Genomic DNA, 72,089 nt, shown 5'->3' with positions numbered 1-72,089 from the left:
GAGGTGCAAGAAAACCTACATCGAATCGAGACCCTTGCGGAAGCCGCTGGTCTGAAGATTAATGTGGCAAAACAAAGAATATGGGCGTAAAATGCGACAGCCCAGATGTTGTTGCAGTGCCTAGTATCCAACAGAACGTGGAGGTACTCACTGGAACACATAAAGGCAAACTAGGACTCCTGGCAGAGACATCCAGCCAGTCACGACTAACCATCAGCACGGAGGTGCTGCTGGGAACGAAAAAGAAAGCGGGCTGGTTCGCAACACAAGATGGCCGGAAGCTAAGATTGAAAAGCTTAGCGTTGGCTAAGCCAGCGTTGGTAGCTTCACAACAACAATCTGCGGTAGCAGATTCAGAGTCGCTAGAAAATGAGAGTCGGTCAGTGGTGGCTGACCAAGAGTCTTTAAGATGTCAGAATTGTCAGCGGCAATTCAGTACAGTTACCGGACGCAAAGTGCACCAAACAAGATTCTGCAAAGCCGGTTTGTCAAAGAATGTCGTCGACAAGTCAAAGTTCGAGCAACTAGAGGCGAGCCTTACCTGTGACAAGTGTGAAAGAAAGTTCAAAACAGTCAATGGCCGAAAAGTTCACCAGTCGAGATACTGTGGCAAACCTAAAGCAGTTGCCACACGCGTGTTTTCCTGCAAAGTACAAGATGTTCTCGGAAACGAGTTTGAAAACATAGAAGCGTTCAAGTATCTCGGATCATATGTCAGCCTCAAGCATGGAGACCTGCAGGAAGTCAATTGCAAACTTGCAGAAGGTAGACAACGGTTTGCTAACTTCCAAAATCTCTGGAAGAGCAAGCAGCTCAGCGTGCACCTCAAGTGCAATTTGTACAAAGCACTCGTTTTATCAGCCGTGCTGTACAGCTCAGAGACTTGGACTCTTTCGAAATTAATGTAGAGAAAATTTGAGAGTTTCCACTGTGGTTGTCTTTGGAGATTTCTACGTGTGTCATATCTGGAGAAAGCAACGAACGAAGAAATTATGTCAAGATCACGAATGCCCCAACTATCCACGATGATCATGCTCAAACGGATAAAATGGTACGGACACATCCAGAGAATGGAACCAGGAAGATTAGCCCGCAGTGCCTTCGATTGGGACCCGCCCGATCAATACGTCCATGCTAGACGCGCTCCTGGGGGGCAACGGAAAACGTGGATGAGTCAAATCGAAGGAGACTGTGTACGAAACAAAGTATCGTTCACCAGATTGCAGGAGAAAGCAGCAACCGGGTCAAAGAATGCCTTCAACAATTTCGTCGTACAGCACTTCACAGAATAACCAAACAAAAAACTCCTCTTCTTTTGTTTGTATTTGTTGCCAACCGTGCCTTTATTTCATATTTGGAATTAAAGTGTTGAAACAGTAGTAGTAGTAGTAGTAGTAGTAGTAGTAGTCGTAGTAGTAGTAGTAGTAGTAGTAGTAGTAGTAGTAGTAGTAGTAGTAGTAGTAGTAGTAGTAGTAGTAGTAGTAGTAGTAGTAGTAGTAGTAGTAGTAGTAGTAGTAGTAGTAGTAGTAGTAGTAGTAGTAGTAGTAGTAGTAGTAGTAGTAGTAGTAGTAGTAGTAGTAGTAGCTGTAGCAGGAGTGTAATATGGACCATTTTTCACCCATATTACACTTTGGCCACAGAATGTACCCTTACCCATATTAAGATGACCAAATTAAGCTTTGTAATAGGTACCCATTTTAAGATCCGAGGGTGCCCATATTACGCTTTTATTTCTTTGACCATTTTAAGTTGTCGCCCGATACCCATTTTCACTCACAGTCATATGACTTATTTGACTAGAGTAAAATTTGGGTAGTGTTTTGTAATTTTGTGGCCAATCACAAAAAAAGACCGATGATAGGTCTAGATAAAGCAATTTTTTGAGGAAAAAGCTGAAAATGTGTCGTTACTCCTGAATTGTGTTTTTTTGCTTCGAAAAAAAAGTTTATTTGGTGAGTTGTCTTTTCGTTTCATTCGCGTAAGAACAGTGCTCAATTTCTTATTTTTTGCTGAAAATTAGAGAAAATTTACAAAAGCTAACTTCAGAAGACAAAATTTAAGTGATTCTGAACTCACAGATAATTGAGTGCTTTTTACAGAAGAAGCGTAGACAATTTCAGTCAAATTCCATCTGTCTGTTTGAAATGTGATGTCACATTTTTACAACAAAACGCAGGTTTTACATTTTATAATCAGGCTCTTTTACAGCGTAATTAACCTTGTGGGTTGCTCTTTCATCGCAAAACTTGCTGGCATTTCGGAATACGAATCAATTTTAGGGAATTCAAAAAAGAAAATTGGAGAAAAACGTTAAAAATCATCTTGATTAATGCAGTTTGTTGTGTTTCTTACCACACGTTTTTCCGTTCTCTCAGTAACACTGTAACCTATGCTGCAGAAATTGTTGCCCGCTTTACCAAAGTTTTATCAGTATGTCAGTAAGGTGTTTCAAGTAAATTCAACTTCTCTTTTCGATATATAGAATTGTTCATCAACAGCTAAACGGCCAACTCTTCTGAATTTCCTGCATTTTATCTTCTCTACGTTAATTTTCATTTAGTTCCTGCTACAATACGTGTTCAGATTAATCAAACTTTGTTGTAGTTGGCCTTGGCTATAGCTCCCAAGTAATAAGTCATCAGCGTAAAATATAACATCTAGACACTTGCATTTCAGCTCAAAATACAAATGAGCTATGAATAAACTAAACAAGATTGGTGAGAATTTGTCTCCTTGTGCTACTCCTGTTTTCTGTTCAATCTCGTTTGACCAGAAATCTTCATCAAGGATCTGCTGGAAGTTGCATTTTAGCACTGATTGTGTTCTGTGTATAATGGTCCCATGCATCCCCACTTTTATCAGTTTTGTAAGCAGCATGTTCCTGTACGCTTTTTCATAGTCAAAGAGGCAGGCATAGTATTTGCCACTGCAGCTGATGTTATGCTTGATTGCTCTTGTCAAGTGCGAAACTGCGTCGATTGTTGACAGTTTGTGTCTAAAATCATATTGGCTTGGTGGTAAAACTTGATTTTTCTCGACCTATGTTCGCAAAGGCTGGTAAATGATACCCGTGAACAATTTGTTCATGCAACATAACAGGCTAATGCCTCTGTAGGAATTTGGTAAACTTTCGAAAACTCCTATTTGTGTTTGTCATTTTGAGCCTATTTCAGAAACCAGAAACTCGTCCAGCATAAATTGTGACTTGTTTTATGTCCTGATAAAACTTTGCTCAACTGTAAACGTTAAGGTTGGTTAAGGCAAAGCTTATGTTGCAGGCTTTAATCTTTTGTAAGCGTCAATGGCTCCGTATTTAGAGTGAAGTTATCAATGTGTGTGTTTTTGATCCATTTTAGAATTGTTGGACTAGTTCTCTTGCGATAAGCTCCATCTTTTGTATCCAAAAATTATTTTTCTTGTTCTCTTTTGCCCATTTTTATTTAAGTTTTGCAGCAAAGTGTAAAAATCATTTCTTGGGTTAGTAATAATAATTTCAAATTTGTGTTTAGGCAACAGTGTGCTTGTTATTGGCAAAAAAAGTTGGGTTTTACTTGAGAAAAAAGAAAAAAATTTCTAAAAAATGCGGGACCGCCCGAATTGGAGGCTTGGCCTCCAATTTGGATGGTCCCCCATTTTTTCTGGCCGCCATAAAATCTGCTATTTGTGTTAGTCTTTTTAAGCCTATTTCCAGAATCCAGAGACTCCTCCAGTATAAATTGTGACTTGTTTTAGCTTTTGTCCTGATAAAACTTTGCTCAACTATAAACGTTAAGGTTGATTTAGGCAAAGCTTATGTTGCATGCTTTAATCTTTTGTAAGCGTCAATGCTCCATATTTATAGTGAAGTTATCGATTTATTTTATTGAGACAACAAGAAAGGCTGCTTTTTGCGGTCAAATTTTACAAATAGTTTCTTCTCATTTTCTTCCAATTGACCTCTAATTTTGGTAATAGCTGTATTTTTCGCTTCAGAAACGTTGTTTTGATCCTTTCCACAACTTCACTACCTCTCAAAAAACAATTGGAGAACCTCAGCGTTTGAAACTTGGCATTTTGTGGGTCATTAACTTGTCTTTTTTGTAGAAATATCTGCAACCCTGGCGCATTTGAGTTCAAAAACCTCACCATAACCCATATTCCACTTTCCGACCAAAATTGAAAAATGTACTTTTTTTGTCTCAAAAAAGTAGAGGAAGGAATTGATCCATAATTGTTTTTTAAAAATCCTGAGAAACAGAATAGTGCGTTGAGTTTTAACAAAAACAAAGTTAAACAGCCTCAAGTGTGGTTCGATTTTGTGTATGTTGTTTTAACAACTGTGCAGATTTTGGCAATTTTCTTGCCGATTTTAGTTTTTTTTTCGAAAAATGGTTTCTCGATGCTCCGAAAGAGTTTAAGTAAAACTTAAAAGATTTCGTTGATCAGAAAAATGAAAACACTATAACTTTTTTCGTTTTTTACTTTTGCTGTCGTAGAATTGTTTTCTGACGCATTAGGTTTTTTCTGTTTTTTAAATTTTTTATCGAGTTTAGTTTTGGCCAACTTGGAGAGGTCTTTTCAAAAATAAACTAGTTCCAAAGAATAGTACGTGATTGTAGTTCATTCTTCTTTAGGGAAAAACTTTTTTGAAATGGCCAAATGAACATCTCGAACAAGGTACCCATTTTAAAAAAAAATTGTTCATCAGAGAAACGTGCTTTTTTTAAATGTTTTTTCAATAGGTTTTGCAACCCGCACACAGAGACACTAAAATATTATTTTGTTTATTTCATTTAGACAATTGGAAAAACTTGTTTCTGCTGTCAAATTTTTCAAATAGTTTTTTCTCATTTTCATCCAACTGACCTCAAATTTTGGTAATAGCTCTTTTTTTGCTTCAGAAGCGTTGTTTTGATGCATTCCATAACTTAACTTCCTCTCAGATAACAATTGAAAGACCTCAGCGTTTTAGAATTGACCTTTTTGGATGATTAATTGGTCTTTTTTTAGACATTTTTGTAACCCTGGCGCATTTGAGTTCAAAAACCTCACCATTACCCATATTCCACTTTTGAACAAAATTGAAAAAAGTACTTTTTTTATCTCAAAAATAAATAGAGGAAGGAATTGATCTATAATTGTTTTTTAAAATCCTGAGAAACAGAATAGTGCGTTGAGTTTTAACAAAGTTAAACAGCCTCAAGTGTGGTTCAATTTTGTATATGTTGTTTTAACAACTGTGCAGATTTTGGCAATTTTCTTGCCGATTTTGGTTTGTTTTTTTTTCGAAAAATGGTTTCTCGATGCCCCGAAAGAGTTTGAGTAAAACTTAAAAGACTTCGTTGATCAGAAAAATGAAAACACTATAACTTTTTTCGTTTTTTATTTTTGCTGTCGTAGAATTGTTTTCTGACGCATTAGGTTTTTTTCTGTTTTTTTAAATTTTTTATCGAGTTTAGTTTTGGCCAATATGGAGAGGTCTTTTCAAAAATAAACTAGTTCCAAAGAATACTACGATTGTAGTTCATTCTTCTTTAGGGAAAAACTTTTTTGAAATGACCAAATGAACATCTCGAATAGGGTACCCATTTTAAAAAAAATGATTATCAGAGAAACGTGCTTTAAAAGGTTTTTTCAATAGGTTTTGCAACCTGCACACAGAGACACTAAAATATTATTTTGTTTATTTCATTTAGATAATTGGAAAAACTTCTTTCTGCTATCAAATTTTTCAAACATTTTTTTTCTCATTTTCGTCCAACTGACCTCAAAAATTGGTGATAGCTGTTTTTTATGCTTCAGAAGCGTTGTTTTGATGCATGCCATAACTTAAATTTCTCTCAGATAACAATTGAAAGATCTCAGCGTTTTAGAATTGACGTTTTTGGATCATCATATTGTCTTTTTTGTAGACATTTCTTTAACCCTTGCTCATTTGACTTCAAAATTCTCACCGTTACCCGATTTGCACTTTCGTGCAAAAAAAAAATTTGAGTAGAAAAATTATTGATATATTGATTTCTGAACCAGATCACTAGATTTGCTTTTCAAAAAATCATTCTTTGGATAAGGAAGCGGTCCAAATCAAGGATTTCCCGACAACACATAAAAAAATATATCTTGTGTTATTTTAGAATTTGGGGTTGTTTTTGAACAATTTTTTTGCCTGAGTTTGTCTTTTTTAATATGAGATTTGAAACGCATCATTTTTTATTTATGGAAAAGTTAGTTTTCCAACACTAGCACAATCCAGATCAAAATGGCTACAGCTTTTTATGAAAAACCTTTTCTTTTTTATTTTCATTTAAAATTTTTACACCAGTAAAACATATTTTTTAACTTTTTTTACAAATGGCCAGCATGGCACCTCCTACTTTTCATCTTTGCGCTTCCAAAAAATTAAATTTGAGGCAAAAATCTGCAATCAATTAAAAAATATCAGAATTGGGCCAAAAATTATCCAAAAACTGTTACCCATATTTGAAGGCCGTTTTTTTCAAAGTGTTTTTTCTACTTTTTCACTACATAAAAAACTCCAATTTTTTAGGAGGTGGGTTGTCGTATTATTCCGAACTTGCATGCCAAATTTCAGAACTCTGTGGTCATTTATCAAAAGTCACCTCATTTCGGATCTGAGGATGTCCAAACGCACTCGACTTAGTCAAACCGATTTCATAGGCCGAAACTTTCACCGTATCTGAAAAACCTACGTCAAACATTTATAAGAACAAAAATGACAGAAAGTAGTCATACAAGACAGCAACAAAAAAAATTCTTGAAAAAAAGTAGTTTTTCGTAGAGAAACTGCCTGTTCAATTTTCCTTACTGATCGGCCAAAAAGGCACCCTACTCCTATAGCTCAATATCTCAAAGAATACTTTACAGAAATTTAAAAAAATACAAGTTTCAGAAAAAAGAGATAAAAATCTATCAAATAACGTTAAATTTTGATGGTCTTTTACTGTTAAAAAAGGAGAAAAACGCTAGAAAAGAAAAAACAATTAAATTTTTTGGAAGGCTATAGCACGAGCACTACTGGTTTGTTTTTAAGGCCGTTTCGGTAATCGTCAACTATAGCTCATAATAATCAATCTCAGTCATATGACTTATTTGACTAGAGTAAAATTTGGGTAGTGTTTTGTAATTTTGTGGCCAATCACAAAAAAAGACCGATGATAGGTCTAGATAAAGCAATTTTTTGAGGAAAAAGCTGAAAATGTGTCGTTACTCCTGAATTGTGTTTTTTTGCTTCGAAAAAAAAGTTTATTTGGTGAGTTGTCTTTTCGTTTCATTCGCGTAAGAACAGTGCTCAATTTCTTATTTTTTGCTGAAAATTAGAGAAAATTTACAAAAGCTAACTTCAGAAGACAAAATTTAAGTGATTCTGAACTCACAGATAATTGAGTGCTTTTTACAGAAGAAGCGTAGACAATTTCAGTCAAATTCCATCTGTCTGTTTGAAATGTGATGTCACATTTTTACAACAAAACGCAGGTTTTACATTTTATAATCAGGCTCTTTTACAGCGTAATTAACCTTGTGGGTTGCTCTTTCATCGCAAAACTTGCTGGCATTTCGGAATACGAATCAATTTTAGGGAATTCAAAAAAGAAAATTGGAGAAAAACGTTAAAAATCATCTTGATTAATGCAGTTTGTTGTGTTTCTTACCACACGTTTTTCCGTTCTCTCAGTAACACTGTAACCTATGCTGCAGAAATTGTTGCCCGCTTTACCAAAGTTTTATCAGTATGTCAGTAAGGTGTTTCAAGTAAATTCAACTTCTCTTTTCGATATATAGAATTGTTCATCAACAGCTAAACGGCCAACTCTTCTGAATTTCCTGCATTTTATCTTCTCTACGTTAATTTTCGTTTAGTTCCTGCTACAATACGTGTTCAGATTAATCAAACTTTGTTGTAGTTGGCCTTGGCTATAGCTCCCAAGTAATAAGTCATCAGCGTAAAATATAACATCTAGACACTTGCATTTCAGCTCAAAATACAAATGAGCTATGAATAAACTAAACAAGATTGGTGAGAATTTGTCTCCTTGTGCTACTCCTGTTTTCTGTTCAATCTCGTTTGACCAGAAATCTTCATCAAGGATCTGCTGGAAGTTGCATTTTAGCACTGATTGTGTTCTGTGTATAATGGTCCCATGCATCCCCACTTTTATCAGTTTTGTAAGCAGCATGTTCCTGTACGCTTTTTCATAGTCAAAGAGGCAGGCATAGTATTTGCCACTGCAGCTGATGTTATGCTTGATTGCTCTTGTCAAGTGCGAAACTGCGTCGATTGTTGACAGTTTGTGTCTAAAATCATATTGGCTTGGTGGTAAAACTTGATTTTTCTCGACCTATGTTCGCAAAGGCTGGTAAATGATACCCGTGAACAATTTGTTCATGCAACATAACAGGCTAATGCCTCTGTAGGAATTTGGTAAACTTTCGAAAACTCCTATTTGTGTTTGTCATTTTGAACCTATTTCAGAAACCAGAAACTCGTCCAGCATAAATTGTGACTTGTTTTATGTCCTGATAAAACTTTGCTCAACTGTAAACGTTAAGGTTGGTTAAGGCAAAGCTTATGTTGCAGGCTTTAATCTTTTGTAAGCGTCAATGGCTCCGTATTTAGAGTGAAGTTATCAATGTGTGTGTTTTTGATCCATTTTAGAATTGTTGGACTAGTTCTCTTGCGATAAGCTCCATCTTTTGTATCCAAAAATTATTTTTCTTGTTCTCTTTTGCCCATTTTTATTTAAGTTTTGCAGCAAAGTGTAAAAATCATTTCTTGGGTTAGTAATAATAATTTCAAATTTGTGTTTAGGCAACAGTGTGCTTGTTATTGGCAAAAAAAGTTGGGTTTTACTTGAGAAAAAAGAAAAAAATTTCTAAAAAATGCGGGACCGCCCGAATTGGAGGCTTGGCCTCCAATTTGGATGGTCCCCCATTTTTTCTGGCCGCCATAAAATCTGCTATTTGTGTTAGTCTTTTTAAGCCTATTTCCAGAATCCAGAGACTCCTCCAGTATAAATTGTGACTTGTTTTAGCTTTTGTCCTGATAAAACTTTGCTCAACTATAAACGTTAAGGTTGATTTAGGCAAAGCTTATGTTGCATGCTTTAATCTTTTGTAAGCGTCAATGCTCCATATTTATAGTGAAGTTATCGATTTATTTTATTGAGACAACAAGAAAGGCTGCTTTTTGCGGTCAAATTTTACAAATAGTTTCTTCTCATTTTCTTCCAATTGACCTCTAATTTTGGTAATAGCTGTATTTTTCGCTTCAGAAACGTTGTTTTGATCCTTTCCACAACTTCACTACCTCTCAAAAAACAATTGGAGAACCTCAGCGTTTGAAACTTGGCATTTTGTGGGTCATTAACTTGTCTTTTTTGTAGAAATATCTGCAACCCTGGCGCATTTGAGTTCAAAAACCTCACCATAACCCATATTCCACTTTCCGACCAAAATTGAAAAATGTACTTTTTTTGTCTCCAAAAAGTAGAGGAAGGAATTGATCCATAATTGTTTTTTAAAAATCCTGAGAAACAGAATAGTGCGTTGAGTTTTAACAAAAACAAAGTTAAACAGCCTCAAGTGTGGTTCGATTTTGTGTATGTTGTTTTAACAACTGTGCAGATTTTGGCAATTTTCTTGCCGATTTTAGTTTTTTTTTCGAAAAATGGTTTCTCGATGCTCCGAAAGAGTTTAAGTAAAACTTAAAAGATTTCGTTGATCAGAAAAATGAAAACACTATAACTTTTTTCGTTTTTTACTTTTGCTGTCGTAGAATTGTTTTCTGACGCATTAGGTTTTTTCTGTTTTTTAAATTTTTTATCGAGTTTAGTTTTGGCCAACTTGGAGAGGTCTTTTCAAAAATAAACTAGTTCCAAAGAATAGTACGTGATTGTAGTTCATTCTTCTTTAGGGAAAAACTTTTTTGAAATGGCCAAATGAACATCTCGAACAAGGTACCCATTTTAAAAAAAAATTGTTCATCAGAGAAACGTGCTTTTTTTAAATGTTTTTTCAATAGGTTTTGCAACCTGCACACAGAGACACTAAAATATTATTTTGTTTATTTCATTTAGACAATTGGAAAAACTTCTTTCTGCTGTCAAATTTTTCAAATAGTTTTTTCTCATTTTCATCCAACTGACCTCAAATTTTGGTAATAGCTCTTTTTTTGCTTCAGAAGCGTTGTTTTGATGCATTCCATAACTTAACCTTAACTTCCTCTCAGATAACAATTGAAAGACCTCAGCGTTTTAGAATTGACCTTTTTGGATGATTAATTGGTCTTTTTTTAGACATTTTTGTAACCCTGGCGCATTTGAGTTCAAAAACCTCACCATTACCCATATTCCACTTTTGAACAAAATTGAAAAAAGTACTTTTTTTATCTCAAAAATAAATAGAGGAAGGAATTGATCTATAATTGTTTTTTAAAATCCTGAGAAACAGAATAGTGCGTTGAGTTTTAACAAAGTTAAACAGCCTCAAGTGTGGTTCAATTTTGTATATGTTGTTTTAACAACTGTGCAGATTTTGGCAATTTTCTTGCCGATTTTGGTTTGTTTTTTTTTCGAAAAATGGTTTCTCGATGCCCCGAAAGAGTTTGAGTAAAACTTAAAAGACTTCGTTGATCAGAAAAATGAAAACACTATAACTTTTTTCGTTTTTTATTTTTGCTGTCGTAGAATTGTTTTCTGACGCATTAGGTTTTTTTCTGTTTTTTTAAATTTTTTATCGAGTTTAGTTTTGGCCAATATGGAGAGGTCTTTTCAAAAATAAACTAGTTCCAAAGAATACTACGATTGTAGTTCATTCTTCTTTAGGGAAAAACTTTTTTGAAATGACCAAATGAACATCTCGAATAGGGTACCCATTTTAAAAAAAATGATTATCAGAGAAACGTGCTTTAAAAGGTTTTTTCAATAGGTTTTGCAACCTGCACACAGAGACACTAAAATATTATTTTGTTTATTTCATTTAGATAATTGGAAAAACTTCTTTCTGCTATCAAATTTTTCAAACATTTTTTTTCTCATTTTCGTCCAACTGACCTCAAAAATTGGTGATAGCTGTTTTTTATGCTTCAGAAGCGTTGTTTTGATGCATGCCATAACTTAAATTTCTCTCAGATAACAATTGAAAGATCTCAGCGTTTTAGAATTGACGTTTTTGGATCATCATATTGTCTTTTTTGTAGACATTTCTTTAACCCTTGCTCATTTGACTTCAAAATTCTCACCGTTACCCGATTTGCACTTTCGTGCAAAAAAAAATTTGAGTAGAAAAATTATTGATATATTGATTTCTGAACCAGATCACTAGATTTGCTTTTCAAAAAATCATTCTTTGGATAAGGAAGCGGTCCAAATCAAGGATTTCCCGACAACACATAAAAAAATATATCTTGTGTTATTTTAGAATTTGGGGTTGTTTTTGAACAATTTTTTTGCCTGAGTTTGTCTTTTTTAATATGAGATTTGAAACGCATCATTTTTTATTTATGGAAAAGTTAGTTTTCCAACACTAGCACAATCCAGATCAAAATGGCCACAGCTTTTTATGAAAAACCTTTTCTTTTTTATTTTCATTTAAAATTTTTACACCAGTAAAACATATTTTTTAACTTTTTTTACAAATGGCCAGCATGGCACCTCCTACTTTTCATCTTTGCGCTTCCAAAAAATTAAATTTGAGGCAAAAATCTGCAATCAATTAAAAAATATCAGAATTGGGCCAAAAATTATCCAAAAACTGTTACCCATATTTGAAGGCCGTTTTTTTCAAAGTGTTTTTTCTACTTTTTCACTACATAAAAAACTCCAATTTTTTAGGAGGTGGGTTGTCGTATTATTCCGAACTTGCATGCCAAATTTCAGAACTCTGTGGTCATTTATCAAAAGTCACCTCATTTCGGATCTGAGGATGTCCAAACGCACTCGACTTAGTCAAACCGATTTCATAGGCCGAAACTTTCACCGTATCTGAAAAACCTACGTCAAACATTTATAAGAACAAAAATGACAGAAAGTAGTCATACAAGACAGCAACAAAAAAAATTCTTGAAAAAAAGTAGTTTTTCGTAGAGAAACTGCCTGTTCAATTTTCCTTACTGATCGGCCAAAAAGGCACCCTACTCCTATAGCTCAATATCTCAAAGAATACTTTACAGAAATTTAAAAAAATACAAGTTTCAGAAAAAAGAGATAAAAATCTATCAAATAACGTTAAATTTTGATGGTCTTTTACTGTTAAAAAAGGAGAAAAACGCTAGAAAAGAAAAAACAATTAAATTTTTTGGAAGGCTATAGCACGAGCACTACTGGTTTGTTTTTAAGGCCGTTTCGGTAATCGTCAACTATAGCTCATAATAATCAATCTCAGGGGTTGATTTGAGTTTGAACATCAAAATTGAGGCGGCTCGGACGTTTTCCAGAAACCGCGGCCGCCCTTACCCAAATTGCTCTCTGCTACAGTAGTAGTAGTAGTAGTAGTAGTAGTAGTAGTAGTAGTAGTAGTAGTAGTAGTAGTAGTAGTAGTAGTAGTAGTAGTAGTAGTAGTAGTAGTAGTAGTAGTAGTAGTAGTAGTAGTAGTAGTAGTAGTAGTAGTAGTAGCAGTGGCATGGGTTATTAATGGAAAAGGAATCTAAATTAGCATTCACATATTAGGATATAGCGGTTCAAAATGAAATTAATGGCAAGTCGAAAGAAATCATAGTGTGCTCTAAAAACACATTAGCAACTCTCGGTGCATGAACGAAGAAATTTTTGTCGCTCTATATTTTCCTTGTAGATGGAATGTTAAAAAGATAATGATTTGATGAACAAGTGGGTAAACAGTTAAAATTGAGGTACTTCTATATATGAAGTTTTTCAAAAACGCAAAAGGCGGTGTAGCCTTCTGCGTTTTTGATCCGTTTCACCATTCGACAATGAAATTTTTCCAGCCGTCGTAGTTGAGTGATTGTGGGTGCAGCAGAAGTTCCGTGTAATAGGACTGCCTGAATGAGTGTACTATAGTGAAGTTTCTCTGAAACCTTAAAAGTAATATTTCTTCTAAGAGAATGAGAACCTTGATTTGATTTGGTCAATTTTCCATCAATGTGAGTTTTCAAAGATAGATTTGCCGTAATAATAAAACTCAAGTCAGTAATTTGCCTAGTCGAATTGATTGAGTTGTTACCCAACCTAAGAGGGGATCAAATGTCTAATTAACAAACAGTACCGAACACTTGGACGAATGGAGAGTTAGACAATTGGAAGACGCCCAGTTAAAAAAGCATATCCAGGCCATCCTGTACTATTTCTGGCTCGGCAGATGAAACAATTTTCAGGTCGTCACAATAAAATAATTGCAGTTTTCAGGGTTGTCGCCAACATCATTAATGAGCAGAATGAATAGTAAGAGCCCAAATACACTGCATTGGGGAACATCAGAGGTTACTGGAAACTCCGAAGAAAGAGAGGAACTGAGTTTAACACACTGTCTCTTGTTGAACATATAGGAATCCATAAGTGTCAGAAAGTTGATGTCAGAAAGTCGATAGTCATACTATTCTAGTTTTGTCAAAAATAAGTTATGTTTAACGTAATCAAACGCTTCTTTTACGTCAAAATATTTTGCAACCACCGGCACAATATTTTCACGTAACGATTCTATATGCTCTAAGTAAGATAACATCTGGATCAGAGTGCTGCGGGATTACTTGAAGCCATGCTGTTGATTTCAATTTGAAGAGCAGAACACAGGATGGGCTTAATAAAAAAAAACGTTCCGGTACTAGTGACAATTTAGATAAAATACTAATCGGACGATAATTGGTGATATCACTAGTTGAACCAGACTTGTGAATGGGAGTTACATATGATATTTTTCAGACATCTGGCCAAAGTTTGTGTTCGCATGTCCAAGTGAGAAACAGAGGTGCTATTACATCACATGACTGGTTATGTACAAAATTTGGGATTGCATCTGGACCGATACAAGAGAGTATACATTTTGACGCAGTAGGGATTCAATTTCAGCAGTAGTGAAAATGATGTCGCTTAGAAAAATATAATTTTTAGTGTGAAAAGGTTGATAACACTGTTTCGCGCTTTAGACGGAGCCAAACATATTGAAAAGTGTTGCTTTACCGACGGCGGAAGAAGATGATTTGTCGCCTAGCTACATTGTGGTCGGGTAGTTCTGTGTTCTGAGGCTTCTAGGAAATTTGTAACATTTTTTTGGATCCTGTAAGTCCGATTTCTCAACCAATAAGCATTTATCAGGCTCTATGGAATATGCAATTTGTTTTTGTAGGTCAGGGCACCGCAGCGATCTGAGAATGTTCCATTTTTTCTCAAATTTTCTGATAGTTGTTTTCAGCATATTTAGAAGATGAATAGCATTTGAAGAGAAAAAAGAGTGCGACCTCAAAAGGCGGGAACGTTTGCGAGATAAAGCTTGACCAAGGGCGTACGTGAAGAGATGGTACCATGAATCAGCACAATTAGGAGTAGAGTATAGATTAAAAAACAATGAAAGTTAGAAGTTACTTAATAAAAATTTAAATTTCGCACAATTGTAGCTTGAGTTGGAAATGTTTAAATTGGATTGGTAACTGAGGGGAGGATTGAGCTTTGTGGAGATATTAAAGATTAAAGGGTAATGGTCATAAAATGCTTTTGCCAGAAATTTGATGGATAATTTCCTTTTGTGTGAAGTGTGCAAAGAATTTCCTTTTGTGCAAAGAACATTTCCATTTGTGTGAGTTGGTTTATTGATTAATTGATTAGGATCGAGGTTGAATAATTTTTCCAATATGTCAGTTCCATAGGCAGAAGCTCAACACGCAAATCTAGTTTGCACCAGGAACGTTAAAGTCCCGGAGAAAAGATTGTTTTAGTCTCCGTCGATATTTCTGATCTTTGAGGAAACTTTGAAAATCTGATAATGGCGATTAACAGCGGAGAAAAAATTGAATATTCAACTCTACATGGTGAATTAGGAGGTGGTAAATACATTAAACCAAAAAAACTCACGCTAGAACCGCCGATCAATGCACAATTAAGGTTAATGTCAAATTCTTTTTTTGATATGTCCATTTTGCAAGGGCGGTTGTTCCAGTCGTGGCAATTAGCACAACTCAATGTGCACAACTTCATTCCTTTCGCAACGCGCCACAACAAAAAACATTTTGTCCTTTCGCTGCGCGACATATGAGCACAAAAATCCCCGAGTCATGAATGGCAGCGTGGATCCTTGTTTCTGTCAAAAAGATCATAGAGCATTGCTCCGAATCAATGATTTGCTTAAGGTTTAGTCTTTTTTGCATGTTATTGATTGATTGACAATTTCTCAACATGCATTTTATCTCGTCATAAAACATCATTGTCATAAAACGCGCTTTTATACTCAAAGAAGAGTTTAATCTTAAGCGGTAAGTGATCGTTCATTATATTTTTGGCTGCAGCAAGATAGCCATTCCAGGCTTTATGAACGCCCGAAGTTTGAGCTATGCTGAAACTACTGATCAACGAATTAAGATACAAGTCACGTCACGCCTACACAATTTCCAGTTTCGGTAAAGTATTCGCTTTGGTTTGTTTAGTTTCCAATTACTTTTCGAAAAACAAACTAAGGAATAATCAGGCTGGGTCAGAAGGGTTTTCGATTTTACGTTTTGCAAGAATTTCGCCGGACGATATAACATGATCCAGAAGGCTACCAGATTTGTGAGTTCGGCTTTTGACGTGCTGAATTATACCAAACTTTTTCATAAAAAGAATTCAGAGCGGCGAAGCCTCATCGTTAACATTAAAGGAATGTTGAAATCGACTAAGAGACGAATTCAAGCAAAGCGTAACTGTGAATAAGTGATCAAAATTGTTTTCGGAATAACTAAAAATCGAGAAGTCTTGCTCCAAAAATTGAAATTTTACTCGTAAAACTACATGGGGCTAACTTAATTGTGCCGTTCAGTATTTTTTGAGTGCAATTATGTTCAGAATCTGTCTTACGGTCCAGTTTTCCGGTTGAACCGACAATTAAACTATTATAAAAGTTTGATGATACAAGCAATAACTCGTTATAAATTAAAAACGTAGAAAAATGAAAAACGCTTCCAATTGAAATAAGATAAAACTATGGCAAACTTAAAACATTTGTTCAAACGGAGTCTATTCCAGCAATTCAAATTGGGTGTAAAATGGATTTTGACATTTGAGAGCTCAAGGAATGTTTAAGTTCCGCTAGGTAAAGTGGTAGTTCAACCAAAATATTATAAGAGCTAAATATTTTTGAACAGATTTTTTCAACTATGTTTTCAGATGCCATGAAGAAACTGATTGATGGTTACAATTACCATTCGCTCTGTGTTTCAAGTTATTGGTTTTCGACCAGGCAGTAGTGTTCTGAAGAACTGTTTTTCGAACACAAGAAATAAAGGTTTATCTGCAAAACGAGAAATGGCGAATCATGCAGGTTAGTGGCAACTTCTATCTACTGCTCTACAACTATCTATTAAAACAGTGTGAAGCAAATGATGATACCCAGGACAAATTGGGAAATTATGTTTATGAAAATTTTTAGGGCCCATCAATACAGGGTTTAAGAGTGCTGGCCTATATGGCCTGGTGAAACTAAATAAAGTGGATGGGTCTTTTCCATTTTGCCTACCATGTCTGCTTTGTGGGTGCAATATTTTTACATTAAGATTTGCTATGTAATTGCAAGTGCATAACGTAGTGGGGGGAGGCACAAATGGAAAAGATTTAAATGAATACATCTTTTCGACACGAACTTTCAATTTCGGAATTAGTTATTTAAATACGAATATTTTTTATAGCCATTTTTGTGACAAGCTACCAGAATGAGATGTTGAAACAAGCAAAAGACGTCCGAAAAATCGAAGTGTTTTTTTTTGGGGGGGGGGGGGGTTGGCAATGGGCAAGTTGTATCTCCTGAAATCAAAATACCAATTTACCAGTAGGCGACGCCATTGGAATTTTGTGCAAATTTTACTCATCCTAAAAGGCTCCTGATATTTCGGGTTCAGTTAAGACGGTATTGCAACCATCCGTAACAACCGTTCATATTGAGTGCTATGGGAAGGTTTGGAAGTCAGTGTGTCGTTAGTAGTGACATTGAAGAAGAAGAAGAAGAAGAGAATCTTAAATTACTTAAAATAAAATAAAGGCTTATTGATGCTTACAAATTATTGAATTCGGGAAAATGGATTTAAAAAGCGACTTATTGGTTTCACTGCTGCTGGGCAATCTCGATCTCAGGCTTTCTTGAGAGTTTTCTGTCCTCTTTGGTAAAATGTCCTGTTGCTGATGCTGACCACAAATTTTCTGTAGCAGAATATGATCTGCCTCACGGATATGGTCTTTTATTGGACGCCACGAGGAAATAATTCCAAAACGTTTTGCCCGCCTCTCAATTGTGTCAATTTTTTCTATCAGACAGTTGTTAGACAGAAAGCCGTAATGTTTTACTCTAGTTAACAGGTACAAGTTTCTGCTAGCTCTGGGTGTGTATTCTGCGATGTGCGTGTCGAATTTGAGGTTGGATTGGGCATGTATCCCTAATATTTTCGTCGAACTGGTGCGGGGAATAACACAAACTTCATCCCGTGTAGCTAAGCCGGCCTCTGCTGTGTGAGGGATAATCATCTCTGATGACTGATGGGTTTATTATAAATCAAAGTAGATCGCATCAATTAATCATTTCACGTATTACTAGTTCCTCGCCGTCGGATCCTGAGATAACTTCCGGAATGCATTGATAGGAGTCGTCGGCAAACTTAACAACCTGGGCGTCTGTAATCATGTGTGCAAGTTTACCAAACTGATTTGTTGAGGAGTCGAAAGCGGGTGGAGCCCAGACTGTGCCCTGAGGAACACCGAGATCTGTCTCCCTTAGAGATGACTTGCTTCCATTCAATTCCACGTACTGAGTACGGTTTCGGAGAAAATTAGCTGAGATTCACGATATAAGGATTCAATCCTACTATTTCTTTTAGGCTGTTGACAATCAGATGTGGAACTTTGTCGAACGCCTCGATAGATCAAGGCTAAATGTCCTCACATACTCGTTGGCGTTTTGGAATTCGCTACAGAGATTTTGGATACGGATAACAGCATCTGAAGTGGAGCCAATTTTGCGGAAAACGAATTGATTGCGCAGGTTGTGATTATTGTAGGTGCACTCCATGAAATTCCTATAGATAAGCCTTTCAATTAGCCGTGATATTACTGGTGTTATTGCTACGAGGCGTAGGTCTTTACATTACTTGGGTGATTTAACTTTTGGAATAGGCCGGATTATAGATATTTTTTTGAGTTTTGAAGGGCCCCTTCTTTGATGATTTTGTTGAATGCATCACAAAGGACTTCAGCTAGGTTGTGTGAATTATTTTTCAGGACCCATAACGGTATTCCGTTAGCTCCACACGTCGTGGGCTTTATGTTTTTCAATCCATAATATACCTTATGGATATCAACCTGTGGTGTGTCATTGAAGATGTTGGCCAGCACAGGATCTTCGTAGGGGTCAGTGTGAAATATTTTCGCGAAGAAGTTACTCAGTTCATTAACGTTGTCTATCGTCAAAGATGTGGTCTTTGCTTTCCAACATAATTCGTTGACTCTTTCCCACCAATGCCGCGAACCCTTTTTGGAATCATTCTGTCAAAGTTGAGTGGAGATCCTCGCTAGAATTCGCATGTTAATACCTTCTGAATCTCGATAGCGATGTTTTTTAATGAGCCGATCTCGTTTCGCTGAAAAAATGTTTAATAGTGTCATATGATTTGGATCTCTGCTAGAAATTACCACGGACAATCTATGTCGAGTAAGTTTCGAAGAACGGAAGTGGGTGCGTGGATTGCTTCGTCGGTATTCTGTATTTGAGTAATGAACGAGGAATTTGTTCTTTCTAATGCCAGTTGGAATTGCTCAACATGGTATTTTCGCCTGCCTCTGAATTTTCGCATCATAGATTGATTTTCAGGGGGAGTTTGGGGCTCACAGATAACGCGTTTATGATCAGAGAGCACAGTAGTTGGAATTACTGTTGCTCGCAAATACAGTTCTGGTGACAAGCAGTAAACCCGATCCAGAGCTCGATTTTTTCTGGTAGGCGATGAAGGTTTAGAAGTAAGATTCGAATAGTTTGCTAGTTCTTCCATAGAAAATTGGTTAAATTCACCACACAAGAGAATCGTTGCATTCGGAGATTGCCAAAGAGCCTCTCTGACGCCATCCAGAATATATTCGGAGATGAGCCCAAATCTCTTGCCTTGTATCAGGTGGATTGTACATTTCGTATAAAGGATACTCACAGTCTCGAATTCTGCGTCCTATCCACACAGCTTCATAGGGATGATTCTTCACCGCTAACTTCCAGTTTAGGATGTTTGACCTCACATAAATGCAGACACCTCCTCCGTGATTCTTCTTGAATTGACTTTCGATCTGTCGTGTTTGTGTAAGTCGTACCCAACAATGCTCTTTACTTGGTCGTTTATAAGACTTGTAAACCAGGTTTCGGTAATACATCCGATGTCGATGTCGTTCGTAAAAAGATCATGTGAGAGGTAATTTATATCGTGAGGTTTTGCAAGTTACTGTGCGTTGATTAGCAAGAGCTTTGGTGCCGTAAGTGTTCGCTTGCTCTCATCCTGCGATGAGTTTAGTCATAGCAATACATTTTTCGATTCATTGCCAAATAGTGGTTGCAGTTTAAGATTTCTGATTCTGATGTTTCTTCGTTCCGTGCCATTGTCAATTAATTCTTTGCGCTTCTTGAGAATATTTCGCTATCTGTAATTCATCTGGCGTATAATCTGGTGAAATAAATACAGCACCACCATCGAGTGTAAAATCTTTTAATTTTCCAGCAGATGCGAGAATTTTGTGTTGGTTACGAGGTATATCTACTGTTACCAGTGCGGTTCGCTGCTTTGAGGAATCAAATTTCCCGAGTCGGATTATATCAACGATCTCACAACGTACATCCAGTCATTCAAGGATTTTTTCCACGGATCAAATATCTGCTTCAAGACATTCCCGACCGCTGTTTCCGGTTGCTTCTTTGAGTCCTCTGATGCGAAACGTGCATGTTCGATCCTTTTCTGGAAGCTGTGGTTTTGCAACATGTGCTGCTGGTTTCTGCGATGCTAGCTGTGGGATCGATGCCGCTTGTGTTGTAGGTGTTAGCTGCGATGTCGGTAGTTCTGAAACAGTGTCGGCGACTGATGATATTAATTCCGATTTAAAAGATTCAATATTTTGGAATTCGTTTGCCAGCGATTCAACTTTTGGTCCAATATCATTAGTTATTTTCTCCATGTTTACTTGCACTTCTTTCACTATAGGAAGTACTGACTTAGCTTCGAAGAAAGCAGTTGAAGACTCTTTTGCCTCGCGAAGTTGACTCAGCAGCTCCCTCGTTATGCACAGCAGCAAATCTGTTCATTTTTGCCAGATGCTGCATTGTTCCATCGTTGTCACATCGCAATAGATCGTCAATTGTGGGGTAGAAGTCCTTGGATTGCGAGTCCAGTCTGCTCGAGCGCGTCCCTGCTCCCCATTCCCCTCCGAGGCCATTGATATGAAACACACTATTTAATAATTTTATCACAACGATTAGGCTAATTTGTGGGCAAATTTGTGGCTGAAATCAATTTAGTTTAAAAAGTTTAGAAAGTTTAACCAAAACCAGGAGGTTAAATGGTCATATTTAACTTGAGATGACTGATAGGACCCCAGATGTTTCTTTTCCATGAATTTTGTTAGTTCAAATGATGTAGCAGCAGGTTACATGCAAAGTCTCAAAAGGACCGCAGATGTTGACGTTTGTTGAAGATGAAAACTACTTTGAAGAGGGTCTTGCAAGTTTTGAAAAATGGGCTGAAGTGAATAAAATGAGCTTGCAGCCAGCAAGTGCTCAAAGATCAATATTAGAAGCATCTAGAGTGACTTCAGTTTCTTCGGAGAAAATCTCGCAGTAACTCAGTAAATCAACTATTTTAGAGTCTTCGTGAGCAAAGAGCAAGAACTTTATCTGAATTGCAGACTGAAAAAAGCTATGCAAATTCTCTGCTTTATTAGAAGTGTCGCGTTAAGTACTCGGAAACAAGTCAAACTGGGCCTGTACAAGTCGCTCGTTCTACCCGTTCTTTTGCGTGGCTTTCATTGTGCACATCTGTCAAGATAACCTCCAAGATCTTGAACGTTATCAAAAGAAGGTGCTTCGATGAATCTATGGCTCTTGAGCGTATGTCACACACCTGAGAGTATTAAGCATCCTATCTTTGCATCTATTCATTCAGTCCAACGGCCTCCTTCTTCGCTTTTTACGTGGAGTCGAGACAATGACGTGATCATCTCGCCTGAGATAAAATCTGGAGTCGCCAGGATCAATTAGCTGTTTAATCTTCCGAAAGTTTGAACAAAAAAGCAAGAAGCAAATTCAGCTACAGACAACTGTGTGGTAAATCGACTACACCAAATAGTTAGTTTTCTCCAGCCAATAGATCTGAAGAACTGGATCATGAAAATCGCGTGGAAATTTGTTAAAGAAAATTCTCTGAATTCGAGGTCTGCGCTTAGCAGCTACCATGTCGCTGTTCCAACTGCTGAAAAACGTTAGGTTTTCTAAGAATCTGTTATGGAGACATCCCCTCAACAAACCGCTGTAAATCCCCAACAACAACAGCCTCTAATTAAGTGTAGGCCAACATGTAAGCAGTGACGCAGTTCTGAAAATGTGAAACAAATGAGTTTTCGTAAACTGTTGGAGAGAAATCACCTCAGTAAGTTGCTGTAAATCCTCAGCACTAGCAACAACGACAATCTCTAGTTTAGAGAACTCCAATACTTGAGCAGTGGTTCGGATTCCTTCATACTGTACTGAAAATGAATCAGATCAGAAGTGCTGAAAATTAGGCAATCGATATCAGATAGTTTGAACGGTTTAGGACGACCGTCAAGCTTACCTTGAGTAAACAAGTTACTATATATACACACATTAGTCTTCAATTTGCGAGACGATTGGACGGTCGTGCGAATCTGTCCTTCATTGATCTAATTTTCCGCGTTGGAATCGAAAGAAAAGTTGCATACTCTTGGTATCAAGAATCCTAATATGCTGCTCTTCAAAAAGTTTATCTGTGAAGTGCTTTTGTATTGAAACAATTTAAGTCGGTGGCCGCCGTATTGACCGAAAGGGCGTTTAGCCGACAACCAAAAATTGAGAAATCTAACCGACAATTTAAGTGAAAATTAACAATAAAACTTATTCTAAAGCTGCGATTGGCCAATTTAAAACGCTATTTGTAACGAAGGTCTATCCGTGGTCGGGCCGTATTTTACCGACTCAGCGATTAACCTGAAAAGGTTGTATGACATACGTCTCCTCATAATGAAAAAACATAGCAGGACAAGTCCTGAAATACCATTCAAAGAATTGAATAAAAAACTTAGAAGTACTCTTCCTGACCAGCAGATCACGTGAACAATGCCAGCGAAAACAGAAACAAAGTCATCTCCAAAAAACTGAGAAATTAAAATAATCAAAAAAACTGAACAAAAAAATACTCTTTGCTAAAACTTTAGAAGCTTTTACCCCTAAGGCAAAATTAGATCTCTTTAATTATACCTATTTCAAGATATGTTTCAAACCAATTTTTGTTTATGAAATCGGTCCGCTATTATATCTGCAATAACTGAAAGAAATTCATTGGCCCTTGAACATCGATTAACTCGAAAATGACCGAAAAATTCAAAAAAGAAATCAATTGCAAATTTTAATGAAATGTTACGGAAAATCGTGATATTAAAATTTTCAGAATCGTTTCTGTGTATCTAGAGGCTATTAGACGCCATCCCGTAGCCCAATTCCAAGCCTCCAAAAATTCATGGGCTCAAAGACCGATAGGCAATATTTTTAGAAAACATTTCAAATTTCAAACAATAGAAACTCTTTCAAATAAAATGTAGAAAACCATTCACTTTCCCCCTAGCAACTATTTAATAACATACTATCAAACCTTGGATGAGGTTAGCTGGCTACTGAGGTGAGAAAAACTGACTAAAAGACAAATGTTTTGGAAAAACTTTAAAAAAAATTGCAAATTTTTTTTAAGAAATTTCTAACATTCGAAAGGTTTAATTGTTCAAAACAAATCCATTGAAACTAACAGCCATGCCGTAACTTTCATCAGACCGTAGAATAGATTTTTTGGTACTTGAGTAGTGACAAATACGACAAACTGACAAAAACTTTAGAAAACCTTGAAAAAAATTGCGTATTTTATCAAAAATGTGCTAAAATTTGAGACACTAAAATGATTAAAACCAATTCGTTGTTGCTAGAAACTATGCAGTGCCCTAGTATCAGTCCTCAAAGGAGATTCCTTAGCCCCTGAAGCTGAAAAAACTCAAAAAATGACAAAAATTTTCAAAAAATTGAAAAAAATTGCAAAAATTAGTATCATTTTGCGTGTTTGTGTTTGTATTACCAAAACATATAGCTCATAAAATAGTCATAAAAAGTAAATTTGTCTCGAAAAAGGCCTTCGTCAACTTTTAAAAACTTCAACTTAAGACTATTCAAACAAAAAAACTAAAAAAATCACAAAAAAAACATGAAAAATTGCAGCATGTTGAGCCCAAAAACTCCTAAAAACGACCTTTTAACCTTCAATTAAGGCCATCCCACAGCTGTATCACTCTAAGCACTTGAATGACTACTAAAGCTCTCTTTGGGCCTCTAATGAAACTTAATGCCCGCTGGGCTTTACCTGTTTATCCCGTTTTGAAAGATCAAAGTCATTGAAAAATGTGTTAACACATCTTAAAAAAAAACATAGCAGGACAAGTCCTGACGTACAATTCAAAGAATTTTCATTGTCTAAACAGAAAACTAGACCTAGAACGGACTATGAATGGATTGGGAAAACCATTTAGAAAAAAAAATCCGATCCAAAAAATCGAAAAAATAGTAAACATCAAAGTGAAATTGCCGCATGTGAACAAACATAGCCGGCAGATTGCCGGAACAGCTGCGAAAGAATAGACCTGCGTGCCATATAATAGAGCTGGAAACAGATACAGATCTAAATTGAAAAAAAATCGACGCCACTCAAAAAACTAGGCTAAAAAACATAAAAACATTGAGCGACAAATTAATAAAGCTTGTTAAAATTCATTCCACAGAAGCCTCTTATTAGGGACCTTTACGTCACATACGAATTCCTTTGACCTTAAAGAAATTCAAATTAAACTTAAGTTTTAAAGTGCAAAAGTCATTTTATTGAGCGAGGTAAGTCACGTATGATCAAAATCTAATCACGCAAATAACCTAAAAACTTTCGCTAAAGCGAGTGAGAAATGACGTCACGCGCGCAAATGCCGTTAGTGAGAGGAAGAAGTCATTCAGAAAAATAGACTTTTTCAGCTTTGATGTGTGAACAAATGTAAAACGAAAAAAGAGCGTCCGACGACGAAACAAAATAACATAGCCGGAAGAATTCCGGAAACGACTCGAAGCGTCAGAACTTCATTAACAAAACCGTAATTGCAACGGAAGCCACTACCTTTTGTATTAAACCATTAACTCACTAACTCCTCAGTTCTGCTCTAAAAATTGGTGAAACTTAAACCACTGTCAACAAGAGAAACAAAATGCAGCAAAATTTTATATTATTGAAAACGTTTTATATTATTGAAAACTGTTTAAATCCACACATCTTAAAAAAAACATAGCAGGACAAGTCTTGACGTACAATTCAAAGAATTTTCATTGTCTAAACAGAAAACTAGACCTAGAACGGACTATGAATGGATTGGTAAAACCATTTAGAAAAAAATCCGATCCAAAAAAACGAAAAAACAGTAAAAATCAAAGTCAAATTGCCGCATGTGAACAAAAAACCACTAGCGAGAAAGCCAATTTTTGTTCAAACACCGTTTTCTCACTCTACTTTAAATTTGGAGCGAAAACAATTCACGCCGCAAAACCACTCGCTTTTTCGCTCCACTTCCTGTTTCGGCGTGACCAAAATCACTACTCCAATTTGACTTCAAAAATCATGAAAATGTGTGAACAGATCAAAAAAAAAAAGACGGCGCCCCAATACAATTCAAATTCTTTGAATTGTAAAAAAACACAGCGCCCCAATACAATTCAAATTCTTTGAATTGTAAAAAATAGAACGCATGTGTGCGCAACCTAGTCTTCTTTCTCATAAAATTTAAGTTGGTACCTGGTGTATAATATTACATATAAGATAGAATTTCTCAATTTCCGCAATCGCTATCCGTGGAAAAATCATGAGTTAGAGCCACCTGGCGTTTCTAATTTCTTTGACGGAAGCTCACTCAACGAGAGGGGAATTTTGAGTCCAAATTTTTCCTATGTAACCAAAAAATGAGCGAGGAGACGCGAAACCAACTACACGATCAGGCTGGTCATGAGGATTATGCTGCAACATTGAAGACCGGTTGTGTGGGTTGAAATTTCAAAATGTGTCCCAAATAACAGTTTGACTTGAACTTCATGATTTGAACTGATGAGAATTTTGTGATTAACTAAGATTCTTAAAGAGATATCTAACTAAGAGTTGTTCAGAACTTCTAGGTTGATCTCTGAAAAAAAGCAAATTAAAAAAGTTATCTTTTTCGGCCAGACGAGGCAGCAAGTTACAACTAGAATTTTAACAATATCAATAGAAAATTACTATAGTTAGTCAACATTTCACAGCATGCTGTCGTGTAGCAAATAAATGAAAATTACTGATGCAACTTTTAAATAGTAGTGGTTGTCTGAGATCAAAAATCTTAACATGGAACTGTGCACATGCGACGATTTTCTGGGGTTTGAGTTGACACTCAGATTGAAGTTCGAATCTGGTCTGACTGTTGGGTATCTTGATTCAGTTCAAATTACTTATTTGGGAATTATAGAATAAACCATAGGATCGAAAAATCCGAACATTAAATTTGAATGGAATTGGGAATATTGATAATGGATAAATGGGTTGTAAACTGTGAGAACGTACTTATTAAAATTCTTCTGAATCGGCAAAACCAAGTTTTCAATCAAATCGTTGCTGAATTCTTTGATAAAAATTTAAGATTCGGGGATTAATGTCTGTTGTATATTTTAGTTTTTGAAGAACAAGAATTAATTTAACTAAATAGAACGTCGGTGTTTAGATTTTCTGTGTGGACGAGAATGGGAATTCACTCCCTTGGGATCCGCTTTCTTCAGAAGTCCAAAGTCTTTCGATGGTTGCGAATTTTCACTCATGTCGTACAATATCCTGGCGCAAAATTTACTTGAAGACAACAGGTAATTATTCAATTATTTCGCTACAATCATCATTGAAAGGCATTTTAATAAGAATTGGATATGTGCTGAAACAATTGTTTCAATCAAATGTAACTGAATTGATTTATAATTTTCTTGTCAGATTTTGCTTAGCCAATTTTGCCTCGAGCAGACACGTTCGCATTTTTTATTCACTGAGAAAGATCTGCTTATTTTGCAAATATTTTTAATGCTCTTTTCTAAGTGGGGAAAAACCTGTTGCGGATCATTTATCTGACACATTTCTGCAATTCAGATAGAAATTCATTGGATATCAATTATCTGGGCAATTTTGGCTGTTTGAGGAAGCTGAAAGTGCTCGAAATCAATCCAGGAGTTTGTACCTAAAAAAGGATGGAAACGATTATATAAACTTGGTTGACCAAAAGAAGAGTTTTAATGAATACCTGTTTAATTGTTCTCAAACGAAGTTTGTAGCAATTATATTAGTTTTGTCGGTCTTTTTTATGCGATTTTTCGCTTGAACAATTTTTCGTCTGACGCTTTTGACTTTCTGTCCTCAAGAACGGGATAAACAGGTAGCGTCCAGCGGGCATTAAGTGCTCTTAGAGCCTTTCAGCTCTGTTTCAGCTCAAACTGTTTTGGAGATTTATACTTATGGTGTGAAGGGCGGTTTTTAGAGGTTGAAGACACCCCACTGTTGACCCCCCCCCCCATTGCCCACCACCCCCACCGCGCTGTTGACCCCCACCCCAGTGTCGCCCGCCACCAGCCCCCGGTGAACCTCCCCCCTGTTTGTCATTTTTTGTCATTTTGTTTGTCATTTGTGTCAAAAATGTTTGTCATTTTTTAGGTTTTTTCTGCCTCAAGAGCCAAGTAACCTCCTCTAGGGTTTGAAAAAAGGTTACTGTATAGTTTTTAGATTAAATGGAATGTCTTGCAGGATTTTATCACGATTTTCTGCATTTTTGGTCAATTTTTTCCATTTTTTCAATTTTGACGTTTAGTCATTATTCAGGTTTTTTGATCCTCAAGGGTCAGAAAAACCCCGTTAAGGTTTGATTATCAGTTACTGGAAAATGTTTGTTGGTCATGGATTAGTTTTCAACCCTTGACGTTTTAGCAATTTTTTTTAATAAAACTTACATTTTTAAGTTTTTTAAAATTATTTGTCATTTTGTAGGTTTTTTAGCCTCAAGAGCCACGGAACTTCCTCTGGGGTTGATAATATGTTACTGCATAGTTAATAGATGTAATGGAATGTTTTTCATGATATTATTATCACGAAATTAAGCAATTTTAAAAACTTCCAACTTTTTCATCTTTTTGAATTTTTTCAGGCACCAGTGGCCCTGGGACCTCTCCCAATGCTTGATAACAAGCTGCTGCATAGTTTCTAGATTTAATGGGATCGTGATCAATATTTTTTTATGACTCCAGTTTTAGTAAATTTTGGATAAAGTTTTCAAATTTTTCAAAAATTTTTATGTTCCAAGTGTATGGATATTTATGTGTCTGTGAAACTATTTCAGGCTTGAAACACGGATAGTCTCATGAGACAATAAAATGGCTCTTAATATTTTAATATCTTGAATTGCTGCGAGATTTTTTAAAATTTGCAATTTTCCAAAGTTCGTTAATATTTTTTTTGTCCTTTTCTGAGTTTAACGACCAATACTGGCCAACGCAACTTTTCAAGTCTCGGAGATGGGTTACCTGACAGTACTTTTGAGACAAAAAATGGATTTGAACTTTTTTACTGCGAAGTTGAAAACATTTTTTTAATTTCGACTTTTTCAGTTTTGTTTTCTATATGATTTGTTTACTAACAAGGCTAGTAAACTAGAAGTTGCAGAGTCGAATCCCATCACGGAAAATATTCCTATCTCTCTTCTCTCTCTGTCGGTTAGTGTTCTTTCCGTCTCTTTCTCGTTCACGTTTTATCTCTCTCGCTCTATCTATCTATCTATCTCTCTCTCTCTCTCTCTTTTGTTGATGCCGCACTTCAGCTGCTGTTTGTGGCGTAATGTCATCATCTCTGATCCTCATTAACAATGAGTTATAGTAGAATTTTTTATCATCAATGACTTAACAGGCACTCTTTAGGAAATCATTGTTAATTGCTCTCAAAAGCAATTTGGAGCAAATATATGAATCCTGTTCTCTTTTATGCAATTTTTCGCTCGGCCAATTTTTTGTCTGACCCATTTGACTTTCGGGTTCAGAAACGGGATAAAGAGGTAGCGTTCAGAGGTCACTAAATCGTGGCTGGCTGCCGACGAAGCCAACCGCTCGTCGGTCGTTTGAGAGCAATTCGCCCGACGTTAGTCGGTTATGTTTAGAGAGTTGTATCGAAATGTTGACTACCGGAGTTTGGAATGGGACCACAGAAGATACAGACTGTTGCTTGAGCTGAGATTCTACAATCCACACGTATGTGAATAGTTTGTTTTGTTTTTGTGAAGACTCGCTAGTTATCGAGAGCTGTTAAATCGCTTTAGCCTTCTGTTAAATATTTTGCTGGTTTTTTTGAATCCAAATGTATATAATGAGAGTATTTCTTGAGACGTTAAGGTTCAAGAAACAAGCTTCAAAGGGATCTTTTCCGTTTGTGCCTATTTTTTTGACATTTCATTGTTTTTTGACATTTGTTTTTTTTTCAACATTTTACAATGAGTCAATTTAGGTTGTTTGTATGCAAGAGATGAATCAGGAACATCTAAATGGAGATTTACTAGAGATATTCTCTTCAATGGGCTACTCTATCGTGTATCAGCCGAGAACTGGAGACAAAAAAGACGGGTGCTTGATCATGTTCAAAAGAAAACACTTCAAATTGCTAATTGAACGGAAAGTCAAGTTTTTCAGGAAAGGTTAGTGTCTTGGGTAACCGATAAAATTAAAATAGCATTAGTTATAATACTTCAGATAAGTTGTCGTGAGATAATTTCTTTCGGTTCAGAAACTGAAGATTTTAGCGTTGCAGTCAGTTTATATAGGTTATGTGACTCCGATGAAGTCATTGAAAAAATCTGTTATTAATCGAGAGTGTGAACGTTTGAGATGTTTAGCCAAAATTTTGAATCTGCACAGTCACGTAACCTTGCTCAATACATCCAACTTGTCCGTTTAAAAATGCCGAAAGTTAATAAAAGTCAACTTCTGGCGATATAAATAGGAACTTCTGACACTGCAGACGTTTAAATCTTGCTCGTGCATTCTTCAAGTATAGGTTACGTGACTTCTTAGAACACGGATAGTGCACGTTTTAAAATGAATGATCAAGGAAGTCAACTTCTGGCTAAGTTTAGAGGAACTTCTGGCACTGGAGGCATTCGACATTTTAAATCGTTTTTATAGCTGCAAGCTGAGCAAAGTTATATGGCGGCGCTCTTGTTTTTTTTACAATCCAAGAATTGGATTGTAGAGGTGCTCTGTCTTGTTTTGTTCTGATCTCTCAAATCAGGATAAACAGGTAAGCCCCAATGGGCATTAAGTTTCATTAGAGACTCTTAGCTGGTTTTAGTAGTCCTTTGAGTGATGCAGTTGCTGGGAAGGCCTGGGAAGGAAGGTTAAAAGGTCGTTTTTAACAGCCGCGTCCTCAATTACAGGCGGCTATTATAGCGCTCCTAATTTTTTACAATTCAAAGAATTTGAATTGTATTGTGGCGCTGTGTTCACACATTTTTCAACGACTTTGATCTTTTAATACGGGATAAACAGGTAAAGCCCAGCGGGCATTAAGTTTCATTAGAGGCCCAAAGTGGGTTTTAGTAGTCCTTCAATTTCTTAGAGTGGTGCAGCTGCTGAGATGGCCTGAATTTAAGTTTTAAAGGTCATTTTTAAGAGTTTTTGGGCTCAAAATGCTGCAATTTTTCAAGTTTTTTTTGTAATTTTTTTGAGTTTTTTGTTTGAATAGTCTTAGGTTGAAGTTTTTAGAAGTTGATAAAGGCCTTGCGTGAGACAAAATAACTTGTCATGACCATTTTATGAGCTTGGTATTACAAACACGAACACGCAAATTGATCCTAATTTTTGCAATTTTTTCAAGTTTTTTAAAAAAGGTTTGATAATAGGGCACTGCATAGTTTCTAATAACAATGGATTGGTTTTCAACATTTTAATGTCTCAAATTCTAGCATTTTTTGATAAAAATCTGCAATTTTTTTCAAGGTTTTCTAAAGTTTTTGCCAATTTTTGATATTTGTCCAATCTCAAGTGCCAGAAAACCTATTCCACGGTCTGATTAAAGTTATTGCATGGTTGTTGGTTTCAATGGATTTGTTTTCAACAATTTAATTTTTCGAATTTCAGAAATTTTTAGATAAAATTTGCTAATTTTTTCAAGTTTTTTGCGAAACATTTGACTTTTATTATGTTTTTCTCACCTCAGTAGCCAGGTAACCTCATCCAAGGTTTGATCGTATGTTAATAAATAGTTGCTAGGGGCGATTGAATGATTTTCAACATTTTAATAGAACGAATTGTTTTTTTGAAAACTGAAATTGTTTTCTAAAAAATGTTGCCTATCGGTCTGAGCCAATGAATTTTAAAGGCTTGGAATTGGGCTACTGGATAGCCTCTAGAGACACAAAACTGATTCTGGAGATAATAATATCACATCAGCAGCCTTTCATTAAAGTTTGCAATTGATTTCAGCTTTTTTTTGAATTTTTTGGTCATTTTCGAGTTAATCGATCTTCAATGGCCAATGAATTCTTTTTCAGGTATTGCAGATATAATACTGGACCGATTTCAGAAACAAAAATTGGCTTTGAATTCAATTTTGAAAGCGGTATATTTAAAGGGATCAAATTTTTGCCTAAGGGGTAAAAGCTTGAATAGTTTTAGCAATGAGTATGTTTTTCTTTAGTTTGTTTGATTGTTTAAGTTTCTCAATTTTTTGAGATGATTTTGTTTGTGTTTTGGCTGGCATTTTTCAATTGATCTGCTGGTCAGGTAGAGTACTTTCGAGTTTTTCATTCAATTCTTGGAATTGATTTCAGGACTTGTCCTGCTATGTTTTTTTACTTCGTCTAACATATTTTTGTTTCGTCTTACCCTGACTTCTTGGAATTGACTTTTTTAATGACTTACCTCACTCATAAAAATGACTTTTGAATTCACTTATGGAATTTTAAGTTTCATGAACATTTACTTGTTAAAGGTCAATTGTGTGCATCTAAGTAGTGGCAAACATATATGCCCTAATTCTTGAATATAGAGTCTCGAGTTTTTGTTTTCGAATATTAATTTTGGGATCTTCTCCGTTTGTGCCCCCAGTACGTTATGCGCCCCCCATTTACAGAGCACGTGCCATTACATAGTAAGTCACTATGTAAAAATTATTGCACGTGCATCTGAGGGGTGCAAATAATATGCGCCCACTAAGCTGAGGGGGCACAAACGGAAACTATCCTAATTTTGAAAAGCCCTTTTAGGGCTCTCTCCTTAGAGCTTATTTGTCTCATAAACTGACAGTCCAAAGCTAACCCAAAAAGTCTAGTTTAAGTGGTCTATTAAAGGACTCGTGGTCGATCTGTCTACCTAATCTCTTTAGTTGTTTCAATTCATGGAAGGCCCCAAGCGTCTATCGCGGCTATTTTCCGGCAATCTGCCGGATATGTTTAGTAGTTTTGAACCCAAATTGTTGCATGTTTTGAACGGTTCTTTGGTCATATTTTTTAATTGCTCTTGAATGAATTTCAAAGCAATTATTGTAAACGTGTGTGTCTTTTTTATGCAAAGTTTTTGCTTGAAAATTTTGTCTTTTCGAGTGACTTTTACGCTCTTGACTTTTTGCGTTGCGCGTGATCTAAAGTTCTCTCTCAATCACAATTTCAAGCAGCTGAATTCAATTGGCAGCAATTTAATACTAAAAGTCAAATGAAAAGTGCGCCGAAAGTGGTGCCATTTTTTACTTTAAATCTTAGTAGCGTTATATGTTAACCTATAATGTGGTTATTTGAAGCCCGCTATTGAACTTCTTTGTCCCATTTATGCTCCGCCCCTCCCTCCCCCCCGACTAAAGCAGGCTGCAAATTAGAAATCTCACTAGTCGTTCGAGAGCAATTCTTCCGACGTTTAGTCGGTTATGTTCATTGATAGGTAACAGAATTGTTCATTGATTTTGGGGAGTGTATGCTAGTTTATCTCTACAAGAGTAATAAAAATAGCCGAATTTGTTGCGTGCGTCTTAGTATCTTCTCTCGAACTTAGCTTCATATTGACTTGGTTTTTGAGCTCTGGAAAACTTCCGTTAATTGGCTTATGAGCTTCGGATGCTTCTAATTGATTATATTTAGTGACAAATGGAGTTCAGTTTTAAATAAATGGATCCGTTTTCTATAAAAAATTTCAGCATAGTTTAAGCTCGAGATTTCATTTTGATTATTTTCGTTTTTTATAGAGGGCAATTGCTTCTAGACATGTTATCATTCAGATCAATCAGTTAATTTCTCGCAATTTTAGTATCGACCTCAACTGGAATCAACGTTTGGGATAATGCATGCTTTTTGAAGTTTAATGAAGTGCTGAAAAGTAATTTCAAATTTTGTTACATTCGCTGTACAATTTTTCCATGTGAGAGCAAACTTTTAAAATATTTTTGGGATTCCTTTAGCAATGTATTAAATTTATGGGAAGCTGGGTAAATACCGATACACAACGTGGAATAACATTAAATGAAATATGTAACATGCTTCTGATTGCTTTCCAAATCTTTTTGTTTTTGAGATCACGTTTGATGGTGAAAGTTTCTTAGCTTTGCTTCATAAGAAGCTTTGCTTCTTAGCTTTGCTTTTTTTCATGGGGTTATCGGAGGCCTTTCAATATGGGGCTATGAATGTTTGTTTTTGAATATAGAAATAATTTTAGTTGATGTTCGCTGTTGTTTTATATTATTTGCACTTTTTTAGCATTAGTCTTGTAGAAGTTTGTAACAATTGTATTAGTCCTGTGGTGTTTTTATTTGATTTTTCGCTTGACCGAGAAATTTGATTTATGTTATGGAGACTTAAATTATTGATTTGAGCGGTGGTTCTTGGAATTTTTTCTAAGAACAAACGCAGTGGTAACTAGTCAGGTACCCCAATGTAAAGCTGATGAAAACAATGTAAACAAATGATGATAAACAATGAAACGTGTCAGCAATGATCCAGAGCGGTCAGTTGAAAATGTGATAATTAAAACTTTACGTGTCCTGACGTTTAATACAAAAGGTTTTTGTGGAATAATTGGGTAAAAGTTTCCGTCTAATAAAACAATGTTTTTGGAGAAAAAAAGATCTAGAAAACGGGAAAATTTTGGAAGCTCTTATTGCTCGAAGCTTATATACTGGATTTTTTTGTTTCGGCTACTCTATAGAACGAATGGCGAATAGTTTTCCTCAAAACTGAGTTTCCTAACTGTTTTGCCATTTTTGTACGTTGCTGACTTCGATAGCTAATATGTGAACAGTAAGCTTAAAGGACCCATGGTTATGTGGATAGTGTAACAAAAATGATTATTTGGTGTGAGATCCTTAGTGTCAATTCGAAGGATTTTTCATAGATTGATGAGATATTGGCAATGTTTAGTTTTTGGAAAAGGACAAAAAAATGTTCTGGTCTATAATCATAAACGCGAAATAAAATCATTAAATGATTTCCAAGCTCAGTGGTTAACAATTTGAGAAACCAAGAGCGTCTTGAAGAATGTAAAAATTACTTTTGCAAAAATTTGCAAACATGTTTTTTTCGTACCTCGAAACGCGAAAATGGTGCTAATCAAATATTGAACTGTGAATTATAGCCTCCAGCAGTGACTTGGTGCAATATTTGGTGTAAAGATATGAGGGAATGTAATCGCCTTTTCAAAACAAATTGGCCGTTTTGCACATTTTTCTAATGCAATGACCCGCAAATTTTGCTGCTCTAAATGTGTTGTTCAAATAATTTTGAAATGTGAAAATAAATGTGTCCTCCGGCCGTTCGGTTTGAAGAAAATTAGAGAAGTTTACAGCGAAATTTAAAGCTGGTCGACTTATGCTAGCTTTTTGTTGCCATTCCATTACTCCAGGATCGGACCTAATATGCTACTGTCCTGGCTTACATTTTTTGAATATATTTTTGGTAAAGTTCTAACGATTTTTAGGGCATCGAATAATTTAATATTTTTTGAGCAATTGAGATAAGCCAGATTCTCTCTATTAAAAGACCGCTCTTATTGTCAGTTGAAAATTTGCCAGTTTCTATATTTTTTAGGCAAGTACCAGTGCCCTCATTGTTTGGCTTGCTCCACGATGCGTGTTTCCAAAAATGCTTCTCTGTGACCTGAAATGTTTTCATCCAACTGTTGTTTTGAGATACTGTAAAAAAACCGACTTGTGAGCGATTTGCGAAAACTGTAAAAAGGGAGAAGTTGTTCAGAGTGTTGTAATTTTTTTCTAGAAGAGTGGCGAAAAAATCATTGATCGCCATCTTTCTCATTGATTTTTCAATCCTGTAAAAATAAGTGAAATAATAATAAATACCTGAGCAAATAGTGAGAAAACAACGAAATTTAAACTAATACAAATTTTGTTAAAATGTGAGCATAGTACAAAATTTTAACTTTGATTTTAATTTCGCTTTCATTTAAATTTGGATGCCTGTTATTAATTGCTCTTGAACGAAGTTCATAGCAATTATTGTAAACGTGTTTGTCTTTTTTAAGCAAAATTTTAGCTTGACATTTTTGGCTTTTCGATTGACTTTTATGCCCTCGATTTTTTGCGTTTCGTGTGATCTAAAATTCTCTCTCAATCCCGAATTCAAGCAGCTGAACTAAATTGGTAGCAATTTAATACTAAAAGTCAAATGAAGAGTGCGCCGAAACTGGTGTCATTTTTTACTTTACATCTTAATAGTTGTATATGATATCCTATAATGTGATTATTGAAAGCCCACTATTGAACCTCTTTGTCCCATTTAGACTTCCCTCCCTCCCTCCTCACACCCTCCCCCGATTGAAGCAGGCTGCAATTGATTAGAGCTCCCAGTAGTCGTTCGAGAGCAATTCTTACGTTTAGTTGGTTATGTTTTCGAGTTTTCTGTTTGATTAGTCTTGAATTGTCATTCGTCAAAGTTGATAAAGGTCTTTTGTAATTTATAATTACTTTTTTGACCGTTTTGTGTGCTATATATTTTGGTACTGCAAACATAAAAATTCAAATCAATAATTTCTTAACTTTTTTCAAATTCTTAGCAATTTCTTTGTCTTTTTCTGAGTTTCTCTAACCTCAGCTACCAGTGAACCACCTCTAGGCTTTGACGATTTGACAATAGGGTATGGCATAATTTCAGTTGCCAATTGAATGGTTTTCGACATTTAAAGATCACAAATTTTTGCATTTTTTTGATGAAATTTGCTTTTTCTTAAAATTTTGATATTTTTTGTCGCTTATTGATTTTCTCCAGACCCAGGGGACATAACATTTCCTCTGGGGTCTGATCGTAGGTTAATGCTTATTTTTCAATGGCAATGGAATTCATTTCAACATTTAATTATCACGATTTTTGGTATCACGGTTTTTTTTACTTGCATTTTTCAAGTTTTTTTTCTAAATTTGCTGTTATTTTGCAGCCTCCGGTGCCAGAAAGTTTCCTTAAGAGTGTGATATTAGGTTATTGCATTGTTTTTAGTGGCAATAAAATTGGTTTCAACATTCCAATATGACTAATTTTTTAATCACTAATTTTAATAAAACTTGCGAATTCTCTCAAGTTTTTTTTGAAAATTTTTGTCTTTTTCATTCCTAGGTGCCAGAGAACTTCATCTAGGGTTTGATATTAGGTTACTTTGTTGTTAACAGGGGCAAAGTAATGGATTGCAATATTTTGATATCACGAGTTTATGCAATTTTGTGGCAGAATTTAAATTTTTTTCAAATTTTCTGAAAATTGTTTTCAAATTGTTTCCTGTTCATCGGTTTTTATGGGCCAGCGAAAAATTTTTAGACCAAAAGTTTGTTTACTTGATAGTTTTTAGTGATATTCCAATGGTTCTGAATGTATTAATATTACAAATTTTTGCAAGATTTGCTATTCTCTTTTTTTGTCATTTTCTGAGTTTATCGCTGTTTGAGGGCAAGTAAATTTCTCTTAGGACTTTCAGTTGATTTTTGGACACATTCAAGAGACAAAAATGGTCTTGAGCATATTAAAGGTGCGAAATTTAGAAAATTCTAAGTTTGGCCTTCAGGGTAAATGTTTCAAGAGTTTTTTGCAATGATTCTATTTTTGTTTAGGTTGTTTATTTTAGTTTCTCAACTTTTGAGACTGTCTGTCTTTTTCGGCTTGCATTTTTCAATTGATCTGCTGGTCAGATACAGTAGTTCTATTTTATTCATTAATTTCTTTAGATTGTGTTTCGGGACTTGCCATGCTATGTTTTTAAAGATGTTTCCACGTATCCTACTTGACTTTTATCTTTCAAAACGGGATAAACAGATAAAGCGCAGTGGGCATTAAGTTTCATTAGAGGCTCAAGGCCCGCTTTAGTTGTCCTTCAAGTGCTTGGAGTGGTAGAGCTGCTGGGAATGCCCGTATTCAAGGTTAAAAAGTCTTATTTAAGAGTTTTTGAGCCCAAAATGGTGCTATTTTTCAGTTTTTTTGTCTTTTTTTTTTATTTGACTAGTCTTGAATTGACGTTTGCTAATGATGAGTGATATAAGTCTTTGTCAACATATATTGATTTTCTATGACCAATTTTTGAGCTATATGTCTTGGTACTGCAAACATAAAACGAAAAATGATTGTAATTTTTTTAATTTGCGTTGATCCAGCCTCACGGTGCCAAAAAAGTTTCTCTAGATTCTTATAATAGGCATTGTTTTTAGTGGCAAGAGAAATGTGCTCAACTTTTTTATTTCACGAAATTAAGCATTTTTTGATAAAATTTGGAATATTCTTCATTTTAAAAAAATCGTTTGTTTTGTTCAGTTTGACTTGCCTTGGCCGGCAGGTAACCTCCTCTAGGATTTGGTAGTATGTTACTGCATAGTTTTTAGGGGTAATGGAATGGGTTTCAACATATTAATTTCACGAATTTTTGCATTTTTGTGATAAAATTTGAAATTGTTATCAAATTTTCTTTAAAAAAGTATTGTTCTGAATCTCGATTTTGGGCAAGTGAAACTTTTTAGACTTGTAATCGAGTAAGTGAATAGTTTCTGAGGTAAATAAAATGGTTCTGAAGATTTTTCAGCAGCATTTCAACAAAATTTGCAGTTGATTGAACTTTTTTGAAAGTTTTTGTCTTTTTTGATCTGATGGAGTTTTTCGATCTATAATGAAACTTTTGTTTTGCACATGGTTTGCTGGACAAATCCAAGAAAAAAATGATTTTGAGCATATTAAAGTTGGGAATTATAGAAACTGAATAATTTCTTTGAAAAAGGAGTTGTCATTTTCTTCAGTTTTTCTGTCTTTGTTGGCCAATAAACCCTCTTTCAATGATTGGTCGTTGGTTAATATGTGCATTTTCTTTGAGCAGTTTCGACATTCAGGGTAAAATTTTCAAGCATTTTAGCAGTGATTATTTTTTTTGTTTTAGTTTCTCTAAACTTCAGAGGACGCTGGTCTTTTCGGCTGGTCTTGTCCCATTGATCTGCTGGTCAGATACAATAGTTTTAAGCTTTAATTCTGTTCTTGAGATTTTTTTTGTCTGACGCTCTTTTTTGTTTTGCATTTTTTCAGACAGCAAAGCTGAAAAAATAAAATTAACTGAATGACTTATTCTCACTAACGGCTTTTGCGTGCGTCACGTCATTTCTCATTCTTTCTCTCTAGCAAAAGTCTTTAAGTCATTTGCATTAATGGATTATGATCATATAAAGTTAATTTGAATTCGTTTAAGGTCTAAGGAAATCACACGTGCAGTAAAAGTCACTTATAAATATTCTTCTGCGGAATGAGTTTTAACAAGCTTTATTAATTTATTGCTGAATATTTTTTCGCATAGCTTTTTTAGCGGTGTCGATTTTTTTCAATTTAGATCTCTGTTTATATCTCTTAAACGGCACACAAGTCTATTTCGGAGCTATTCCGGCAGTCCGACGGCTATAATAATGTTGTTTCTGCTCTCATATCAAATCGATATTTTATGCAATGTGGAAATCTGGTATGTGTTTTTTATAGTTTGTCGTCACTCTGCTTGTTTTCGTAAACAAAATTTTATCTAGCCTTTTTTAAAACAGAAGAATGTTTCGGTGGTTATTTTTGCTTCGAGCAAAAACATTTCTATATTGGAACTTCAAATAGATGAACTAAAATTCGTATTGTTGCTGTTTGAAAAGCGGCATAAAAATTAGTTATTTTTGTGATGGTCTGAAAATCCGCTCGAGAAAATTAATTATTGGTTTCAAAAGTTTCTGTTCTAAGCACATAAATCCATTTTACTGTCGCACATAGTTTGTGGCCCCTACCGAAGTTGTCCCACCTTCAGTAACCTTCAGATGCAGAAATTTGATCTGGGTGATTAATAACTATAATTTGAACAAAGAATAATCCAGAATTGTAAATCAAAACTTATCAATAACGAAGAGCATGTAAGTTTTAGCTACCGTTGTTGATGTAGAATTTTCATTTAAAATTTGAACCTGTGAATGCAGGCTCAATATTTGAAATTATTTCTTGCCCATCATTGTTTTTCTCATTATGTATTGTTTGTACTATAGTTGTTTGAGTATAGTATTTGTCATTGATTGAATAGAACCTGTTTTGTTTGAAATAAACGTGCTGGTGTAGTCGAGTAAACAAATTTTTGCTTGACCGTTTAAACTATTGGACTGACTTTGCTACATAATAAACTCTTATGACTACATTTGAAACCTTCCGTATTGAATTTAGCTACTCCCCCCGTCTGAAGCACGCTGCAATAGATTCGAGTTCCCACTAGTGGTTCGAGAGCAATTCTTCCGACGTTAGTCGGTTATTTTTTTTTAAGTTGTATAGAATTTTACGTCTCTAGAAAATATTCACAAGTTTGCTCTTCGTCGTTTTTTCTTTTTTTTACTAGTTTTCTATATTGAGATGCTCAATGATGCAGCGTTTTTGAAGCAGCTTGTTTTCCTTAAATCAAACTTTTTCAACCATGATAAGCTATATATCCGTTTTATCTTTTCTACGGCAAAAATGTCAGCTATTTTGGAGATAAGCTGACTATATTCTTGTTTGCGGTAATGCTATTATACATGATTGTCCGGGTGTAGTATAAGATTGTTTGTTGATAAAATTTAAATTCTGAGGCTAATATTTCAATTTCTGTTGCTTGCTTTAATACAGTCTGTCATGAACTGAAATTATTCGAAGTTCGGTCCCGCGAAGTTTAAAACTACTGTGGCCCACGCATGGTCACATGAGTATACTTAGTTGCTCTCAAGAGAAGTTAGTAACAATTGTATTAGTTTTGTTGGTCTTTTTCTAATGCGACTTTTTGTGCTACAATTTTTTTTTCGTCTTAGTTATTTTCGTCTGACCATTTGGCTTTTTGTACTGAAAAAGTGGAATAAATAACTGCAACCCTGAGGGCATTAAGCCACTGAGCATTTCGCGTAGTTTGAATAGTCTTTCTTTGCACTAATCTTCGAAGCTGCTGAGGAGACGTAAAATCCGTGTATCAGGGGCATTTTGTCGGTTTAGACACCCTTTCCACCCCACCCTCCCAAGTTGTCCACTCTCACCTCATTCCACCCTTAGCCTAGCAATCTCTAGTCCACTTGAGAACCCGCTCCTTTCCCCCTCACTCAGTTAAGCTTAAACTAACATCCCTAAGTTCCAGCTAACTACTGACAGCCAACTGTTCGCCTGTCTTTGAGAGTATTTTTGGACGTTAGACGGTTATCTTTACGTTTATTAGTGTTTCTGAAGTTTAAATTGTGATCGAAGGTTACGCCTGTTTGGTTATTTGGACATTTAGGTGGAATATAAGTTGACAGGAGGACCTCTTCAAGTAGAATTTTAACAAGATAGATGCAAGATTAGATGCTATGGTGATGGCAGGTCCTTTGTTGTTCCAACCCATCATGACATATACGTTAAGATTTTCCTGCTAGCCTGGCGTTGTTTTCTGCCAGTTTTGGCGGGTGATATCTTTTGCGAAGACATTTAGTAGTATCCTTGTGAAGCCCTTTGAAAATTGAATGGAGTCTTGAAAAGACATATTCAAATGTTCGTTTTGTTGTGTAATAATTAAGGTTTTCACTCTTCTCACCATTTCAAGTAGGGTAACGTACAGACAGATAGATTTTATAGAACAAAATATATTGTAGATTTTTATTAGCAGTCTCCAAGTACATAATAGCCTATTATTTTAAATTTGCCTCATATTTTAAAACAGATTTATTTATGATAAATGTAATATAAGAACGGATTGAGTAAAATTCAGTGCACAAACTTTCGAGGATATCTTCATGAAAAATTTTGTTAACTTAAAAAATTATTTTCCAAGTTTTTCATGATCAATTTTGTTCTCCAAGTTTTTCATGATCAAAAGAAGAGATTAATGCCATTGGAAAAGGATCTGGTCATTAGTTAATTTTCTGAGTGTTAAAATTCTAGTTATATCATCCACTTCAAATAGCCAAGTGTTAAAAGTTTATTCGTAGAGTTTGAGGCTTCAATATTTGTAGGCTGTACGCTTGTATCTAATAAAAGAAGTTTGCAAAATCTTTTGGTTATTATTTTAAGCTGTATTTGTTTGTTATCTGTTGTTTTTTAAGATTGTTCACACATTCTCATGATTTTTGAAGTCAAATTGGAGTAGTGATTTTGGTCACGCCGAAACAGGACGTGGAGCGAAAAAGCGAAAGGTTTTTCGCTCTAATTTTATAGTTGAGTGAGAAAATGGTGTATGGGCAACAATTTGATATCTCGCTGATGGTTTTTTGTTCACATGCGGCATTTTCGCTTGATTTTAACTGTTTTTTTTCATCTTTTTGCTGGGATTTTTTTAAACTGTTTTCTCAATCAAGTAAAAGTACATTCCATGACTAGTTCTTTTGTTTAGATAATGAAAATTCTTTAAATTGTTGGGCAGGATTTGTCCTGCTACTATGTTTTTTACTTCGTCGAATAAATTTTTTTTCGCTTAATCTTTGTTCACAGCTTGTTCAACATTTTGCGTGGAATCTTTTGAATACAAAACAGGAGTATGTTCAGCTCCAAAATGCCATCAAGTTAGTTCGCACGTCAAAATTGTTTGTTTTTTTTTTGAAATCCCAATCTTGGTTATGGGAATTAACGGCGGCTATTTTCCGGCAATCTGCCGGGTATGTTTTTGGTTTAAATAATTCTTTGGGAACGCATATCACCACTTCTCTGTGATATCTAGGATTTTCGATAAAAACGAGAAATTTAAAATCAGAGTTAGATTTCAGCCCCTTTTTTGCCAATTTAAAAAAATGGACGTCAATTTTTGCGACAAAAAATGATTTTGATCAAAACATTTCTGTTAAGCTGTCATGAAAAGTGAAGCTGAAAACGTAAATACCAAGTTAGATATTGATATCTCTGCTTAAATGTATGTTTTACTTTGAGGAACGAGTTTTCTTCACCATATACATTTTTGGAGTCAACTTCCTCATATACATTTTTTGTGGCCTCACCTGCATGTTTCATCATGAATATTTCACGTGTCGTACCCATAGAATCAAGTTTTTTGAGAATTCAGGAAGTTAAACTAAGGAAACTTGACGTATTTGATCATCAATTTTTAGCTTTATAGTCATTAGCTGTTTTTGCAAGATATGAAACTAGGAGCTATAGTTTTTTTTGTGTTCGCAAATGTTTCCCTGTGTTCTTTACATTCTAAAGGTTCATCGACGTGTTTCTTCACAGCACTGCTCGCGTTTATCTTTTTTTTTTCGATCAAATCACAAGTGCTTTTTCATTTCTGCTACGAAACTTTTCTGGTTCGTCTGTTTGCGTGAATGAAATTTTTATGATGCTGATTTTCAAAACTAACTTCAATGAAAAAACCAAGCGAGAGTTGTGGTCTTCAATTTGAAGTATCTGAGTTTTATGAAATTTTTTAAAAGTCGTTCCAAAAATTCATCATGATGATAAACCATGCGAATTAGTTCTTGTCTCCCTTCAAGGTCTAAAATCAGTAAATTCAAATTGGTAAAAATCTATTTACGCTTAGATACTTTACTTTGGATACAACAAAATTAATTCCGGAGGGTTTAGAGCGTTCCAGGAGGTAACTTGATCCACTTATTCCAAAGTCTTTGAGCTTGTGAAATTTTGTTATTCGAATCTCTAGGGAAAATAAGAAAAATCCCACGTTAATTATAATTTGCCCTTCTTTCTAGGATAATTTTTCACTTTTGTTTCTCCACCTTTGAGGCTGATGTAATTGTTTTTAGCGTCAAATTGCACTTTTTGCGTTAGCTGTGCTGCAATCGCCAAATTGTTATCGCGTAGACGTTAATTGAAGGAAAAAAACGTAATCGCAAAATAAGAACTTTCTATATGTGAAAGATTAGCAGACGATGAAAATAAAGAAATGGAGACATTTCAGGGGGGAAATGGGACGAGGCGTTGTTACTGTTCAACTGAGCTTACGCAACCCTAAATTGTAATTTTAGAAGGTTGTTTTCAGAAGCAGAGGAAACTGAGCTTCAGTTTTCCTAATGAATTTTCTGTTTTTTGTCTTCTTTACCATGCAAGGTTAATCCCGATTTCATTTTATCATTTCACCAAATGCGTTCTTTTATTTTGCTCTTTTCATTTTTTAGTTACTAAATGAAGAAAGAACAGCAAATTGTGTCATTTGAGAATTGGTATAACTTTAAAGTACCACCACGGATTTTAATTGCATTCATTATATTTTTAGACTTTGTACAAATTGAACTAATGATTTCATTCCTGTCTTTATTCGATAGTTTTGTTTCCCTTTGCGGATGGATTATCTGTCATTATCAATTTAATTTTATGTCAGAGTACTTTTATTTAGCCCAGCTTTGATTGCTCTTAAATTTTAAATCAGAGATTATTTCCTAACTCAACATTGGCTTCGTTACTGTGAAATTTACTTTTGCCGGTTTTTTGAGACTTATCTATTATTCACAACCGTTTTTTCGCAAAGTTGACTATAGCGGGACTTTTGTTGGAATTTTGGATCATTGCCTCAAAACTTAGTCTAAAATTCTAGTCGCATGTAAATTGCAATCACAAAGCTTGAACTAAACTTCTATTTCATGCTTTGGATCTGTCCACGTAGTAGGTCATGACCCTCCATAGTTAATATAAATTTTGCCCCTCAAAAGGGCCAATTCAAAAGAAACGAGATAAAGCACGGGCGCTAAGACTTAACTTTTGAACTCTTAGTTTATCAAGTTATCAAAGACCCTTAGAGTATACTGCTAACTTGTGTTAGCATTGTGCTCATTGTCCTGATTTAAGAATTCAATCAATAAAATTCACGAAATATATTGAATTCAGTCAAAGGCAAAATCAGAAGAAATTATGTAGACCGATAGAGCCCGGTATTTAAGTAATAGTGTATTAGGTTATCAGAGTTCATAGAGCAGTTCATTGCTGGCATTGGTATTAGCTTAATAGCCCTAAGTTGAGAAGCCGAATAACAGTACAGATGTGTAATCTAACTTAAACTTGTGACTAAATTTGAACACTTTTTTGACACTGTTATTTTGTATCCTTCTCAATGGGTGTCAAGTAAAGTCAATGGGGGCTATTTTCCGGCTGTATACCGGATGTTTTAAATACAATCCATGAAGTTTCTCTAGAATTAAGCTTTTGATAAAGCTGTTTTTTGCATGCGTGTGGCTGTTCGTTTCAGTAGTGCAACAAATAGTACTTTGAGAGTAACCTTTGATTTTGAAATTTTTTGTAGAACAGAACTGTGTCTGCAAAAAAGAATTTTTTTTGAAGTTATCCTTGTAAAAACAAAGGATGTTGCGGAAGGGCGGCCTCAGATTCCACTATTTCTTTATATTGAGTCTATTAAGAACTGAACAAATGATGATAAACAATGAAACATGTCAGCAATGATCCAGAGCGGTCAGTTGAAAATGTGATAATTAAAACTTTACGTGTCCTGACGTTTAATACAAAAGGTTTTTGTGGAATAATTGGGTAAAAGTTTCCGTCGATTAAAACAATGTTTTTGGAGAAAAAAAGATCTAGAAAACGGGAAAATTTTGGAAGCTCTTATTGCTCGAAGCTTATATACTGGATTTTTTTGTTTCCGCTACTCTATAGAACGAATGGCGAATAGTTTTCCTCAAAACTGAGTTTCCTAACTGTTTTGCCATTTTTGTACGTTGCTGACTTCGATAGCTAATATGTGAACAGTGAGCTTAAAGGACCCATGGTTATGTGGATAGTGTAACAAAAATGATTATTTGGTGTGAGATCCTTAGTGTCAATTCGAAGGATTTTTCATAGATTGATGAGATATTGGCAATGTTTAGTTTTTGGAAAAGGACAAAAAAATGTTCTGGTCTATAATCATGAACGCGAAATAAAATCATTAAATGATTTCCAAGCTCAGTGGTTAACAATTTGAGAAACCAAGAGCGTCTTGAAGAATTTAAAAATTACTTTTGCAAAAATTTTCAAACATGTTTTTTTCGTACCACGAAACGCGAAAATGGTGCTAATCAAATATTGAACTGTGAATTATAGCCTCCAGCAGTGATTTGGTGCAATATTTGGTGTAAAGATATGAGGGAATGTAATGTAACTTTTCAAAACAAATTGGCCGTTTTGCACATTTTTCTAATGCAATGACCCGCAAATTTTGCTGCTCTAAATGTGTTGTTCAAATAATTTTGAAATGTGAAAATAAATGTGTCCTCCGGCCGTTCGGTTTGAAGAAAATTAGAGAAGTTTACAGCGAAATTTAAAGCTGGTCGACTTATGCTAGCTTTTTGTTGCTATTCCATTACTCCAGGATCGGACCTAATATGCTACTGTCCTGGCTTACATTTTTTGAATATATTTTTGGTAAAGTTCTAACGATTTTTACGGCATCGAATAGTTTAATATTTTTGAGCAATTGAGATAAGCCAGATTCTCTCTATTAAAAGACCGCTTTTATTGTCAGTTGAAAAATTTCCAGTTTCTTTATTTTTTAGGCAAGTACCAGTGCCCTCATTGTTTAGCTTGCTCCACGATGCGTGTTTCCGAAAATGCTTCTCTGTGACCTCAAATGTTTTCATCCAACTGTTGTTTTGAGATACTGTAAAAAACCGACTTGTGAGCGATTTGCGAAAACTGTAAAAAGGGAGAAGTTGTTCAGTGTTGTAATTTTTTTTCTAGAAGAGCGGCGAAAAAATCATTGATCGCCATCTTTCTCATTGATTTTTCAATCCTGTAAAAATAAGTGAAATAATAATAAATACCTGAGCAAATAGTGAGAAAACAACAGAAATTTAAACTAATACAAATTTTGTTAAAATGTGAGCATAGTACAAAATTTTAACTTTGATTTTAATTTGGCTTTCATTTAAATTTGGATGCCTGTTATTAATTGCTCTTGAACGAAGTTCATAGCAATTATTGTAAACGTGTTTGTCTTTTTTATGCAAAATTTTAGCTTGACAATTTTGACTTTTCGAGTGACTTTTACGCTCTTGACTTTTTGCGTTGCGCGTGATCTAAAGTTCTCTCTCAATCACAATTTCAAGCAGCTGAATTCAATTGGCAGCAATTTAATACTAAAAGTCCAATGAAAAGTGCGCCGAAACTGGTGCCATTTTTTACTTTAAATCTTAGTAGTGTTATATGTTAACCTATAATGTGGTTATTTGAAGCCCGCTATTGAACTTCTTTGTCCCATTTAGGCTCCGCCCCTCCCTCCCCCCCCGACTGAAGCAGGCTGCAAATTAGAAATCCCACTAGTCGTTCGAGAGCAATTCTTCCGACGTTTAGTCGGTTATGTTCATTGATAGGTAACAGAATTGTTCATTGATTTTGGGGAGTGTATGCTAGTTTATCTCTACAAGAGTAATAAAAATAGCCGAATTTGTTGCGTGCGTCTTAGTATCTTCTCTCGAACTTAGCTTCATATTGACTTGGTTTTTGAGCTCTGGAAAACTTCCGTTAATTGGCTTATGAGCTTCGGATGCTTCTAATTGATTATATTTAGTGACAAATGGAGTTCAGTTTTAAATAAATGGAACCGTTTTCTATGAAAAATTTCAGCGTAGTTTAAGCTCGAGATTTCATTTTGATTATTTTCGTTTTTTATAGAGGGCAATTGCTTCTAGACATGTTATCATTCAGATCAATCAGTTAATTTCTCGCAATTTTAGTATCGACCTCAACTGGAATCAACGTTTGGGATAATGCATGCTTTTTGAAGTTTAATGAAGTGCTGAAAAGTAATTTCAAATTTTGTTACATTCGCTGTACAATTTTTCCATGTGAGAGCAAACTTTTAAAATATTTTTGGGATTCCTTTAGCGCTGAAAAGTAATTTCAAATTTTGTTACATTCGCTGTACAATTTTTCCATGTGAGAGCAAACTTTTAAAATATTTTTGGAATTCCTTTAGCAATGTATTAAATTTATGGGAAGCTGGGTAAATACCGATACACAACGTGGAATAACATTAAATGAAAAATGTAACATGCTTCTGATTGCTTTCCAAATCTTTTTGTTTTTGAGATCACGTTTGATGGTGAAAGTTTCTTAGCTTTGCTTCATAAGAAGCTTTGCTTCTTAGCTTTGCTTTTTTCATGGGGTTATCGGAGGCCTTTCAATATGCGGCTATGAATATTTTTGTTTTTGAATATAGAAATAATTTTAGTTGATGTTCGCTGTTGTTTTATATTATTTGCACCTTTTTTAGCATTAGTCTTGTAGAAGTTTGTAACAATTGTATTAGTCCTGTGGTGTTTTTATTTGATTTTTCGCTTGACCGAAAAATTTGATTTATGTTATGGAGACATAAATTATTGATTTGAGCGGTGGTTCTTAGAATTTTAATTCTAAGAACAAACGCAGTGGTAACTAGTCAGGTACCCCAATGTAAAGCTGATGAAATCCATCCAAATCTCACAGTAAAAAAGTTGTCTCGATTTTTTTTACGTTTGTTCAACTATGATTGAATTTGCATTTGAGTTTGCATTAGTGGGAGAAAAGATGTGAGCAAATTGTGCTTTGTGCTTTTATGACCAACTTTTTTTTCTTGTGAATTTTTGACGCGAGTTCGTCAATTTCGGTGTATCTGGTAAGATATGCGTATTTTCTCAATTTTATTCTTAGGGAAGAGCAATAATGTAGGGGATCAGTGTTATGCAAATGTTTATCACAAGTTGGCAAAATATTGCGTCCAAAATTGAATTTTTCATAAAGCTGGGGGGTGCTAACTTAACTTAGACGTTCAGTATGTTAATCAGACTAAAAGGCCTTATGACGAAGATATTAGAACAAGGTAAAACTTATTTCACAAACATTACTGTGATTGAGGCTTAAACATAATTGTGATTAATGGCTAGGTAAAAATTGTTATAGAGGCGATAACAAATTACTGTGATTGTTTTCGTTCAGTTAATTTATTGAAAACAAAAAACATTTTGGTCACGACTATTAGGGATCGGACGAGGAGGAGGAGGGGCAACGATGCGTAGGTGGCTGTGTGTAAAAGATTTGAAAGCATTAAAATAGTTTTAATCATTGCCTTCGCTTTAATTAATGGTGCTTTTCGTTTTTGTGACGGTGTTTTAGATTTTCTTGTCTGTGAATTTAGAGGTAAAGGTAGTTTTTCATTTATGCTTGACTGACTTTCGTCAGTAAGTTTTTCTTGATGATGTTAACTTAGCTAATCACAATCGTGATCTTAACTAAATGTCAACTATTTTGTTTATAATTAGACTTTGTTACATCAGAAAAGGCGCTTTATCTTAATGCTTCCTTCCTTTCTGATAAGTGACTTGATTTGTTAATTATGTTAAAATGATAAACTTTGATTTGCTTTGGGTATGCATTACTGTTTTGATATGGTTTGGAATCGCGTTTTGTTTGAAGTTACTTCTTTCGAAACCTCCTGATGAGTTCGAAAATACCACCCACCATATCTTTTCACACCACCATCACCCCATGGAACGAACCGAGTTGCTTCCCACGTTCAATGCAGCCGCGGACAAACAACGACCTCAATTACCACATTATTCTGCTATTACTTCAAGCAGTAATTCAAAATCTCTCGTTTAAACGAGAGTATATAGTTTGTCAAAAGGATAGTTTTGTGAAAATGATTTTAAAAAACTATTCGTGTTTCTTGCCTATTTTTATCAAAGCTTTTTGTTGCCATTTTTAATCGATCTCAAGCATATTGAATTTTAATAAACTTTGAGTTTGTACTATATTCCTTGAAGCTCTGAACTATAAGATCTATCCGTATTTGGTTATAAATATCTAAATTATTAGTAGAAATTATTTATTTGAAAATGTTAATAATTCAATTTATCCGTAAGGCGTCGTCAGTTTTATAGTCATTTGTTCACATTAGTTTGACGACTGTCTAATCATTGTTATCTTCATTCTTATCTATTTAAAGCTTTTATTTTTAAGGAAAAGCTTGTGATTTCTATGATTGATCCTCGTAGTTATTTCACTTTCGCCATTTTTATTTCGATCATTAGTTTGCACTTCAGAAGTGGAAGCAAGCTATTTCTTCCCAGTGAGTTGTACCTTTCATCAACCGAGTTAGGGTGAATGACGTGATTATTCAATCGCATCAGAAATTCAGTAAACTTGCTTTCTCGCCTCGACTGTGACTTGGAGATTATTTTCAGGTTGATTAAAATACTCCCAAAATGAGTTTCAATGACCTGCACAAGTTATGGCTCTGGAGCCGTAACTTATGTTAGGAGGGGAACTGAATGCTTTTTAAAAAGTCTGGCAATTTTTGTCTCACCAAATTTTGAGGCCTTTAAATCGGTCGAACTTTAAATCTGATAAACATGAGTGGCATTATATGAACACCCTTACAGAATGAAATGCTATTGCAAAACCGTTTTCTTAATAGTATGTTATACCCTCAGTTTTGTCAGCTATTATAGCGCTCCTAACTTGTTTTAACAATCCAGAGAATTTGGATTGTACTGGTGCTCGTTTGTTCTCGATTTTTTGTTTGAGCTTTTAAAACGGGATAAACAGGTAAAGCCCAAACAGGTAAACGGGATAAACAGGTGAGCATGAAGTTTCATTAGAGGATCTAAGTTGGCTGTAGTGGTATTTCAAGTGCTAACAGCAGTGAAGCTGCTGGGAAGCCCTACGTTAAAGGTGAAATGGTCATTTTTAATTGACGTTTTCACACTTTAGTTCTTTTCATGTTTGAGTTATATAAGTTGCTCTTTTTTTGAAATAATGTTCGTTGTTTAAAGCAATTGTGAGCCTTCGTAATTGAGTGGTTCAAAGGAAATCAAAGCCATCGTAGCTAAGTAGTTAATATATCAGGCTTACAAACGAGGTCTGGGTTTGAATCCCAGTGGGCTATTTTTTGTACCCATAAAACATAAGCTACGACTGAGTGTATGAAACATTTCGAAAGCAAGTTCGAGAGCAATTCATCCGACGCTAGTCCTTTTATTTTTTCGTTTTACTGCTCTAAGGGGGATTTAAAACAAAACCTATTACTTAAGGAGTGTTTGAATACCAAGTGATTAAATTTTGTGGTTATAAAACATTTTTGTTGATAAAAATACCAATTTTATCTTTTAATTTGTTGCATTTTTTTCATTTTTCTAAAATCTTGGACAACTTTGCTAGCCTATTATGACCTGACAGTTGTTTTTCGAGAATTGCTGTACTCATATTTGCGGAACAGTTTTTATCCTTGGGTTCATGTGCCTTTGTATTATTTGTTAATTTTAAGTTTTTTATTTAATGTGTGTTGAGCTTTTTTTCATGAATTGGCTTCAATTTTTTTAAATTAAATTCTCATGGGTGGTTTTAGTATGTACTAGTTATTTGACGGGTTTGTCTGTTGTGGGAGAGACGACTTTTGAACTCGTTTCCGGAATCCTTCCAGCTGATGTTTTTTGATCGGTAATTTTGATGGAGTGGGAAACAGGAAGTGACATGCGTGAAAACAATGTCTTTTTGCCAAATTGTTGAAGAGAAAGAAGAGAGTGGTTTTCTGTTCATGGCTTATTTTAAACAGAGGGAGGAAATTGGCACGAAAAAATTTTATGCTAAGCGAGATACTCATTTGTGGCATTTTCGAAGATGTTTTCTATGGTTTTTGGGGGAGTTGTGTGGTTCAAAAAAGTTGTTCTTGTTTTGTCTGCCTATCGATTTAATTGATTTTAATTTTGAATTGTTTTTGTGAAAGATTATTGAATAATTTTAAGCAAATTTTGGCCGATTTTCGTATTTCTGCATTTTCCATACTTTGTGGCTCGCGCTGTGGTTTTAATTTTCCTTGGTCAATTTTCAACAGAGCTATCCTATAGGCTTATGTCCGGTAATGTAAGGGGGCATTGAATGTTAAACGGGGCACTTTCCACCGAATTAAATATCTTGTTTTTTTTTCAGATTTTTTTGTGTTCTTAATATAATAGTTGGGAATTAGCATCTGTTATTTTATGAACATTTTTGCTCAAGATTTTCGTAGAGAACTATTTTTTGGCTTTCTTATTCATTTCCTTTTGATTTCCTTTCTTTACTCCGTATGAATTTGCTTACTCTTTGAAATCATTTGACTTCTCTCAGCTGTTTTCTCTCATTCTGCCTGCTGAAAGTGTTTTTAAATAACAGTTGCTCAGTAAAGTAATGTAAAATGAACAAAAATCGAATTCAAAAGTAGAAATGTGATAAACCCTTAAAGCCCAGGTCTATTTGCCCCGTTTTTGAACTTTGTTCTGATCACTCTTTTTTACCTGGTCTAATATTTATTGGTTGGGATACCGATCCCTGTATCCTGGCTTTGAGAAGCAGGAGTATGTCTTAACTACGAAATTCAATCAAATTAGCTCTCACTTTCCTAATGTTTCTTCTGTAGCTTGAATTTTTTGTTTAGTTTTTTAATTATGGAGGGGGGGGGGGGGGGGTTATGCGAGTCAACGGCGGCTATTTTGCGGCTATCTGCCGGGCATGCTTTACTATATATGATGAGATTAGTTTAATGTAATGTTTCCCCGAATTTTTAGGCAACAGTGAACTAAAAGTTCCGCAAAATTTCACCCTTGATAAAAGCTGCTTTTTAAATTCTACAAGCTAAAAACGGTATCAACTAACTTTGAGCTACTTAAAGCTTGTTTGAACTTATATTTTACTGAATGGATGAGAAGAGTTGTTTTATTTCAATAAACATTTGGTTTCGTTTTGCTCAAATTTCTGTTCTTTCATAGAGGATGGTATTGTGAATTCTGTTTATTTTTTTGTTTTTTTTTTAAAATAGATATTAGTATCTTGTGGATGATTTTGATTGTTTATCAATTGAAAGTAGTTCTCAAACATTTAACAAAGTGCAGAGAAATTAATAATCCTAACTTCTAGTAAAAACAAATATAAATTTTAACAATCAGTATTTATTTTAGGGAATCCCGAGATAGGAAAAAGGTGGTTTCAAAATAATTTTTACAAATTATATGAATAATCAGTACAAGATTGGTGAAAACGTCTAGTATCGCGTAACGGCCTTCGAAACAAAAATGAATTTTTTTTGCATGAACAGCACAAGCAGCAGGAATGTGCCACTTTAAAGTAGAAAAACAAAGCTTATATGTTTTTGGTTTTTACGTTTGATAATCTACAGCTTTACACTTATGCATGTCGAACTTGAATCAAATGTCGAACTTAGCTATCTGATAATTTTTGTGGAAAAGACTTTTTTTGCTCGCAATTGTATTGCTCACTCTGACAAATTAGCAGGCGTTTAGAAAATTGTAATATTCAACTTCAAAATTTTTTAGGAATTGCAATATAGAAAACGGAGAGAATATGATTTTATTGGCTTTCTTCATTTTTTATTGTGCTGGTCTCTTTGTGCACTCTTTATATAGGGAACTCCTTATATATTTCATTATACGCTCCTTTTGCTGCAGTATCTTACCTCTTAAAATATAATTGGAATGTTTTTTTTATAAAGGTATTCAACAAGCATAAAATTAGCAAGATAAAAACTTGACCACAATGTCCCAAAATGGAACAAAAATTAGCTCTCATTTTTGTAAAACGAAGTAGTTCTGTAGTTGTGGACTTATTTAAAGGACAATTGTATCGTTCAATTAAAACAGAATTTTGTCTGCTTTTAACTAGATAGAAAATCAACGAAATATCTTATATTATGGCGAAAACGGCTATATTATGCCTAAAAAAATAAAAGCTAGTTAATAGCCGCCCTCATCTCAGCCGGCTATTATAGCGCTCCTATTTTTACAATTCAAAGAATTTGAATTGTATTGGGGCGCTGTCTTTTTTTTTTAAGATCTGTTCACACATTTTCATGATTTTTGAAGTCAAATTGGAGTAGTGATTTTGGTCACGCCGAAACAGGAAATGGAGCGAAAAAGCGAGTGGTTTTGCGGCGTGAATTTTTCTCGCTCTAATTTTAAAGTAGAGTGAGAAAACTGTGTTTGAACAAAAATTCGGTTTCTCGGTAGTGGTTTTTTGTTCACATGCGGCAATTTCACTCTGATTTTTACTGTTTTTTCGATTTTTTGGATCGGATTTTTTTCAAAATGGTTTTCCCAATCCATTCACAGCTCATTCTAGGCCTAGTTTTTCGTTTGAATTAAATTTTCACTTCTCGCTAGTTGTTTTTTGACATTGATTTTCTGTTTTTTTTTTATTTTTTTTCTGGTTTTTTGAAAAATGGTTTTCTGATTTCATTCATAGTCCATTCTAGGTCTAGTTTTTCTCTTTAGTCAATGAAAATTCTTTGAATTGTACGTCAGGACTTGTCCTGCTATGTTTTTTACTTCGTCGAATAAAAAAATGTTTCGCTTTACCTCATTTTGCCGCTTTTTCAACATTTTGCGTGAAATCTTTTTGACTTCTCTAGGCTAGTTTCTCTCTTCTCTCATTCTGCTAAAAGTGATTTTCAACATCAGTTGCTCAGCAAAGCAATTCAAAATGAACAGAGCCAGTTTAAAAAATTGAAGTCAGAAGTAGAAATGGGATAAACCCATAAAGCACAATTTTAGATGCCCTCTATTTGAACTTCGTTCCTATAAGTCTTAGTTACCATCTCTAATGCTTATTGGTATTGATATTAGCCCCTGTAGCCTCTCTATAAGAAACAGAAGTACGTTATGTTCAACTACGAAATGCCATCAAAATAAATCGGACTTAAAAAATGTTTTTGTACAAAAATCTTTTTTTTTCAATATCTTCTATTCTTTCAATCCCAATCATGCTTATTGGAATCAACGGCGGCTATTTTCCGGCAATCTGCCGGGTATGTTTTTTTTTCTGCTGAAGTAGACCCAGAAATCTTTAAATGTTATCACCTGTGTTACTTTGTGATGCCCTCAAGAGAAGTCGAAAATTTTCCAACGAAAGATGTGGAGCTAACATAATTATCTCGTTTTCCTTTAATAAGGGGTTTAAAAAAGGATTAACAATGGTGAAAAATTTTTGCATAACTAAAAAATCGCGCCATAAATTTTCTTAGAGCGTTCTGTTGCTTTTTTCACTAATTTCATGGTGTGTTATACAGCTGCTGCTGGATAGATGAAAGTAAGCTCGCATTATTTCAGAAGACAAAGCTTTAGTTCTTACATTTTTAAGCCTGAAGCACATCAAGTTTGAAGTAAACACGAAACTGCGAAGGCATTTGTTTCTTACAGGAGTGACTAACTTAGACCGTGACAACGTGGGTGTGGTCGTGTTGCTTTCGCCAGTGTCGAGACCTGATCTAAAAGTGTGCATTGCTACTACTCACCTTCTTTTTAACCCCCGGAGAGGAGAGATCAAATTGTCACAGCTAGCACTTCTAATTGCCGAAATCAACAGCGTACGATTTTTGACTGCTCTCATTATTATACGTGATTTATGTACCCTTTGATAAAACAAAACTACGAGCAAAACTCGTACCAGCAAAGGTGTTTCTCGTATCAGGATGCATATCAATGGAAGAACCTTTAGAGAACGTTCAAGAAAGAGCTCAAAACATTTTTGTGCCAACCTTTTCGAGTCAGCAATCACTTTTGGATGAGCCCATTATTCAAAATATTTATTGAAAAAAACATTGAATCTCAACTAAATGTATCTGCAATAAATGCCAATGAAGGCAGTGTAAACAAATCTAAGTATTCTAATCAAGTTGAGCATATTGAGTTTATTGATCAAAACTTGCGTGTAAATTGAATGAATAGCTTATATTCAATGTGAGCCCAAAATCTTCTCATGAGTTTGCAGTCATAGTACCACATGGGTTCCTTTAAAATATAAGAATATAAAATTTAAGTGTTTCTGATTTTTTGTTTTTGTTTTAAGCTTTTTTAAATTTTCGTAGCTAGTTCGTTTCAGTCGCATTCCTCACAAACGAGTTTTTCATTTTTTGCTGTTGATTTTTAAGTATCAGGTCATTCAATATCATTTGGGACATGAAGCCATTGTCTTTTTTGAGCAAGTTGTCCGAAATATGTTCTTCTTGTTTAGATCGTCTCTAAAAATGGATCTTCCGGGGACGTCGCTGGCGATGGAACTGGCTGTCCATGCATTGTATGCGGAGATTTCAACAGCATCCCCTTTTCACCCCTCTACAACTTCATAACACAGGGTGCTCTCGACTACACGAAGTTCTCGGGGCCACAAATATCAGCACAGGAGACAAATAATAGTTCACACTCTTACCACAGTCAGCGGTACTTATCTTTACCTACATTAGGGGCGCCTTTGCTACCGGGTGTTGTGGGGTTGCAGGACAATTGCCAGTACGGTGAGGAGAGCTTTTCTTATAACAAAAATTGATATAATTGTTTTAAGTATCTTTAACTTTTTGGTTATTAATAGCCGCCCGCATCTTAGGCGGCTATTATCGCGTGCATATCTTTTTACAATCCGAAGATTTGGATTGTATTGGTGCCCTCCCTTTTAACGATTTTTAAGAGGAGTATTGGTGGAGCGTCTTTTTTGATCGGTATTTTTGTTGGAATGTATTTGAAACAGGAGTGAAATGCGTGAAAACAAAGTGTTTATTAACAGCCGCATAGCGATAGCTGGGGGATATTATTGACCTTCTCTTGGTTTTTATTTCATCAATATTTTTTTCCGACCACATGACGTCACAATCACTTCGAATCTGCTTTTGTGTTCATTCGTTTATGCAATTTCAACTGAATTGCATGTGTGACGTCATTTTTCGCTCTTAGTGGAGCGAGTTTTTTGTTCATGCGCGTGATTAAATTTTTGGTCACACTTGACTTACCTCACTCTCAAAAATGACTTCCTCAATTTGAAATTGACTTTTATTTACTTTTATTCAAAGAGATAAGGTCAAATGGGTGTGTATCACTCTAAATGAAGGTTATTTGAGATCAGCTAATAGAGGCAGCATTAACTTATACAGATTCTCTATCAAAAAATGTAACATCTCATCCTTTAATGAAAAGAGTAATTTCTTGGTCTGTCTTTTTTAATGTTTTTTTGAGACTGCAGATCTACGCAGCTATTGCGGCTATTTTCTGGCAATCTGCCAGCTATGTTGTTGAATTGCTAAAGAGTATAGAGAAGAGGAAGTGGTTTTCTGTTCATGTGGTTTTTTTAGAGAGAGCGAGAATTTAAGTGAAAAAACTTTTGTAAGCGAGTGATTGTTTTTTGATGACGTGTGGCATTTTTGAAGCAGTTTTTTAGATTGAACTCCAACCGTTTGCCCTGTATCGTTTACCCAATTAAGTAGTTCTACGTTTGTAAATAAATTTGATTCTATTTCAAGCTATTTTTTCTTACCAGTTTACCATGTTGACGCGTTTGTAGCAGCTGTAGTACTCTTCAAAATTTTATAGCATTTGGGGAATTCTGTGAGTCGAATTAGCTGTTTAATAGCCGCCGCCAGCTTCTCGGCATTTATTTAGTTGTTCTCTTTTTTTTTAATTTCGCTTTACCTTTTGATCACGTTTTTCGTTTAGCATAAGTCACGATTTTCACGCTTGACTTCTGACTTATTTCACTAACTGTTTCAACTGAATGGATTTAAAGTTGTTTCAGGTATCGAATTACGCAATGCAGTGAGTACGGTCATTGTCGAAAGTGCAAAATCAAAAGAACGGGATAAATCGATAAAGCCGGGCCATTAAGTTTTAGTGCATCAAAGTTCTTTAAAGCGATTGCCAGCTGGCGTTAGTATTATGCTTAAAAGCCTTCAGTTTAGAAGTTGACAAAAGTTCAAAGTTAGAATTTAACAGAATATGCAGAATTTACACACCTAATAAGATCACTTTGACACTTCAGAAATTCTGTAAATTTCCAACTATTACTTTTTCTTTTTCTGTTTCAATCCCAATGTGCGTCAAATGGGTCAACGGCGGCTATTTTCCGGCAATTTGCCGGCTGTGTTATCAGTCCGGTGTTTTTTAGCTACTTTTGGCTAGACCAAATTTTCATCTGACACGGATAGCATTAAATAGCAGAGCAGCTCGTAGAATCTTACGGCTCACTGGTCTCGTAGTATTCAGTTAACCCAAATTTTTTTGAGGATGTATAAGTTAATGGCGTGAGGGAAGGTTCAATCTTAAGAGTTTTACCCCCTCAGCCATCCCCTCCCCCCTCACTCACCTCCCCCATCTCTCCCATTGTTCGCCCTCCTCCTCTTGGCGATTTGGACCCCCCTCTCGTCCAGCCTTCTCAACCCTACCCCCCATTCGCTTGACCCCCAACGCTTGACTCCCCGCACTAAGCTCTGACCCCGCCCCAATGTATGCATACCTAAGCCCCAGATGTTTAATTTCGATGCCGACTAACTGCTCACCGGTTGTTTAAGAGTAATTCGCCCAACGGATATTTTTTTGGGATGAAGCATTGAAATCTGCTCTAGACCGTTGACATCGGTTTTCGAGTATTGGATTTTACTTTTAGCTTAGTTTTGTAGGAGTTGGGGAATCCTAACTTAATATTAAAATACGCTTTTCACTTTAAAACAATAGGTATGTTTTTTTACTGTAATGGAGGCATATAAAGAAATCAACTGTAATAAAGACAATCAACAATGCTTATGATGCTAAGACGTGGTTACATAAAAATCATGACTTCTACATTTCCGATTTCATTTTGAACGATTTGACTTTCGATTTACATGACTATACTTGATACAATGACCTCTAATTGCTACCCCCAAAATATTTCCGAGATAGAGATTTTTTGTTCACATGCAGTTTTAAAACTTTTCTTTTCAAATTTTTTTGTGAAGAAGTTTGATAATTAATTGCTCTCAAACGAAATTGTAGCAGTTATATTAGTCGTTGTTTTTTAATGCGATTTTTCGCTTGACCGATTTTTCGTCTGACGTATTTGAATTTTGGTCCTTAAAAAGGGATAAACAGTTAGACCCCGGCTGGCGTTAAGTTTCATTGGAGGCCCTTAGCCGCGTTTAGTTGTCCTTCAAGTGCTTAGTGATGTGAAGCCACTGACAGGGCCGTAGTTTAAGGTGAAAAGGTTATTTTTAGGAGTTTTTGAGCCCAAATTGCAATTTCGATTTTTTGATGACCAGTTTAAAATTGAGGCTGACTAAAGTTTTAATATGTCTTTTGCAGGACATAGGTACTTTTTATGACAATTTTTCAAGACAGTTTTTTTCAAGCTTTTTGACAATTTTCGTCATTTTTTGAGTTTTGACATCCTTAGTTGTCAAGGAACCTCCTCCAGAGTTTGGCAATAGGTTACGTAATAGTTTCTTATGGTAAGGGAATGGTTTTCAATTTTTCAACATCACGAAATCAAGCATTTTGACAAAACTTACAATTTTTTCATTTTTTGACATTTAGTTTTTGTTCAAGTTTTTCAGCCTCAGGGCTCCGTTTCTATCTGATAATAATTTACTGAATTAGTTTTATTGACCATGGATTAGTTTTCAATTTTTTAATATCTTGAATTATACCGTTTTTTGACAAAACTTGCAATTTTTTTTTAATTTTTTGACCTTTATTGTCATTATTCAAGTTTTTCGAGACCCAGGGGCCAGAAAACCTCCTTTAGGTTTTGATAATAAGTTACTAAATTTTTTTTATTGGCCATGAAATATGTTCAACTTTTAAATATCTTAAATTTTTGTAATTTTCAAGTTTTTCGAAAGTTTGTCGTTTTTAGGTTTCTCTTGCCCCAAGAACCAAAGAACCTCCTCTAGGGTTTTCTAACAGGTTACTATATGGTTTCTAGATGTAGAGAAATGTATTCCAAGATTATTATATCTCGAGTTTTAGCCTTTTTTTGACAAAACTTGCAATTTTCAATATTTTTGGACATTTGTCATTTTTGAAGTTTTTTCAGCCTCAGGGGCCAGAAAAACTCCGTTAGGTTTTGAGAACAGGTTACTGGAAAACTTGTTGGCCATGGAATAGTTTTCAATTTTTTCATAGGTTTCTCTAGCCTGAAGAGCCAAGGAACGAACCTCCTCTAGGATTTGATAATAGGTTACTGTTTATTTTGTAGCTGTAACGGAACGTTGGTTTTGATTTTTTTTTGTTTTTTTCCCGCACCAGGGGCCCAGGGTCCTCCAAGGTTTGATAATAAACTGCAGCATAGTTTCTAGAGTTAATCGAATTGTTATCAATATTTTATTGACTTGAGTTTTGCAATTTTTTGTAAATTTTCTGTAAAATTTATTATGTTTCAAGTTGATCGATCTTTATGAGCAGGTGAAACATAGTTTTGAAGGTATTAATAACATGAATTTTAGCAACATTTTGTTAAAAATTGCAATTATTTTTGTCCCTTTTATGAGTTAAACGATCATTACTGGCCAACGAAACTTTTTAAGTCTTGCAGATGGGCTACATGACAGAACTCAAGAGACATGGTTTTGGACATTTTTTTTCACTGCAAAATCTGGAAACTTTTCCAATTTTTTCAAAATTTTTACTTTTCAGTTTTCTATATGATATATTTACTAACTAGGCTAATGCCAACCGCTCGCCGGTCGTTTGAGAGCAATATGCCCAACGGTAGTCGGATATGTTTTTGGAATCTAACCGAATATACAGAATTTACACACCAAATAAGAACTTTGACTCGTTGAGAAATTTTGATAATTTTCTATCTCTTATTTTTAATAGCCGCCCTCATCTTCTCAGCCGGCTATTATAGCGCTCCTATTTTTTTTACTTCGTCGAATAAAAAAATGTTTCGCTTTACCTCATTTTGCCGCTTTTTCAACATTTTGCGTGATATCTTTTTGACTTCTCTAGGCTAGTTTCTCTCTTCTCTCATTCTGCTAAAAGTGATTTTGAACATCAGTTGCTCAGCAAAGCAATTCAAAATGAACAGAGTCAGTATAAAAAATTGAAGTCAGAAGTAGAAACGGGATAAACCCATAAAGCCCAATTTTAGATGCCCGCTATTTGAACGTCGTTCCTTTAAGTCTTATATACCATCTCTAATGCTTATTGGTATTGATAGTAGCCCCTGTAGCCTTTCTCTAAGAAACAGAAGTACGTTATGTTCAACTACGAAATGCCATCAAAATAAATCGGACTTAAAAAATTTTTTTGTACAAAAATCTTTTTTTTTCAATATCCTCTATTCTTTCAATCCCAATCATGCTTATTGGAATCAACGGCGGCTATTTTCCGGCAATCTGCCGGGTATGTTTCTTTTTCTGTTTCAATGCGTTCAGCGCAACAACGGCGGCTATTTTCCGGCAATTTGCTGGCTATATTTTAGTTATTTTGGTTGCCTTTCATTGTAATTGATTTGAACTTGAGCGGTTTCTAATAGCCGGAAAGCAATAGCTGGGACTATTATTGGCCTTCTATTGGTTTTTTTTACCTTTCAAAGATTTTTTAAATTTACTTTTGAGATTTTTTAAACTTTTTTTAACAATGAGAAGTCAAATTGTTCTGTTGATATTAGTCACGCTGGAATAGCAAGAGGAGCGGAAATTGAGAAGTTATAAAGCGTAACTTTTTTCAAGTGCTTTTTAAAGTGAAGTGAGAGAATGACAGAATGGTGTTTAAACAAATCTTTGGTTTTTGAGAGCGAATTTTGTTCACGTGCATCAATTTGACTTCTGTTTTTGCTGTTTTCATTATCATTTTTGTGGCGAATAGTTCTAGAAGGCAATACATTTTTTCTAATAATGCATAGTTGCGCTTGTTTAACCCTTCCTATAGTAAATAATGTGACGCTTTTTGTCTCCATGAATTGATTTTTTATTTTTGTCGTCCTTTTTGTTTGGTTATTTATTCTCATCACTGATAGATCTCAATGGCTCTTTTGAGGCATCTTCAGATTAATTTACTGATTTGAGTTGAAATTTTTGGTTTTAACAACATTAACACAAACTCTGCGCAAAAAAGTACCAATTTTTGATTGGTTTTCCATCTTTTTGTAGTTTTTTGTTCTGTCTTTTAGTCTCGATATGGACAGCTCTAGGTGGATCTCATTTTGAACTATGAAGATGGTGGATCTACGAATTTTGTTTTGTTGGTTTTTTTATAGTGTTCTGTTTTCGATTTGTTAGTGTTTTGTTTGTCTTTAGTTGACGTCTTTTTTGTTTTGTTTGTTGTCGGAGGCTGATATTGTTGTCTTCAGGTGCTTCAATTCATTGAATTGTATTTCAGGACTGTTTTGCTGTTTTTTAACGTCAATTTTATTGTTACGACCATATGACCTCATAAGTTCTTCAAATCTGCTTTACGTTCATTTGTTCATGCAATTTTAACTGAATTGCGTGCGTGACTTTATTTTTCACTCTTATTGGAGGAAGTTTTTGATCACATGTGACTTACCTCGCATCGGAGCAAAAAGCACGAGAAGCGGCAATAAGTTAAACAGATTCGTAATCAAAATATGATACATCAGTATTTTATCAAAAATTCCTTTTTTGCTTTTTTTTAGTTTTTTCTGCAGATCTACCAAGCTATTGCTGCGTCTTTTTGCCGATCTGCCAGTTATGTTGTTCTTATTTACTTCATTAAGCCGCCAATGTACGAAAAGGCACATTTCAACAAATTTTGCGTTTTGTGGAGACAAGTGACAATGTTTTGCCCTTTTCACGGTTCATATATAATTTTGCACGATGGAATTTAGTTACGCTAAACGTGGAAATAAGTTATTTATGTTTTAAAAAGGTTTGAGATTTGTAACTGGTATTCAAGGATAAATTTGACCCAATTCGACCATTTTGAGCACGTAGTTAGCCTAAAAGTTTGCCGAATTTTATTAGTAATTAATTCAGACCAAATTCATTGTTCTTGTGAACAATTGCGGAATCGCTAATTGTCTTAATCCACAATTAGTATCGAGAGGGACATGTGGAAACTAATGACTTATGGCGTGGAACTGAATTACAAAATATTGTTCAAGATTTTCACACTTGCCCCAAAAACATGTATCGTGAAATATGAGCACATATATCCAATGTCAAAGCAATTCTCGTAGTGTAACTAGTTTCCACACACGCTAACAACTCTAATCTTAAAACATGTATTGTACAAAAGTGGCAAAATCGAGTATATATAAATACTCGAGAAACGTGACATTGGCCACATAATGCAAAGGATTGAGGGAGGTGCAATTATTTGCATCATTTTCTTTCTCGAAATGCCCCCCCCCCATTTACTACCTGTACTATTACTGCCGTCCATTATGCAGCGGAGACAAAAAAGATCGCATTTTTGTGCGTTCTTATGGTGATAAATGAATTGCAGATAATGTTTTGTATTATGCAGCTGGTGAGAATGAAGACGATGACGGCTGTTGTGTTGTGAGACCAATGGGTCCTGTCCTCTCCCATAGATTGCAGCTGTCAAGTGTATACAGTCACCTATCAATCAAGTACCCCAACACACCTGAGCTCACTTCTTTTCATGAACGAAGCGAGGAGACGCTAGATTACATTTTCTACACTAAAGCGTCGCCACGCCACCAACCAATGGATTTTGGCAATGGTGATCTTTTTTTATAGCTGCGAAGCTGTAAGCTGAGCGTAGCTATATTGCGGTGCTCTTGGTTTTTTTACGACTCGAAGAGGAGTATTGGTTTTCTTAAGGTTTTTTTTTTTACCGGAAGTGCTATTCGTTCAGACGATGTTTTGACCTAAAAGCGAAAGTGAGTGAAATTGCAGTGTGAACTAATTTTTTCTGAGCGAGAGAAGTTTTTTGATCATGCGCTGCGTTTAGTGAATGACTTTTTGACATTGAAAAGTAGTTTTTGACTGAATAGCACATATAGATAACCGTTTTTAGCCGTTTTTTCGTCTAAGTGGCCTAGTTTTTTTTGCTTGTAATTTGGTTTTTTGTAGAAATAATTTTTAATCGATGCTATGTTGAAATGTAAACCCTGGAAATTGTTAACACAGTATTTTGCATAGCCTGAAATTGCGTTTCAAATGCGAAATTGGCACATATTTCTTGATTTTTTAGTTAATTTTTGGCTTTTTTTTCTATTAATTTCTTCATTTTTGGATCTTTTAGCTTTTTTTTGTCAAAAATCAGTTAATATGGCAACTTCCCTTTGATAATTCATATACTCAATGCCTCTTTCTACCTCGATGTAATTTTGTTTCATAAAATTGTACATTTGCTAATCCGATTTTCGTAGTTTTTTGCAATTTTTTTTCCGTTTTTTGTTTGTATTTTGCTTTTAATTACTAGAAATAGTATTTTGGGGAACATGAGGGACTTTAATTTTGTTTCAATAAAAATTCAATCATTTTTTGGTGTTAAGTTTTTGAAAAAAACAGATAATTCATTTTCATAAATACAGTCTTAAATATTTTTTGACCACTTTTTTGCAAAATGTTTCATTGTTTCGTATGTCTGAATTCTGCTTTTTCTTGTTTTATTCTGCTCAGCAAGCTGTATTTGTCTCGAATGACTCGTTGTCTTTTCTATGTCTCGAATGCTGATCAATGAAATGTACTCGTTTTTGATTTTTTTAAATTTGATTTTTAACTTTCAAAAATCAAGAATTGGTCTTTTTGTTACGGTGTTCCTAACATTGTGTCCATATTCTTCACATTCTCGTTTGTATCATTCGAGTTTTGTCCTGGCACCTACTTTTGTTTTCGTTAGATTGATTTTTTCAGTTGTTAAAAAATTGAATGAATTCAGCTTTTTCTTAGATCTTGGTTTCTTCGGTTTGCAATTGATTTAATTCAAAATAAGGCAGTACTGGGAGTTTGCTAGAAAGTCTTTTACAACATTTCGACTTATTACTATTCATTGCAATTTTATTCCGGGCGTGGTATTGTTTTTAGACGATTGTTTGCCTTTGAATATTATTCTGTTGCTTTTGTTTTTCTATGATTAATTTAATTTTTGAATTAGTATGAAATCTTGTTGTCTAGCATATATACAACAAGGAAGAATCATGTATTATTTTTGTTTTAATTGCCGTGATTAGAAATCTAATTGTAGTGGTTCTCTAATTCTTAAGTTTGAGCACTCTTTTTTGAATAATTTTGGCTTTCCTGTCTTTTTTTGAAAAGTTTTTATCTGCCGTTTGCTTTCGCGATCTTTTTGAGATTAGAATCATTAATTATCTGACGGCAATTGATGGCCCTGTCAGTTTTGTCAGGCTATCAGTTTTTTGACCATCCTAATTATTTCAGACTTTTTTAACGTTACCAAACGTTTTCAATAATAAAATTTTAATGCATTTTCTTTCTCTTGGTAAGTGGTTTAAATTTCACCGATTTTTAGATCAGACCTGTGGAGGTAATGAGTTAATGGTTTAATACAAAAGGTAATGGCTTCAGCTTTTTGTGAAGTTTTGGTGCTTCGAGTCGCTTCCGGAATTCTTCCGGCTATGTTATTTTGTTTCGTCGTCGGACGCTCTTTTTTCGTTTTACATTTGTTCACACATCAAAGCTGAAAAAGTCTATTTTTCTGAATGACTTCTTCCTCTCACTAAAGGCATTTGCGCGCGTGACGTCATTTCTCACTCGCTTTAGCGAAAGTTTTTAGGTTATTTGCGTGATTAGATTTTGATCATAAGTGACTTACCTCACTCAATAAAATGACTTTTGCACTTTAAAACTTAAGTTTAATTTGAATTTGTTTAAGGTCAAAGGAACTCATATGTGCAGTAAAGGTCCCTAATATGAGGCTTCTGTGGAATGAATTTTAACAAGCTTTATTAATTTATCGCTGAATGTCTTTAGCCGAGTTTTTTGAGCGGCGTCGATTTTTTTTTCAATTTAGATCTGTATCTGTTTCTATCTCTATTATATGGCACGCAGGTCTATTCTTTCGCAGCTATTCCGGCAATCTGCCGGCTATGTTATTGGTTGCAATTAATTTTCAAAATTTTTAGTTGAAATAAATCGAAACTCGAACATTAAATAAATAAAACTGAGTGAAAATTTAGTGTCTGTTTGTTGCTCCCCCTCGGTAGTTATTTGGCTATGACAAGTGTATTTACAGAATAAATCCTGTATATAATGTGAAACAATGGTAAGTCTAAACCTTCGATACAGATTAATTATGCCTACATAATTATAGTTTGGCCAAGCTGACTAAGGAGAACCGTGTTCAGACGCGGCTTCTCATGACCGCTATTTGTGTTATAATTGCATCATTGTTTTAGGAGGGAGAAATGAAAGCAGATTGATCCCTCTATGCCGGCTGGGACTTTTGACCAAAAATGAGCTGAAATCTAGAGGGGGTCTTCCGAATCGGCTCCAACCATCAGACCACCTGCCACTTATGTGCTCATTCCTGCTATCTAATTCTCCAAATCCTTAATCATCTTACCGCAAAGGGACTGTGTATCGATAACTGATACAAGGAAAGAAAGACATTTCATTGTGCAAGAAAATAAAGTCTGCTTTACAAACTGCCCTAGTTGCATATGGATCTAGTTTGGACCAACACTATCGTCCGCATGAAGTGCAATCTTGGGTGGGGCGAAGCTGTCCTGATCAATCAGATTCCCACTCGCAAAACTCAGACCTGACGTGCTAATGCCGTAATTTGAGCAGACCTGATCCAAGCAATCGGGTAATCCGTTAAATCGATCCACAGAGCTTATTTTGATTTCTGTAAATGAGCCGATGAATTGATATTTTTCCATACAAGTTATGAGTTTTTAATTTTTGTTCAAACTGCGGTTCAAGAAATCTATTTTAACATTACAATTTTGACAATGATATTTTGAAAACTAGCTGGATTTGAGCAGTATTAGCAGCTAAGATCACAGATGAAGACAAAAACTTAATTTGATGCAGTTGCTATGAACTAAACAAGGAATTTTGTTTCAGTTGACTTAAAATAATCATGACGTCCGAGAACTAAAACTAAATCTTTTTTAAATTGCTCTGAAGCCAAGTATGTAGCATCTATGTTACTCCTGCGGTCTCTTTTATTGCAATTTTTGTACTTGGTCAATTTTTTGTCTGACGCTTTTGACTTGTCCTCAAGAGTGGTATAAAAAGTCAAATTACGAAGGGCATTAAGTCATTAAGCATCGCTCTTAGAGCTTTATGCTAGTCTCTAAATGTTCAATCCAACGAAGCCGCTGAGAAGACTTAAATTAATGGTGTGTGAAGGACAGTTTTTTCGCGGTTTAGACACCTCAGTGCACACCCTACCTGTTCGCCCCACCCTTTGTAAACCCCCATAGCGCCCCTCACGCTTGGCCCCTCTCCTTGCCACGCTCAGCCCTCACTCAAACCCTTTCCCCTCCCCCTCAAAGAGAAAATCTTGTACTCACCTCTCCTAAGCTTACGTGTGTGACTTCTTTTTTGCTCCTAGTGGAGCGAGTTTTCTTTATTCGTGTGATTAAGTTTCTGATCACACGTGACTTACCTCACACAAAAGTGACTTCTTCCTAAAGTTTACTTTTCTTTACTTCAATTCAAAGAGATAAGGTCAAGAGTGTGTCGCTGTAATTAAATGTTGTTTGGATCAGCTATTAGAAGCAGCCGTAAGTTCAACAGAATCTTATCAAATTATAACATCTCAGCATTTAATGAAAAGTTATTTTTTTTTCGTCTGTTTTTTACTATCTTTTTGAGAGCGCACAGCTACGAAGCTATTACGGGTCTTTTCTGGCAACATACCAGCTTTGTTAATTCGTATTTTAATCAGCGTTTTTTCTTTGTGGCATTTTATTTTGAAAGCCAAGTGGAATGAAAACCATAACTTCTTTAATTGCGCTCGATCGAAGTTTGAAGCAATTATTTTAAACGTGTCACTTTTTTGATGCAAAGTTTTTGCTTGGTCATCTTTTCACTTTTCTAGTGCATTGTTTGCTTTTTTGTAAATTTTTCATGCGTGGCTTCTTAACTTATTCGGGATTTAGTTTGCGCTGATTCCTAAAGTCTGTTGCTATCGTAAATGGAGTTCTAAGCGAAGAAGTAGCAAAGACGGTCTGGCGTAGTGGTGAAGATGTCAGACTGCCATCCGGGAGGTGGTGGGTTTAAATTGCTCTGTTTTCGGGTTTTTGCACCCACAAAAAATTCTAAGCTACACACCCCCTTCTTACTATCCCTATTCTAAGCTACACCACCCAATTATATTGAACCTTTCTGTCGTTGAGAGCTAATCTTCCGACGTTAGCCGTTTTATGTCAGTTTTTTTTACTGCACGCTGAGCGTAGCTATATTGCGGTATTCTGGGTTTTTAGTAACCCAAGTTGTGGAGATTGGTTTTCTATTGGTTGTCTTCTGTTTTCACGAACCGACATTGAGATTTGGTTTCCTATCTTTTTTGTTTACCACCTGACGGCGAAATTGTTTTTCGATAGTTTTGATACTAGATTGGTTTTAGTCGGTTGACCTCGATTTACCTCACTCAGAGAAAATTATTTACCTCACTCAGAAGTAGTTTTTACACCGAAATTCAGTTGAGGACAGGTTCAGTAATATTAAGGTGAAAAGATAATTTGAGGAATATTTGCGACCCCACTTTCTCTCCCTTTTTCTAAGCCCCAACCAGCTGACGTGCTCCTTTTGACGCCCTGTAGGCTAACTAACTGAAAAATGCGAAAATTTTTGATGTCTAAATTGAAGATCTTCTGAGTACTTATAATCTCTTATTGGGGCAATTTTCAAGTTATTTCTGTTTATGGTTTCACATTTTGGATTCAGAGTTTTCGGGCTATTTATTTTATAGGTGCAGTTTGTTAAGACACACTAGGTAGTGGTATTCAAGTTACAAACAAAACGGTCAAGGTGAGCAGGTTTTGATCCATTTTGGCTCAATTCAATTTTCTTAACTGAAAAATGTTTGTCTACGTTTTTAATGTGTCTAGTTCGTCTCACGTTAATTTTTTTCAAAAATTTTTAAGCCAATGAATTAGTTCACGTGTTTATGCGGCTGTTTTCTGCTATTTCGTTGCAATTTATTTGCAGGTTAGAGAAGCCAGGGCTAGGTTGACTTTGAAGTTCAAATGTGATCTTTTTTTAAGTCATAAACGTCTAGCCTTTATCTCTAAACGAGTTCTTTTAATATCCGCGAAGCGATATCGGATATTATTGGGGACATCATGGTTTTTACATTTCAAAAATTTTGAATTGTATTGGGGCGATCTCTTTTAAAGCTATGTTCACACATTTTCATGATTTTTGAAGTCAAATAGGAGTAGTGATTTGGGCACGCCGAAAAAGGAAGTGGAGCGGAAAAGCGAGTGGTTTTGTGGCGTGTATTTTTTTTTCACTTTAATTTTAAAGTAGAGTGAGAAAACGATGTCTGACCAAAAATTCGCTTTCTAGCTAGTTGTTTTGTTCACATGCGGCAATTTGACTTAGATTTTTACTGTTTTTTTTTTTTTTCATTTTTTGGCTCGGATTTTTTTCTAAAGCGTTTTTTCATTCCATTCATACTTCATTCTAGACCTAGTTTTCTGTTTGAACCAAGTTTCCATTTCTCGCTAGTGGTTTTGTTGTCTACATGCGGCATTTTGACATTAATTTTCAATTTTTTAAATTTTGATCTGATTTTTTTTCGATTGATTTTCACAATTCACGCATAGTCCGTTCTACGGCAAGTTTTTGTTTAGTCAACGAAAATTCTTTGAATTTTACGTCAGGACTTGTCCTGCTATGTTCTTTTAATTCGACATCTCCATCGATGATTCTTGCTACCTGACTTTATGGAATTGACTTTTTGAATTTTAGTGATCTCTACTGCTTTGCAGTTAACATTTGTGTGCGTGGCTTCATGTGTTCTGCTTTTAGTTCAATTGCGTAACTTACCTCACTAAAAAATGACTTCTGAACTCGCTTATTGAACTTTCATTTTTATGAACATTTACTAGTTAAAGGTCATAGTGTGCATCTAAGTAGTGCCAAACGTATATGCCCTAATTCTTGAGTATTAAAGTATTTGATTTCGAATAATAACTTTGAAAAAGCTCTCTTAGGGCTTTTTCCTGGCAGAGCGTATGTGTCTTATAAGAATGATAGTCCGAATCTAACCAAAAAGCCTAGTGGTCTATTGATGGACTGGTTGTCAATCTGTCTATTTTATTTCTTTAGTTGTTTCAATTCATAGAATACCACAAGCGTCTGTCGCCGCTATTTTCCCGCAAGTCTACTATGTTTTTATGATAAGATTATTTGCGATTGGTGGAAGCCACGTCAAAGGCAGTAATGGACTTCTATATAATCTAGACTGTTAAATGTTGAAACAGATGATAATGGCGAGAAAAATCGAACGCAATTTTATTAAAAATGTTTTCACGACATGTGGTTTCCTAAACTGGTATAATAGGTTGCAATTGCAACCAACCTCTTCAGCTCAATTCTGATGCAGTCTCTCATCAAGGCCGAAATGTCTATATCGGCAATCTGTCGACTCTAATTTAAGTTCAATCACCAGTGGTTTATACTACCCTCTGATAACAGCGTTTGATGTCCCCTCGTGATGTGTTCTCTCCACAGCATAATATAATTAATTCGTCCGATATTTGTAGGTTATCGTTTATTCGATCAAAACTGAGTCAAAGTGAGTAGTTATAGCTCGATCAGTCAATTAGATATACTCCGAGTTGTTCCTACTTATCTTTTGATCGACCTCAATTCATGGGAGCCCACAAGCGTCTATCGCGGCTATTTTCCGGCAATCTGCCGGCTATGTTAATTATTGTTATCCATATTGCCATATTTATTGTTAGCCATATTTATGCCATATAAGATATGGCAATTTTTTATCACCGCGAAGTTGTACGATATATCGCGTTTTTTTTTATTTTAAGTCTTGATAACGCAAATTAGTTTGATATTTCTGCGTTTTGTTTTTTTAAACAGTTTCAGCCATTTTTTTAAATTTTTGTAGGAAACCTTTTAAAGTCTGAAGGTGCTAATTTATAAGCGGTTGCAGATATTGAACAAACTTGAAAACCATAACACATTTGGGACATAAATATAATTTTGGATTGAGCTTGAGATTGTAATTCAGTTGAAATGTAAAATCTCATGGCAACTGGCTTTAATTCTGAAGTTAGGAAGTACTTGTTGGAACTTTTTAGGCAAACGGTGCATAGTTGATCTCATTGTTTGATCTCATTGTAGTTTTTGTTTTCTATCGGTATTATAAACAGGGGGAGCTTCTTCAGGCGGTTGCCTGAAAAAGGGATGGAAATCACTCTAACTTAACCTCATTTAGCAAACTGACTTTTACACACACTAAATTAAGTTCTATTGAGGACACAATGTCACACTATTTAGAGTAAAAATGTGACTGCTAATGTTTTGAACCATTTTGGGTTTATAATCTAGCCCTTTCGCCTCCCGCTCCCCAGTATTACAATGCGACTGTTTTTAGTGCTTTTAGTTTTTGCTGTATGAACTATTTTTTTCCGTGAAATCTCTTCCGTCCAATCGATTCCAATTATGTGAGAGCTAAAATTTATTTTTAACTTGTTTTCTTAGTTTTGGCTTTAGGTTTAATATAGTAAGAGGCTCTGGTTAAATGACTTCTACCGCGCAGTAATTGATTTTTGTAGCGTTATTTGGTAATAGTTTGCTTCAGCTTTTAGAATTAATTGTGTGACTTTGACTGAGCTCTTTTCAAAATGCACTCAGTAAATTAAGTTAAAGTTGTAAATATATTCACAATAGAAGGTAAAAGGTAGGTGTGAATCAAGAGCAATTTAGCAAGTCTGGTACCGGATGAGTTGAGCCTTTAAAGGCTCAACTCATCTGGTACCGGATGAGTTGAGCCTTTAAGTTTGTAGCAATTATATTAGTCCTGTCGGTCTTTTTCTTATGCGATTTTTCGCTTGACCGATTTTTCGTCTGACGCTTTTGACTTTTCGTCCTCAAAAACGGGATAAACAGGTAGCGCTCAGCGGGCATTAAGTGCTCTTAGAGCCTTTGAGCTCTGTTTCAGCTCAAACTGTTTTGGAGACTCATACTTATACTTATGGTGTGAAGGGCGGTTCTTAGAGGTTGAAGACACCCCCACTGTTGACCCCCCTCCTATTGCCCCACCCACCCCCCCCACCGCGCTAATGCCCCCCCACCCCAGTGATGCCCCCAATCAACCCCTAGTGACCCCACCCCCCTCACGTGGCTAGCTACTGACGAACAACCGCTTGCTAAAAACGCCAATTTTTACTATTTTGCAATTTTTTTCAAGCTTTATGAAAATTTTTGACATTTTTTGATTTTTTATCAGCCCTAGGTGTCAAAGAACCTCCTCTAGGGTACGATAATAAATTACTGCATTGTTTCCAGTTGTAATGGAATGGTTTCAACATTTTAATATCACGAATTTTAGCATTTTTTTTGACAAAACGTGCAATTCAAATTTTTTGACATTTTTTCCTTATTCAGGTTTTTCCAGACCCAGGGGCCAGGAAACATCCTAAGGGGTTCGATAATAAGTTACTGATGAATTTTTAATGGCAATGGAATAGGTTTTCAACTTTTTAATGCTACAAATTCTAGCAATTTTTTTGTAATTAAGTTTTTTGTAATTATCAGCCTCAAGAGCCAAGGAACCTCCTCTAGTAAGGCACCTCCGGTTTTATAATAGGTTACTGAATAATTTCTAGATTAAATGGATTGTATTGCAAGATTTTAACGTCACGAATTTGGGCATATATTTGATATTTTTTGCCATTTTTCAATTTTTTGACAGTCATTATTCAGATTTTTTGAGCCTCAAGGGTCAGAAAACCTCCGTTAGGGTTTGATAATAATTTATGTTGGCCATGGATTAATTTTAATATCACAAGTTTTGGCTTTTTTTTAAACAAAGCAATTTTTTGTCTTTTAGGTTTCTCTGGCCTCAAGAGACACGGTATTTCCTCTAGGGTTTGATAATATTTTATTGCATAGTTTATAGATGTAATGGAATTTTCTTTAATATCAGTAATTTATATCAGGAAAATTTCAATATCAGTAATTTATAATTTAATTTTTGTTTTAATATATTAATCCTGTTTGTCCTTTATGCATTTTTTCGCTTGGCCGATTTTTTGTCTGACCCATTTGACTTTCGTCTTCAGAAACGGGATAAAGAGGTAGTGCCCTGAGGTCACTAAACCGTGGCTAGCTGTTGACGGAGCCAACCGCTCGCTGGTCGTCGTTTGAGAGCAATTCGCCCGACGTTAGTCGGTTATGTTTGAAATTGGTTTGTATATTTATCGGCTATCTTCGTGCCCGATGTACAAAAGATGCAAAAACAGCAAAAAAAAAACATTCCAACCATTGGCTATTTATCA

At 35.1% G+C, this 72,089-nt stretch overlaps 1 protein-coding gene across 1 annotated transcript; it reads left to right on the top strand.

Moving 5' to 3' along the window:
• Positions 1-16,308: 16,308 nt before the first annotated feature.
• Positions 16,309-65,565, top strand: LOC142352288 (protein angel homolog 2-like). The gene is made up of 8 exons (XM_075404790.1): positions 16,309-16,458; positions 26,202-26,337; positions 28,659-28,749; positions 29,003-29,189; positions 54,107-54,273; positions 54,921-55,200; positions 62,144-62,362; positions 65,004-65,565. Exons 1-8 carry the CDS (start codon positions 16,326-16,328, stop codon positions 65,159-65,161), a joined length of 1,371 nt encoding a protein of 456 aa, XP_075260905.1. The 5' UTR covers positions 16,309-16,325; the 3' UTR covers positions 65,162-65,565.
• The last annotated feature ends 6,524 nt before the right edge of the window (positions 65,566-72,089 follow it).

The sequence above is a fragment of the Convolutriloba macropyga genome, chromosome 13 (genome assembly GCF_964194025.1).
Source record: "Convolutriloba macropyga chromosome 13, txConMacr16.3, whole genome shotgun sequence".
Classification (NCBI taxonomy): domain Eukaryota; kingdom Metazoa; phylum Xenacoelomorpha; order Acoela; family Convolutidae; genus Convolutriloba; species Convolutriloba macropyga.
Note: the sequence above shows the minus strand (reverse complement) of the source record. Positions and strands in the feature narration are given on the sequence as shown.

Coding starts and splice junctions, on each gene's coding strand:
- LOC142352288 (XM_075404790.1), top strand. CDS start 16,326: ATGGTTACAATTACCATTCGCTCTGTGTTTCAAGTTATTGGTTTTCGA. Junction 28,750..29,002: donor TGAGATTCTACAATCCACAC/GTATGTGAATAG, acceptor GAGTCAATTTAG/GTTGTTTGTATGCAAGAGAT. Junction 29,190..54,106: donor AGTCAAGTTTTTCAGGAAAG/GTTAGTGTCTTG, acceptor TGTTTCTTACAG/GAGTGACTAACTTAGACCGT.